This window comes from Papaver somniferum, chromosome 10 (genome assembly GCF_003573695.1).
Source record: "Papaver somniferum cultivar HN1 chromosome 10, ASM357369v1, whole genome shotgun sequence".
In the NCBI taxonomy this organism is placed as follows: Eukaryota; Viridiplantae; Streptophyta; class Magnoliopsida; order Ranunculales; family Papaveraceae; genus Papaver; species Papaver somniferum.
The window spans coordinates 25924466-25996554 of NC_039367.1; the positions used below are offsets into that span (position 1 = coordinate 25924466).

The window sequence follows — 72089 nt, forward strand, 5'->3', positions numbered from 1 at the left end:
TCGACTTCTAGAGTCATGCACGTGATTCACCAATCCTTTTGATCGTATTCCAAACATTAAAGGATAAAAAAAATTGGTAACCACTCTACACAACTTGGTAATAAGATATTAATGAGTCGTTGACAAAGGCTCTTCCGTTTAGTGTAAGAAACTCCTTTGTCTGGTTAGATCAACCTAAATTTTGATTACCGAAATAACCAAACTCTATATTTGCAATCAATCAATATAGATCGCAAAGAAAAACTATAAGGTGATGTCGATCTCATGCAACTATCCAATCAAGTCTATCATTTATAAACACGATTCTAGTTGGATCCCATCCTATCAAGGTTTGTGCACACAAATCACAAGATACGAAAAACTAATAAGAAAAACTTTGTCGTCCTCAGATCTTCGTTTGTCTTCAATAATAACAACTTTTACATATCATTTATCCTTTTTTATTCAAATTATCAGTTTAGCAAAAACACTATTCGGGAAATGAGAAGTGCAACTGGAGATTGGGATTTTGGCCAAAGGAGAAACTTAAAGCATGAAGAAATTTGGGAAGGTAACCGATTTGTTACAACTTACTGGAAATGTATTAATTAGTTTTCCCTCCGTCAGATTTGCATTACATCATTTGGGAACCTTGTAAGTGGTAACTGATGTTTTTTTGTTTCGTCATGATATAAAACTTTAGAATTAAGTGGTTTTATTTTCATTAGTAATCTCCACCTCTTTGTGGTTTTTACTTTTTCCTTATTGAATCCAAGTAAAAAAAGAGAGGGAAAAATTAGAAGAAAAAAAAGAAAAGAAAGAAGAACAGAATGAGAAATATGAAAAGGCGAGGGTACCCAAATATACCTCAAGCTAAAACTTTTTCTACCTATAAATTCTTTCTCCGAAAGTGATTGTCTATGGACTGAGTCGAGACAATGCAACTAATCGGTTCACACTTCGTGTGATCGTCTATGGATACGAGATTGAGACAATACAACAACGAAGTATGTTTACTTGATAAAAAGGTTTGAACTTAACCAAACACAATAGGATTGCTTATCAAGTAAATAGGAATTAACGTTTGTGTAATTTACTTTAATTATAATAAAACAATTATAATGCGCAAATATAAAGTAAATTACACAACAATATTTTGTTAACGAGGAAACCGCAAATGCAGAAAAACCTCGGGACCTTGTCCAGAGTTTAATACTCTCAGGATTAATCCGCTACACAAAATTAAACCAACTTCGTATAGTTGAGACCAAGCAACTAAACCTATAGTTCACCTAGTTCCGTCTGTATTCCCACGCCTCCGACCTATGAATAAGTCACGTACTTTGGAAAAATTTCTTTGGTTCGTATTCCAAACAGTAAAGGAACAACAAATTTGTTTGGTATCAACTCTCTTCAACCAAGTGATATGAGTCGGACAAAGGCTCTTTTGTTTATCTTAACATAAACTCCTTCGTCAGGTTCTTAGATCTATCTTATGTTCAATCACCAAAGTAATTGTTAATATTTTGCAATCAACACTTTTAATCACCAAGAATTGTATTGATTCCGATCTACACAACTAATCAATCCAAACTACCACAAGGATAAACCGATTATAGTTGGATCCTCTTATACCGAAACAAGTATTGTGCACACCAAAGATCATGAACCCCAAATCAGAAATCTTCAATATATTTTTTTCCTTCAAATCTTTTTAGATCTTCAATAAACACCTGCACGCAACAACTTGAATCTCTTGTGATCAATCACGCACATAACGGAGTCTGTTAACAATGGATTATCACAAGATCGTCTTTAGCACTAACAACAGTCTAAAGATCTCTGTCGAAACTTCGATCTAGTTTGAGTGAATCTTATATCAGAAGAGAATATTCTCAAGCATAAACAAACTAGATGCAATCAAAGTTCAACTACCATTAGTCAATCAAATCAATCGAAAACACAAGATAAACCGCAATTATCTAGTTTCCCACCAACAGTACCCGTAGAGCTTCTCAATCCCAAATAAGACTTTAAATTGAGCGGCCGTAAGAGATTTCTATTAATTAAGTTGCTCTCCTCTCTGAATAGGCGGCTACACCGGTAACAACACAACCGAGGAAGTTTGCTGTCACGAAGGATTAGTTTGCTAGAAATGCAAACTTCAAGTATTTATAGACAATGAAGTTTGGACACCAAGGAATTTCCAAAACCGAAAATATTCTCAAAGATATTCAATATATTCCAAATTTGGTTTCCATAATTCCTGGAAATGCTCTGTCCAAAATAATGACCGAAAATCTCTTTGGAAAAACTCAATAGTAAATGCACATTACTAATTCTCATTTTCCTAAAATAAAATTAACAACCTTAATTAAAAGATTTTTAACTTATTTATATTTCGATCCTAGGATTTTCTTCCTGCAGCTATTAAGGAATAACTTTGAACAATAAAAGATAAACATTACTGTACGTGTTCAACGTATGTCGACATCGTTACTTTGTAAGTCCTCTTTCATGCTTACAACCTTGAAACCGATTTTCCACAATTCCAAACAAGTTTAGAATTGGTTCATATGACTTTCAAGAACTATGTGATTGATTAAGAAACACTCAATCACAAATCATGGGTTTAACGGTTCTACCAAAATAAGTTTTGGTCCTACCTCCATGTGAGTATTGTGCATAGTCACACTAGCTTCCCAAAATTCGGTTGACTAGGTACTAGGATCGGTTCCCCACATATATATGGTATCTAACTTATACGTGTTGCACATGTTCATAGGATCGGTTCCCTTTTGCCTAAAAACGTGTTGCACATGTCCATAGGATCGGTTCCCCTTTGCCTAAAAATGTGTTGCACATGTCCATAGGATCGGTTCCCTTTTGCCTAAAAACGTGTTTCACATGTCCATAGGATCGGTTCCCCTTTCTATTAAAAACTTGTTGCACCTCATCAAAGGATCAATTCCCCTTTGTGATGTGTTGCACCTAATAATAGGATCGCCCCTTTACCCAGATTCGGTTCAACAAATCACAAACTAGATCATACCATCTCAGGTGATTACTTAAGATCGGTTTCACCAGTAAAAGTCATACCACTACATAAGTCAGGCCTTTGTGAATAGTTTTACCAAGAACACAAACAAGTCATGAGCGGTTATACTAAACCACACATATTGGATGTTCACAAGATACGCAATGAATAACAATTCCAATAACGCCTGGCGATTTCCTTTTCGATTCATTAACAAGTTTATGAACTTACTTCCTTAAAAACATGTAAAAACATTGTTTCCTAGGATGAAATCCTCACTTCATACCCATACATAATCACAATAACATTTAAACGATTATGTCGATGTCTTATCTACAAAGTTTAATAGTTAAGCAATAAACTTCATATTGTATCCCTTAATACTATGTCTATCTAGAGTTCAAACATGCTTCGCAGTTTCGTTTTCAATATGCACGACTTGAAAGATATGTTAGGGAATGAAACAGTTTAAATCAAATATCACTAACCTCAAGTGGAAGGATGATGTTGTCGTTATAGATTCTTACTTCTTCGCTTCTTCAAGTCTTCGCAATACTTGTAATATTTCATATCCTAATACTTTCAAGCTAACGTATATGAAGTTGACTCTAGTACATAATCAAGCACTCCTAAAATGAGTTTTGATTCACTAAAATATGACAACCAAACTTGACATACCAACTCTTGGTGGGTTAAACCAAGCTATGCTCTAATAAAATATATAACACACCTTCAATTTTCGACAAGATTTAGTCTTGAACTTGACCTTCTGTACGTTTCGATTTAAGCTTGAACTTGAGCTTCTATATGTTTCAACTATTAATTTTTGAGATGTGAGAAGAATGACCAAGAACTAACATGAGTTGTTGAGTTAGTAAATGTAAAGATATGAGAATAATGACCAAGAACTAAAATGAGTTGTTGAGTGAGTAAATGTAGAATGTGAACACTCTATTGGTCTCTAAATTATTTGGTCGCAGAGTTCAATTTAAGGAGAGGCTAAAGTCTTATTTTGCACAGTGAAAGTAAGAATGGTGAGTTGTTAACCATTAGACGCATTGATATGCCCTATGTCTATATGGACGGCTTTTTTGCAATTTGGGCGTAACAATGGCCTATAAAATTTTCAAAAACTGTAAAAGATGAAAATTGAATCTTATGAAAATTATTGTAGCATGGTTGTTCAGTAAAAATAACTTCATATTTTGTTGTCAACGGAACACTGTGGATCACGCGGCTGAAGTCTTCTTTTGCAAAGTAAATTATTATGGGTCACATGGTTAAAGCCTTTGTTCTTTTCTAAACTTTATTTTTCAACGATGTAAGGGATACGGAAGGCTGTCCTTGCATGAAATAATAGAAGTAGAAGAAAAAAATATATATATTATGACATCAGAACACAATATAACAATAATTAAAAGTTGTTGGGATATATGTTTTAAAATATATCTTTTGTACGTTTATTTCAACAATTTGAACTTGGCCCAGTGGAAATATTTTGAGCCGTGAGGGTGAGGTCGTAGGATCGAATCTCCCATCTACTCATATTTTACCATTGTATCCCAGTGATTTTCCAAATTGAGTCACTAGCTCAAGCGCATTGGATAAAGTCATTTCCCCGTTCATCTTTGCACTATAGGAGCTAGCAAATTTCTTTCGAAAGCTACCAAATCTTGGGTATAAGTTTGCGCGGATCCTACAACAAAAATATCAGTACCATTCGTATTGAAAACAAATAAAAAACAGAGAGTGAAATAAGTTAATATAGAAACAGATTAATACATAAATTAATTGATACCACATGTTCAATCTTCCATAGACAAATTTATTATAATTAATTAGTATTTGAAAGTTCCTACAACAAAACATTTACAAAAATACCAGTACCATTCATATTGAAAACATATAAAAAACAGAGAGTGAAATGAATTAATATATAAACTGATTAATACATAAATTAATTGATACCACATGTTCAGTCTGCCATAAATAAATTTATTATAATTAATTAGTATTCGGAACTTATTAAAACACTTACATTTTTTTTTGCATAAACCTCCCAGCTTTACGATTATCTTAGGACCAAAAATGATGTGGTCTTCCTCATCAACAAAAGAATATGGATGTGGTACTAACTGGATGAACACATTTTCCATATTTAATCTGTCGTGAGCACGTCCTTTAAATCTCATGGCATTCATAATGAAAATAGATTGTCCGCAAAATACAATAAACAAAATTTATGTTTGTTAGTCATTTTAGACCTAATTAATTAGAAATACATGACATATTAATGAATCACACTTACACTAGAATGTCAATTGCCAAAGGAGCAGCCTTCTAATTTTCATCCATCCGTATCATAGATAATTTATTTATAGTACAGTCAACATTTTCGATAATTTGATACCAATATTCAGTGTCTTCCGCATATATGCCTCCTAAATGTTTTAATACATTTGGATGTGATATATCCCTCTCTATAATAATAACATGCTTCTCGCCACGTTTTCTCAATAGCGCCGCAATTGGAGAACCTCCTAATATACCGCAGAATATACGAAAATCAACAGTTTCATCACTAAGCTCCAACACCACCGTTTCGTGTAGTCGACTGGACGAAGCCATCACAACTGAAAGTAGAATATGTTTCATCGTTAATCTCAACTATAAGGAAAAAATAATAAAAAAACAAAAAATAAAGTAGAAGGAGTTTCAATTTCACGTTAAGTACAAAATCAACTATGCAAAGGCCATTTGACTGTGAAGAAGATATTTTACACACAAAAAAATAAAGAAAAAATATTACTCCAAGATTCATACAAGAAGTGGTAATTCTGTTTTATTTTTGCTGGACAAGTGGGCTGGAGAACAACCTTACATATCATTTATCCTTTGTTATTCAAATAATCAGTTTAGTAAAAACACTATTCGGGAAATGAGAAGTGAAACTGGAGATTGAGATTTTGGCTATAGGGGAAACTTAAAGCATGAAGAAATGTGGGAAGGTAACGAAGTTTTTACAACTTATTGGAAATATAGTTTTCCCTATGTCATATTTGCATTACATAATTTGGGAACCTTGTAAGTGGTAAGGGATGTTTTTCTGTTTCTTCATGCTATAAGACGATTTAAGTGGTTTGTTTTCATCTATCATCTCCACTTCTTTGTGGTTTCTTAGATTTTTTTTATTGAATCCAAGTAAAAAAAAAGAGAAGAAAAATAAAATATATATATACATATATAACACACCTTCAATTTTTGACAAGATTTAGGCTTGAATTTGAGCTTTGTACGTTTTTATTAGAGCATATCTCAGTTGAATGCACCAAGCGTTGGTATGTCAAGTTTGTTTGTCATATTTTAGTGAATCAAAACTCATTTTAAGAGTTGCTTGATTATGTACTAGAGTCAACTTCGTATAGGTTAGCTTGAAAGTATTAGGATATGAGACATTACAAGTATTGCAAAGACTTGAAGAAGTGAAAACGTAAGAAGTTACAACGACAACATCATCCTTCCACTTGAGGTTAGTGATATTTGACTTGAACTGTTTCATTCCCTAACGTATCTTTCAAATCGCGCATATTGAAAACAAAACTGTGAAGCATGAACACTCTAGATAGACATAGCATTAAGGAATACAATACGATGTTTATTTCTTAACCACTAAACTTTGTAGATAAGACATCGACATAATCGTTTAAATGCTATTGTGATTATGTATGGGTGTGAGGTGAGGATTTCATCATAGGAAATAATGTTTTACATGTGTTTTAAGGAAGTAAGTTCATAAACTTGTTTATGAATCAAAAAGGAAATCGCCAGGCATTATTGGTATTGTTATTCATCGCATATCTTGTGAACAACCAATATGTGTGTTTTAGTATAAATGCTCATGACTTGTTTGTGTTCTTGGTAAAACTATTCACAAAGGCCTAACTTATGTATTGGTATGACTTTTATTGGTGAAACCAATCTTAAGTAATCACCTGAGATGGTATGATCGAGTTTGTGATTTGTGTATGACCGAATATGGGTAAAGGGGAACCGATCCTAGTAAGAGGTGCAACACATCATAAATGGGAATCGATCCTTGTATGAGGTGCAGCAAGTTTGTAGCAGAAAGGGGAACCAATACTATGGACATGTGCAACACGTTTTTAGGCAAAGGGGAACTGATCCTATGGACATGTGCAACACATATAAGTTAAATACCATATATATGTGGGGAACCGATCCTAGTATCTAGTCAACCGAATTTTGGAAAGCTAGTGTGACTATGCACAGTACTCACATGGAGGTAGAACCGTTAAACCCATGATTTGTGATTGAGTGTTCTTGATCAATCACATAGTTCTTGAAATCCAGATGAACCAATTTTAAACTTGTTTGGAAGTGTGGAAAATCAGTTTCAAGGTTGTAAGTATGAAAGAGGACTTACAAAGTAAGGATGTCGACACACTTTGAACACAGGCAGTAATGTTTATCTTTAATTGTTCAAAGTTATTCCTTAATAACTAAAGGAAGAAAATCCCAGGATCGAAACATATAAAGTTTAGAATCTTTTAATTAAGGTCCTAATTTTATTATAGGAAAATAAGAATTAGTAATGTGTACTTACTAGTTAAAGATTTTCCAAAGAGATTTTCGGTCATTATTTTGGACAGAGCATTTCCAGGAATTATGGAAACCGAATTTGTGCTTTAATGAATATCTTGAGAATATTTTTGCTTTTGGAAATTCCTTGGTGTCAAAACTTCCTTGTTTATAAATACTTGAAGTTTGCATTTCTAGCAAACTAATCCTTCGTGACAACAAACTTCCTCGGTTGTGTTGTTACTGGTGAAGCCGCCTATTCGGAGAGGAGAGTAACCTAATTAGGCGAAATCTCTTACAGACGCTCAGTTTAAAGTCTTCTTTGGGATTGAGAATCTCTATTAGTACCGTTGGTGGGAAACTACATAATTGCGGTTTATCTTGTGTTTTCGATTGATTTGATTGACTAACGGTGGTTGAACTTTGATTGCACCTAGTTTGTTTATGCTTGAGAATCTTCTCTTCTGATATAAGATTTACTCAACCTAAATCGAAGTTCGGACATGGATCTTTAGACTGTTGTTAGTGCTAAAGACGATCTTGCGATAATCCATTGTTAACAGACTCCCTTCTGTGCGTGATTGATCACAAGAGATTCAAGTTGTTGTGTGCAGGTGTTTATTGAAGATCTAAGAAGATTTGAAGACAAAGAATATACTGAAGATTTCTGATTTGGGGTTCATAATCTTTGGTGTGCACAATACTTGTTTCGATATAAGAGGATCCAACTATAATTGGTTTACCCTTGTGGTAGATTGGATTGATTAGTTGTGTAGATCGGCACCAATACAATTATTTATGATTAAAAGTATTGATTGCATAATCTTAAAAATTACTTCGGTAGTTGATAATAAGATAGATCTAAGAACCCGACGAAGGAGTTTATTTGAGATAAACAGAGGAGCCTTTGTCGAAGTCACATCACTTGGTTGAAGAGAGTTGATACCAAATAGATTTGTTTTTCCTTTACTGTTTGGAATACGAGACAAAGGAATTGTTCCAAGTACGTGACTTATTCATAGGTCGGAGGCGTGGGAATACAGACGAAACTAGGTGAACTATAGGTTTAGTTGCTTGGTCTCAACTATACGAAGTTGGTTTAATTTTGTGTAGCACCTTAATCCTGAGAGTATTCAATTCTGGACAAGGTCCCGGGGTTTTTCTGCATTTGCGGTTTCCTCCTTAACAAAATCTTGCTGTGTCATTTACTTTATATTTCCGCATTATAATTATTTTGTTATAATTAAAGTACATCACACAAACATTAATTCTTATTTACTTGATAAGCAATCCTATTGTGTTTGGTTAAGTCCAAACCTTTTTATCAAGTAAACATACTTTTTTGTTGTATTGTCTCGATCTCGTATCCATAGACGATCACACGAAGTGTGAACCGATTAGTTGCATTGTCTCGACTCAGTCCATAGACAATCACTTTCGGAGAAAGGACTTATAGGTAGGAAAAAGTTTTAGCTTGAGGTATATTTGGGTACCCTCGCCTTTTCAATTGGTATCAGAGCAGGCAAACACGAAAAGATCTAATAATCTGTGTTTGGTGGGATCCAACCTATAAGATATGAGTCAAAATAAGAAAAGAAAGGCTAAACTTATGAAGAACTCAATTAACGTATGTCAAGATAATGGGAATAATATCTCTGAGAAGGTCAATGGAAATTGGTCACGAAAGTCTTTTCGAAAATCGAAGAAGTAGTCTATGACTAATGACTTGATTGCGAGTCAGGTTATTGATCAGAAAAGAACGAGTCTGAAACTCACGAAACATGTTTTGGATCCGACTTCAATTCCTAGTGAACAATCGTCTGAAAAGAGATTTGATTCACTAGCCTGCCCAAGTTCTATATTTAGAAAGATGTTGGAAAGATTTTTCAATCTTGTTGGAAAATATTCAGAAAAGGGAAAGACCATTGACAGTTTAGATGATGTCACAAAACTTATTGTTCAACTAAATGTAAGAATATGTGAAGGAAAGAGAGAAACACTCAATCTTCAAAATATTCTGTCAGATTATATGGAACAAAAACTAGCCTTGTGCAATGAAGTTCATCAACAGACTACAGAGTGTGAAATTCTTACTCAATCGCTGGAACATTCACAGATAAGGAATAAAGTCCTTATTGAAAAACTTCTTACTGTAACATGTCAAGAGGTATATCTAAACATATGTTTAGAAAAACATTTCCTACGAGGAATGGATACCTTAAGAGGACATATAGAATGCCTTGAACAAGATACATTAGCAAACTGTCGACTGTCAGATCTAGACCACACGGGTTCAAGTTCAAAGAACATACCATCATGGGCACAAGATGTAATCGAGGATATTGCATCTCGCAATTTTACTAACAAAGAGGATGGGTTCAACACCCATGAAGAGGAACATGCTGATGTTCAAGAAGGGAAAAGATCTCCTTAATGGGTATTTGATCAGGAATTTCCTCATTGGTGGGCCCGGAGATGTGTGAAAATTAAGCGTAATAAAAACGGGCCTACAGTAATACCGCAAGTGCACGGTCGTCGGTTGTAGCTCGTGCAAGTACGGGTCGATCCACAGAGACTGGGGGTGTTTGGAGTTTCTAGCTATTTGGGCTCTAAATTTGCTATTGTTGGGCTTTGGGTACCAATGGATTTTGGTAACCAATGGGTTATGATTGTGCTTTGGGCCTTTGAATACTCTTGGAATGAATTGGGGTGTTGTCTTAATGAAATGAACTGAACTTGGGCTCAGTTGGTTTTCTAGTGCACTAGGCTTTGGTTTTGAATTTGGGCTTGGGCTTAGTGTAGTGAACTGAGCCTTGGGTGGACTGAATTGGACTGGGCTTGTGATGTGATTTGAGCCTTGGGTTGAGCTGGGCTTTCACAGTGAACTTTCACAGTAAAAGTGAACTGGGCCTTAGCTTGAGCTAGGCTTCTGAGCTATGAACTAGGCTTTAGCCAAGCAAGAGAACAAATGGGCTTTTAAGTGACAGAACTTGAAACTGAAGTAACAAAAGTGAAACAAAGTGAACAAGTAAACTAAAACAGCAAAGAAACTACCAGGTGATGACAGTGACTAGAAAAGTGACAGTGACACAAAGAATGATAAAGAAATAAACCAAGGCCTAAGCCAAGGGCAGTGATGTGAAGAAACAATAAAACAGTTAAGTTAAAGAAGAAGAGAAGTGACAAAGAAACACTAGAGCAGTAAAACAAGTGGACAGTGAAAGTTTAACAGTGATCAATTGAGAAAACAACAATGAAGGGAGGTAGTAAACAAGAGTGATGAAAGAACACTAGGATGTTGAATCCACCATTAACCTAAGGGATATTCTACTCACAGCTAAGATAATTACCAAAGTGCTAATTGTCTGATTAAAGCACAACTAGTCTAAGGGCTTAGCAACACTGAACATGAGCTGCACATGATGAAGACTATCTCAGCTGGTTCATAATTTCATCTAGTCCTAGAATTTGGGGTTCATAACATGATAGACATGAAGATAAACATACATTAACAGTTGACAGTGAAACAAAACATGAATTTAAACACAATAACATAACATGGGAAGCACATAACAGTGGATAAACTTAGAACAATTGAGGAACTAAACATTAACATCACATAATATTAAACATAAAACATCACAGTGAACATAAATGGAACAGCACAAAAAAATTGGAGAGACTGGCTAATCCAGCTCTCCCAAAATCAGACCAAATGACACTGGTTATTCCAGCATAACCTTTACATCACACCCACAGTCCCCTTTTTATACCCAGACACCCAATTTGGGTTTTCCCCCAAATTACAAAATTAGGGTTTGGTGAAAATCAAAATTAAATCAAAATAATCCTACCTAATGTCATTGAATCTACTCAATAACACTCACCCATGCCTCTATTTCTAGTTGTAATCATCAATTCCTAAGAATCCCCAATTTGTAAAATTAGGGTTTCCTGTTGAGAAATAGGAATCGAAATTACTCACCTAACAGCTCTGATTTCTTCCCAATAGTCTCGACCCATGCTTCCTCAACGTCTTCTGCTCCTTCCCATGCTTCTATTTCTTCTCTAGCCCTAGCTATTGTACCAATTTCTTTCCTAGGGTTTTCTGAGAAAGAAAAGAAAAGAAATTGGTAGGATAGATGGCTAGAAGATGGGGGGAATGATTATAGTGGAGTTGGTGGTGATGTTTAGGTGGCTATGGAGTAGGTGGTGGCGATGGCAGTGGCAGGGTGATGGTGGTGGTTCTGCAACAGGGATGGGTGAAGAAGAAAGAAAGAAAAGAAGAAGAAGTGGTCGATTTGGAGGTATAGGTATTAGGTTTTTAAAGTGTTGAGCGGCTTCATCAAATTTTGATGTTCTGTGACTCTGAGCTGCGGGATGCGAAGATGGTTGGTAGATCTAACGGTGAGATGAGAGATGAATCGATGCAACCGTTGGATTTTGAAACACAACGAAGTCAACGGTGTTAGATGATGTTAGGTACTGTAGTGTAGATCGGGAGTATCTAGTTTTGATGCACAGGCCTAGAAGCGATCGTTGGATTCAACTACAATCTAATCTGAAGGCTTGGAATTTAGGCGTTGTGGTGTTTGGCAGAGACTTCAGATTTTGATGCTCCATGAATGAGCGACCGTAGGATGATGAGTTGGATCCAATCTGACGGCTGAGAATGGAGGCGGTTTTGGTTATAGAAAATGGGTTTGGGTAAGGGTTTTGGGCCTTGGGTATGCCAAGCCCATATCTTCTTTAAGAGCAATTCTTCCTTCTTGAGCCCATTTCTAGTCTTTTGGGCTTATGCTCCATTCTTTGCGGCTTCCTTGCGTAATTTCTTCCGGCTTTTCACCACTCTTCAGCTCTTTTCCGCTCCGCAAGTCATCCAGACTTTATTTATTACCTAAAAATGCAAAATTAAGTAAGAAAAATATTTATTCTTGAAAACAATGAAAATACAGAATATGGGATAAAATGTAGAATTACTGCACAAAAGATGAGTTAAATGCCAACAAAAAGGGATAAATATATACATTATTTGGCACTCATCAAATACCCCCAAACCTGAATTTTACTTGTCCTCAATTAAAACAAAACTATGGAAATCCTAACTATACCACTGTCGCTGGTCTCTCGAATGCATTTAGCGTATGCACTAAGCCTTTTAAACCACTAAGTGTCCCTAGTGGACGAGTTAAGTCTCGTGAAGGTTTGCTTAGAACGTACCTACAAAGTTCTAGGTCAAAATATAAGCTCAGATTCCATCAAATGTGACATGTGCAAGACAGTTTAAGCTCACAGCAAAATGGAGATGTCAATCTAGCTATCAAAGGCACAATCCTAGCACTGATAACAAAAAAAAGACATGTGATAAGAGTGTAAAGTGTATCTACACATGTGTAAAGAAAGATCTGAAGTTATGACTACTAATCACCAAGAGATAGTTTCTCAGGCTAAGAACCAAGGTCGAAATCTAGCTAGCTGTCCGGACTTTACGAGAATTGTGAATGAGTTGGAGGTATTTCACAATTACTCGCGTTGTACATCAATGGCATACACTCTCCTTGCTTATTACAATGAAACAACAAAATGACTCTTTACATGACTCTTATTTACATTGACTACTCTCTTTTATTTTTGGAACAAGAGAGGATGGAATTGATAAATACTTGATTTTTTTGTATTTTTCTGAATATATACATCGTTTTTTTTTTTTTTTTTTTTTTTTTTTTTTTTTTTTTTTTTTTTTTTTTTTAAGGAGACACTTTTGATACATATACAAAAGGAAACAAAAGATTACATGACACTTTGCAAGAGGTAGCCCTTTTTGATGCACCCAGTTAAATTCGATGGTTGTCTTTCTTAATGTAACCTCCACCTTTTATCCCAACCAACCAAAGAACAAGCTAGTCAAGTTTCGTTCAGTATTCTAAAGTGATTGGAAATCGTAACTTCCTATCAAACACCTTGAAGATCGAGGCCATACATGTATTGGTAGATCGTGCGCGTGCAAATTTCTTATCACTATGTGAATTGTGCTAGAATCAGGGTGCCTAAATATCTAGACTAAGACTCCTAATAATTACATATTTGCACAAGAGTCAACATTTCAAGGTAAATGAGCTCCATTTTTATGTTTTTTTTTCTTTCAATTTTTCATTTTTTTTATTTTGATTTTTTTCATTTTTTTGGAATTTTTCAATTTTTTCAAAAAGATGGAGTTTTGTTTTCAATTATGGCATATTATCGTGGTATCTACTCTATACCCCCAAACCTAAACTAAACATTGTCCTCAATGTTTCAAAATATGAACAAAATTATAATACAACATATGAAGAGGATCATGTTGAGTAGAGAAAAAGGAAAGAGAATACCCGATTTCGGCGAAAGCAATATTAGAACTCCGTTATTCAAGGAAAGAATCCAACATATGTCAGCCGAGATCATATTGGATTAGCAAAATATATACAAAAGGAACAAAAGGGTTTTAAGAAATTTTATCTACTGGATTATATACAAAAATTCACCATACACTAACAATCTAAAGAGTTGAGGATCAACCCAAAAGACAAAGTGTAGAGGTTTCAACAGCTTCACACAATAATAATATGATAGGCATGAAAGTGAAGCTGTGAAACAAAATGAGCTACCCCCAAACCTGGATTTTACAGAAGATATAATTTTGAAAACAAAATCGCGCAGTTTCGGGGGTTCATCATGTACAAGGTCTAACTCGAAATGAACTTTGCTAGGGACGGGCAAACATGCTAATTCCAACTGTGGTTCCTCAAATGTATTATACTTAGAAGAAAAATAGTCCAAGAGGACTTGGGAAGCACACAGTTCCAAACCTAGATTAGGGACTCTCAGAAAAGTCGGTTTGACAATATGGGTACAAACCAAATCTAGGTTGGGTGGAAGGCCATCAGATTGTGACTTATGTAGGAAGATAGGCACATCATTACTAATCACATCAACATCTCCTAAGTCTTTTACACGTGTCACAACATGCTCACAATCATCAAACAAATTGGCAAGATCACAATCAGAGTCATCAACATCATCAACAAATTTATTCTCATGCATCGGCAAATCAGGAGAAATATCACAATGTGACCTAGGTAGAGAATCGGACACATCAAATATATTTTCATGCATATTAGTGTCTACAGAAGATTCAACTATTCCTATGTCATGCTCATCTTCACAGAATAATTGTACGAATCCCATGTCAATATCAAAATCATATGAATTACAATGAGTATTAGAAAGAACAACATGCATGAAGGTCGAGGGCGAGAAGCCATATGTTTTTGAACCAACAGGTTCCACAATATTTTCATGTTCTTCTAACACATCATCATAATCATCATCATGGTAGCATGCATATTGGTCCTCATTAACAGTGGTGGTGTCATTAGTCGATTCATGTTCCTCTAAATTAGGTTCATATTCAATATCATTTACATGAATGGGACTAGACACTTCATTAGGGACAACATACATTTCCTCATGAATTTCCTCCTTTTGTAGGTGAAGCAAAATCTGATCTAAATATGCATGAATTCGTGATGTAGATCTATCATAGTCTTGCTTACTGAGTCTTAAAGCTTCTGTGGTGGAGTCTAAATTCATGGGAGTACCAAATTCTTCATGTTCAAATTCTGGTGAATGGTACATGTGTGCATGGTCATTAGGGTTTACAAAATATTGATCGCAACCCTCAAAGGATTGATTATGGTCCCAATGACTACCATTCTCACAATTTATGGGCATTTCATACCTTGGATTTTCTCTAGATTGCCTAAAATTATGCAAAATATGACAATTCTCAACAGGGTGGTCTAAACTACCACATGCGGGACATGCATAGATTTCAGGTTGCCTAAGAAAATTAGATGTGACAGATTCCTCATGTGATTGCATTTCTAAAGCTGTGATTCGAGCTTCTATTTGATCCATAAGTGATGATTGTGTGAGTGAGGCTCTAGCAGAATGTTCATTTTCACGTTGCGATGAATGATGCATGTATGAATAGTCATTAGGGTTCATGTATTGCGGCTCGGGACTTTGAAAATGTCCATAATAATTCCTATGACTATTGACATCATGGTCCGTGGAAGGTTCATAACGTGGCACATGCCCATAAGTAAGTTCTCTAAGAGTTTTATTTCCATCCCCAGGAGCAGACCAAAATCCAGACATGATTGGCTCAAAAGCTAAGTAACTATGTTACAAAGCCCAAAATTTGGTTTTTAATGGGTTTGGATTTTTGGGAAAATTTTGGTTTTTAGGGAAACATTTGGAAAACTTTGGTTTTTATGGGAGAAAAACATTTGGTTTTTAATGGGATAAGGAGAAAGAAGAAAAATTTGGTTGTTAATGTGGGAGCAAAATAAAATTTGGTTTTAGAATTTGGGAGCAAGTAAAAAGTTTTTTTTTTTTTTTTTTTTTTAAAAAGAAAATAAAATTTGGTTTTTGAATGGGAGCAAGCCCACTGTTGGTTTTGTGTTTGCTTTGGCTCAGCTGGTTTGAAAACGTTTGGTGAAACTGAGTCCAAAATCTCGGCCTAGAATTTGGGTACTCGGCCCACTAACGAGTTAACCTAGCGTGATCGGTTACAAGCTCAGCTGGGTTTAAAAACCCAGAATACAAAATACAAGCCCACAAATTAAACAAACAAGCCCACAAAAATTAATTACAAACCCAACAGAAAATAAAAAGCCCAAAAGTTGGCTTTAATATTACAAGCCCACAATTAAAAATGGAAGCCCACAATTCGGGTTCTCTGAATGGGTTACCTTTTAAGCACAGCCCAGCTGCTCTGATATTGTTGCAAAAACCCAGTTGGGCTTTGGTTCTTTTCCTTGGTGGCGTCCCAGCAGAGGAAAAAACTGGTTCAGAACAGCAGGTCCAACAGCAAATGAAGTGAAGCAGATGCAGATGCAAATGCTATGCAGTGAAATGCAAAATAGCCAATAAAACTACTAGAGAAAACAAAGCACCAGTCCTCGGCAACGGCGCCAAAAATTTGGTGGGCCCGGGAAAGCGTTTAAAATTGAAGCGAAATGAAACGGGCCTACAGTAATACCGCAAGTGCACGGTCGTCGGTTGTAGCTCGTGCAAGTACGGGTCGATCCACAGAGACTGGGGGTGTTTGGAGTTTCTAGCTATTTGGGCTCTAAATTTGCTATTGTTGGGCTTTGGGTACCAATGGATTTTGGTAACCAATGGGTTATGATTGTGCTTTGGGCCTTTGAATACTCTTGGAATGAATTGGGGTGTTGTCTTAATGAAATGAACTGAACTTGGGCTCAGTTGGTTTTCTAGTGCACTAGGCTTTGGTTTTGAATTTGGGCTTGGGCTTAGTGTAGTGAACTGAGCCTTGGGTGGACTGAATTGGACTGGGCTTGTGATGTGATTTGAGCCTTGGGTTGAGCTGGGCTTTCACAGTGAACTTTCACAGTAAAAGTGAACTGGGCCTTAGCTTGAGCTAGGCTTCTGAGCTATGAACTAGGCTTTATCCAAGCAAGAGAACAAATGGGATTTTAAGTGACAGAACTTGAAACTGAAGTAACAAAAGTGAAATAAAGTGAACAAGTAAACTAAAACAGCAAAGAAACTACCAGGTGATGACAGTGACTAGAAAAGTGACAGTGACACAAAGAATGACAAAGAAATAAACCAAGGCCTAAGCCAAGGGCAGTGATGTGAAGAAATAATAAAACAGTTAAGTTAAAGAAGAAGAGAAGTGACAAAGAAACACTAGAGCAGTAAAACAAGTGGACAGTGAAAGTTTAACAGTGATCAATTGAGAAAACAACAATGAAGGGAGGTAGTAAACAAGAGTGATGAAAGAACACTAGGATGTTGAATCCACCATTAACCTAAGGGATATTCTACTCACAGCTAAGATAATTACCAAAGTGCTAATTGTCTGATTAAAGCACAACTAGTCTAAGGGCTTAGCAACACTGAACATGAGCTGCACATGATGAAGACTATCTCAGCTGGTTCATAATTTCATCTAGTCCTAGCATTTGGGGTTCAGAACATGATAGACATGAAGATAAACATACATTAACAGTTGACAGTGAAACAAAACATGAATTTAAACACAATAACATAACATGGGAAGCACATAACAGTGGATAAACTTAGAACAATTGAGGAACTAAACATTAACATCACATAGTATTAAACATAAAACATCACAGTGAACATAAATGGAACAGCACAAAAAAATTGGAGAGACTGGCTAATCCAGCTCTCCCAAAATCAGACCAAATGACACTGGTTATTCCAGCATAACCTTTACATCACACCCACAGTCCCCTTTTTATACCCAGACACCCAATTTGGGTTTTCCCCCAAATTACAAAATTAGGGTTTGGTGAAAATCAAAATTAAATCAAAATAATCCTACCTAATGTCACTGAATCTACTCAATAACACTCACCCATGCCTCTATTTCTAGTTGTAATCATCAATTCCTATCCCCAATTTGTAAAATTAGGGTTTCCTGTTGAGAAATAGGAATCGAAATTACTCACCTAACATCTCTGATTTCTTCCCAATAGTCTCGACCCATGCTTCCTCAACGTCTTCTGCTCCTTCCCATGCTTCTATTTCTTCTCTAGCCCTAGCTATTGTACCAATTTCTTTCCTAGGGTTTTCTGAGAAAGAAAAGAAAAGAAATTGGTAGGATAGATGGCTAGAAGATGGGGGGAATGATTATAGTGGAGTTGGTGGTGGTGTTTAGGTGGCTATGGAGTAGGTGGTGGCGATGGCAGTGGCAGGGTGATGGTGGTGGTTCTGCAACAGGGATGGGTGAAGAAGAAAGAAAGAAAAGAAGAAGAAGTGGTCGATTTGGAGGTATATGTATTAGGTTTTTAAAGTGTTGAGCGGCTTCATCAAATTTTGATGTTCTGTGACTCTGAGCTGCGGGATGCGAAGATGGTTGGTAGATCTAACGGTGAGATGAGAGATGAATCGATGCAACCGTTGGATTTTGAAACACAACGAAGTCAACGGTGTTAGATGATGTTAGGTACTGTAGTGTAGATCGGGAGTATCTAGTTTTGATGCACAGGCCTAGAAGCGATCGTTGGATTCAACTACAATCTAATCTGAAGGCTTGGAATTTAGGCGTTGTGGTGTTTGGCAGAGACTTCAGATTTTGATGCTCTATGAATGAGCGACCGTAGGATGATGAGTTGGATCCAATCTGACGGCTGAGAATGGAGGCGGTTTTGGTTATAGAAAATGGGTTTGGGTAAGGGTTTTGGGCCTTGGGTATGCCAAGCCCATATCTTCTTTAAGAGCAATTCTTCCTTCTTGAGCCCATTTCTAGTCTTTTGGGCTTATGCTCCATTCTTTGCGGCTTCCTTGCGTAATTTCTTCCGGCTTTTCACCACTCTTCAGCTCTTTTCCGCTCCGCAAGTCATCCAGACTTTATTTATTACCTAAAAATGCAAAATTAAGTAAGAAAAATATTTATTCTTGAAAACAATGAAAATACAGAATATGGGATAAAATGTAGAATTACTGCACAAAAGATGAGTTAAATGCCAACAAAAAGGGATAAATATATACATTATTTGGCACTCATCACTCATCCCAGTGCTTAACCACATTGGAATGTGCATCCTTACAATGCCCAATCATATGATGTAAGGAAGCACACATATCTAAACCATCTGTATCCTGTCAATAATCTCTTATTCAACATAGAGAGTTCACAAAATCTTCATATAGATACAATCTGGATCTATGTGAAAAAAAGTTGTATTGCAAACAACTTGTGTAAAACAGGATAAGATTCCTAGCTAAAAGTATCTCTTGATACTGATCTAGAAAGATAATTTCTTTTCGAAGAAAGTTGTGAATGTATAACACATTAGATGCGAAAATCCTTTCAAACCTTGTCAGAATTATTTATTTAAGGCTGGTATCTATGTTTGGTATGTGTTAAAGGTATTTCAAGTATATGTACTCGGCGTATCTGAAAACTTATGCTAAAGGATGTATTCTCAAACCATATCTCAAGAGAAACTTCTGAAAGCCTTGAGTGGAATGACTTCTAAGGAAACAGTTCGTCTTGATGATACCTTCACGAAATCTGGTTGTGAAGATATAGAAAACGAAAAGGAAGATGTCACTAATCTCCTTGTCCAAAACAGTTTGGATGCTAAGATTGATATTAATCTACGTCAAGTCCTCCTCAGTACTATTGAAACTCATCATAGACAGGCATCACTACTAAGAACTGTTATCCGTAACCAAAGAAAGCTGATTAAACTTGGAATCGGTAACAGGGAGTATGCTCGAAATATTAATTGAAAGTTAATGCTTTAGCTTATGAACATAATCAAGGTACTGTGTGCAGAATTCGTGATATCAGCTGAGATGCTGTTGATGAAGATCCTGAAAAATTTGAACAAGTTGAAGATGATCTTTGAAAGATCCGCTGAATAATAAACATCAATTTTTGATTTCTTTCAATGATTGTATTAAGTATATTATGAATAAAACTATCCTATTATGAATAAAATTATTTGATTTATAATTTTTCTTGTGATGGTTTTTGATTTACATAGCATGTGCTTGGATGCTTTATTATTGCTATGGATGTTTATGGGATGTTTGATTTCGATTTTATTATCTTGATATTCGATCTCATAATGTTGTGAACTCTTATGGTTTGGGTGACTTTTTGATTTAGCAGGATTAAGTTCTAGCCCATGTTGGTAGGATTTATCAAATGATCATGAGGGGTTCTGATAGAAACAATATGTGAAAAAGTCACAATATGTTAAATCGGTTTTGGTTTAGCATAAAAGCATATGTGTTTCGGTGGTTTTCAACTTTTGCTTGCAATAGTTAAAACCCGGTTTTCAACCTTTCTCTGGTAAAGTTTGGTTGTTGTTATTATTTTTTGCATAAGGATGACAACATAATGATATTTCGATATCATTTCTCCCTGGAAGAAGATGCAAACATTTTGGAGAAGTGGATGCGAAATTTGAGGTAACGATGTTGTTAGTTAATTGTTTTCCTGTTTAAGAAAAGCCTGATTTTATTTCATATATATTTTACTTTTGGTTAACAAAATTTCGGTGCAACTGATGATTTATTCCATTATGTGTGTATGGATGTGTGTGTGATTCAATTGTTCCGGTTAAGAAAAACTATTGTTATTGCTTTATTGTGTGATATCAATTGTTTAGGCTTACAAAATTTTGGTACAATTGCGGTGTTTTAAAGCTTAGATTGATTCAATTGCTTCCGGTTGAGGTGAATAATTTTGCAAGTTGATTTATTTGGTTTGTATGAATTATTTATGGCTTAACGAAAGAAAAGGATTACAGGATGAGTTGTTTAGTCCAATTCGATTCCGGGTAAGAGAAACTAAGTTTATCTTAGTTAGACTTATTAAAGTGGAGGTTTCGGTTATTCAAGTCTAATCGAATGCCTTAACAAGAAATGCTAGTTAACTAACCAAGTACTTGTCTTGTATAAAATTTAAAGGTCTAAGTTATATGGATAATTAGAACCTGATGAGAAAAATAGAGTTATCTTTATTTTGGTCTTATCAAATGAAGCGATTGTATTTGTACAATCGGTTTAGCAAAGGGTCTAAAGTGATTAGTTTATTTTTGGTTTGCTAAACTAAATTGGGAAAATTGATTCAGGCAATTATTTCCTTGATAACATATCAAAACAAATTACTTTGTATTTTCGGTTTTGATATTGGCTATCAAAAATGGTGTGTGGAACCCTTGTGCTTAACTCTATAGGTTTACAAGTCTATTTTGAGATTTGTAAGATTCTTTTGGGTTTGTCCTTTATTTTTTCGTTTCTTTGTCATTTTGTGACAAAAAGGGGGAGAAATATATGGAGTAAACAAGTGATATTGGCATTGATTTTATATTGATTGGTATAACTAAGGAAAAGGACAATTGTGCTTAAAAGTTTATCTAACGAAAGAGTGAAAGCATAGACTAAGGGGGAGTAACATACCACATTAATTGGTATAACAAAGACGTGCGGATTGATAAAATCTACCTTCTCACCTTTAGGGGGAGTATTATCTTTGTTATTATAATGTCAACAACGACATTTAAGGATTGAATGTATACAGGTTATCGTGCTGTTGAATTTGGGAATCAAGCGTATGTGTAATGAATTCTTGTAATTTGTTTATCCATATGATTGTAAGAGTTTTGTCACTAAAATTGACAAAGGGGGAGATTGTTAGAGCATAGCTCGGTTGAACCCACCAAGCGTTGGTATATCAAGTTTGGTTGTCATATTTTAGTGAATCAAAACTCATTTTAAGAGTCGCTTGATTATGTACTAGAGTCAACTTTGTATAGGTTAGCTTGAAAGTATTAGGATATGGGACATTACAAGTATTGCGAAGACTTGAAGAAGTGAAGGAGTAAGAAGCTACAAAGACAACAACATCCTTCCACTTGAGGTTAGTGATGTTTGACTTGAACTGTTTCATTCCCTAACGTATCTTTCAAGTCGTGCATATTGAAAACAAAACTGCGAAGCATGAACACTCTAGATAGACATAGTATTAAGAAATATAATACGACGTTTATTGCTTAACCATTAAAATTTGTAGATAAGACATCTACATAATCGTTTAAATTCTATTGTGATTATGTATGGGTATGAGGTGAGGATTTCATCCCAGAAAAAAATGTTTTACATGTGTTTCGAGGAAGTAAGTTCATAAGCTTGTTTATGAATCGAAAAGGAAATCGCCAGGCGTTATTCGTATTGATATTCATTTCATATCTTGTGAACAACCAATATGTGTGATTTAGTATAACCGCTCATGACTTGTTTGTGTTCTAGGTAAAACTATTCACAAAGGCCTGACTTATGTATTGGTATGACTTTTATTAGTGAAACCGATCTTAAGTAATCACCTGAGATGGTATGACCGAGTTTGTGATTTGTGTATGACCGAATCTGGGTAAAGGGAAACCTATCCTAGTAAGAGGTGAAACACACCACAAAGGGGAATCGATCCTTGTATGAGGTGCAACAAGTTTGTAGCAGAAAAGGGAACCGATCCTATGGACATGTGTAACACGTTTTTAGGCAAAGGAGAACTGATCCTATGGACATGTACAACACATATAAGTTAGATACCATATATATGTGGGGAACCGATCCGAGTACCTAGTTAACCGAATTTTGGGAAGCTAGTGTGCCTATGCACAATACTCACATGCAGGTAGAACCAAAACTTGTTTTGGTAAAACCGTTAAACCCATGATTTGTGATTGTGTTCTTGATCAATCACATAGTTCTTGAAAGCCAGATGAACCAATTCTAAACTTGTTTGGAAGTGTGGCAAAACGGTTTCAAGGTTGTAAGTATGAAAGAGGACTTACAAAGTAAGGATGTCGACACACTTTGAACACATGCAGTAATGTTTATCTTTAATTGTTCAAAGTTATTCCTTAATAGCTAAAGGAAGAAAATCCCAGGATCGAAACATATAAAGTTTAGAATCTTTTAATTAAGGTCCTAATTTTAACTAGTTAAAGATTTTCCAAAGAGATCTTCGGTCATTATTTTGGACAGAGCATTTTCAGGAATTATGGAAACCGAATTTGTGCTTTAATGAAATCTTGAGAATATTTTTGGTTTTGGAAATTCCTTGGTGTCCAAACTTCCTTGTTTATAAATACTTGAAGTTTGCATTTCTAGCAAACTAATCCTTCGTGACAACAAACTTCCTCGGTTGTGTTGCTACTGGTGAAGCCGCCTATTAGGAGAGGAGAGTAACCTAATTAGGCGAAATCTCTTACAGACGCTCAGTTTAAAGTCTTCTTTGGGATTGAGAAGCTCTATTAGTACCGTTGGTGGGAAACTACATAATTGCGGTTTATCTTGTGTTTTCGATTGATTTGATTTACTAACGGTGGTTGAACTTTGATTGCGCCTAGTTTGTTTATGCTTGAGAATCTTCTCTTCTGATATAAGATTTAGTCAAACTAGATCGAAGTTTGGACAGGGATCTTTAGACTGTTGTTAGTGCTAAAGACGATCTTGTGATAATCCATTGTTAACAGACTCCGTTCTGTGCGTGATTGATCACAAGAGATTCAAGTTGTTGTGTGCAGGTGTTTATTGAAGATTTAAGAAGATTTGAAGACAAAGTATATACTGAAGATTTCTGATTTGGGGTTCATAATCTTTGGTGTGCACAATACTTGTTTCAATATAAGAGGATCCAACTATAATTGGTTTACCATTGTGGTAGATTGGATTGATTAGTTATGTAGATCGGCATCAATACAATTCTTTGTGACTAAAAGTATTGATTGCAAAATCTTAAAAATTACTTTGGTAGTTGAGAATAAGATAAATCTAAGAACCCGACGAAGGAGTTTATTTGAGATAAACAGAGGAGTCGTTGTCGAACTCACATCACTTGGTTGAAGAGAGTTTATGTTGTTCCTTTACTGTTTGGAATACGAACCAAAGGAATTGTTCCAAGTACGTGACTTATTCATAGTTCGGAGGCGTGGGAATACAGACGGAACTAGGTGAACTATAGGTTTAGTTGCTTGGTCTCAACTATACGAAGTTGGTTTAATTTTGTGTAGCGGCTTAATCCTGAGAGTATTCAATTCTGGACAAGGTTCCAGGGTTTTTCTACGTTTGCGGTTTTCTCGTTAACAAAATCTTGTTGTGTCATTTACTTTATATTTCCGTATTATAATTGTTTTGTTATAATTAAAGTAAATCACACAAACGTTAATTCCTATTTACTTGATAAACAATCCTATTGTGTTTGGTTAAGGCTAAACCTTTTTATCAAGTTAACATACTTCGTTGTTGTATTGTGTCGATCTTGTATCCATAGACGATCACACGAAGTGTGAACCAATTAGTTGCATTGTCCCGACTCAGTCCATAGACAATCACTCTCGGAGAAATGACTTATAGGTAGGAAAAGTTTTAGCTTGAGGTATGTTTGGGTACCCTCGCCTTTTCAGTTTCGATTTAAGCTTGAACTTGAGCTTATATATGTTTCAACTATTAATTTTTGAGATATGAGAAAAATGACCAAGAACTAGCATGGGTTGTTTGAGTTACTAAACTTAGACAAATGAGAAGAATGACCAAGAACTAGCATGAATTGTTGAGTGAGTAAATGTAGAATGTGAACACTCTATTAGTCTCTAAAGTCTTTAATTGAAGAGTTCAATTTAAGGAGCGGCCAAAGTCTTATATTGCACATTAAAAGTAAGAATGGTGAGTTGGTAACCACTAGACGCACTAATGTGCACTTTGTCTATATGGAAGGCTTTTTTCCAATTTGGGCGTAACAGTGGCTTATAAATTGTTCAAAAACTGTAAAAGACGAAAATTGAAGCCTATGAAAATTACTATAACATGGTTGTTCAGTAAAAAATAACTTTATATTTTGTTATCAAGGTAACATTGTAGATCAAGCGGCTGAAGTCTTCTTTTGCAGAGCGAATTACTACGGGCCACGCAGCTAAGCCCTTTATTCTTTTCGAATGATGTAAGGTATACGGAAGGTTGTCCTTGCATGAAATAATATAAGTGGAGGAAAGAAAGAATTATATATAGTCACATCAAAACATAGTAGAGCAATCGTTAAAAGATGTTGGGATATATGTTTTGAAAGACTTCTTTTGAATATTTATTTCAACAATTTGAGCTTGGCCCAGTGGTTAAGTATTTTGGTCCTTGAGAGTGAAGTCGTATGATCGAATCTCCCCTCTACTCATATTTTACCATCCTATCCATGTGATTCTCCAAGTTAACTCACTAGCCTCAGCACATAGGATAAAGCCATTTGCCCACTCATCTTGCATCATAGGGCTAGCAATTTTCTTCCGAAAGCTACCAAATCTTGGGTATAAGTTTGCTCAGTTCCTACAACAAAAACATTTACAAAAAAATCAGTACCATTCGTATTGAAAACAAATAAAAAACAGATAGTGAAATGGATTAATATAGTAACTGATTAATACATAAATTAACTAATACTCAGTCTGACATAGAAAAAATTATTATAATTAATTAGTATTGGAAACTTGTAAAAACACTTGCATTTTTCGCAAACACCTCATAGCTTTACGATTACCTTAGGATCATAAATGATGTGGTCTTCCTCATCAACAAAAGAATCTGTATGTGGAACACATTTTCCATATTTAATGTGTCGTTAGCACGTCCTTTAAATCTCATGGCTTCCATACCGAAAGTACATTGTCTGCACAAGACAACAAATAAAATTTATGGTTGTCAGTAATCTTAGATGTGATTAATTAGAAATACATGGCATATTAATGAATCACACTTACGTTAGGATGTCAATTTCCAAAGGAGCATCCTTCCAATTTTCATCCATACATGTCATAGATAATTGATTTAAAAGTACAGTCAACATTTTTGACAATTTGATACCAATATTCAGTATTTTCTAGATTTATGTCGCCAAAACGGTTTAATACATTTAGATGTGATCCCTCTCTATAATAATAACATCATTCTCTCCATGTTTTCTCAGTAGCGCCGCAATCCGAGAACCTCCTAATGTACCGCGTAATATACGAAAATTAACAATTATATCACTAATTAGCTCCAACACCACCGTCTCGTACAATGGCCTTTCATGTAGTCGACTGAATGAAGCCATCACAACTGAAAGTAGAATAAGTTTCATCGTAATCTCAACCATAAGGAAAAAATTACCAAAAAACAAAAAATAAAGTAGTAGGATTGTCAATTTCACGTTAAGCACAAAATCAACTATGCACGGGCCATTTGATTGTGATGAGCACATTTTACACAAAAAGAATTAGACAAAAAAAAAAGATTTCTCCAAAATTCATACGAGAAGTGGTAATTATGTTTTATTCTTGCTGGACAAGTGAGTTGGAGAACAACCTTTACATATCATTTATCCTTTGTTATTCAAATTGTCAGTTTAACAAAGACACTTTTCGGGAAATGAGAAATGCAACCGGAGATTGCGATTTTGGCTATATGGGAAACTTAAAGCATGAAGAAATGTGGGAAGGTAACCAATTTGTTACAACTTACGGGAAATGTATTGATCAGTTTTCTCTCCGTCAGCTTTGCATTACAAAATTTGGAAACTTGTAAGTGGTAAGGGATGTTATTCTGTTTCTTCATGCTATAAAATTTTAGATTTAAGTGATATGTTTTCATCTGTAATCTTTTTTTTATTGAATCCAAGTAAAAAAAATAGAGAGAAGAAAAGGAAAAATAAAATAAAGAAGAACATAATGAGAAATATATAACACACCTTTAACTTTCGACAAGATTTAGGCTTGAATTTTACTTTCGTACGTTTCGATTTAAGCTTGAGCTTCTATATATTTCAACTATTAATTTTTGAGATATGAAAAGAATGACCAAGAACTAGCATGATTTTTTGAGTTAATAAATGTAGAGAAATGATAAGAATGTACAAGAACTAGCATGATTTTTTGAGTGAGTAAATGTAGAGAAATGATAAGAATGAACAAGAACTAGCATGATTTTTTGAGTGAGTAAATGTAGAATGTGAACAATCTATTGGTCTCTAAAGTTTTTTGTTGCAGAGTTCAATTTAAGGAGCGGCTGAAGTCTTACATTGCACAGTGAAAGTAAAATGGTGAGTTGGTGACCACTAGACACTGATGTGCACTATGTCTATATGCAATGACGGAATTACAGCTGGGCTAAAGGGGGTTTTAGTCCGGGTAGGCTTCCCAGTCCACAAGCCAATTTTTTTTTTCTTTTGCTCGACCAAGACTTCTAACTCGGACCTTAAAAGAAAATTTATCTTTTCTGGATCCGTCCCTATTTATATGAAAGTTTGTTTGTTTTTTGTAATTTGCGTTAACAGTGGCCTGTAAATTGTTCAAAAACTGTAAAAGATGAAAACCGTAGGCTATGAAAATTAATGTAGCATGGTTGTTCCATAAGTAATAACTCTATATTTTGTTGTTACATCACAAGTATTGAAAACAAATAAAAAAGAAAGAGTGAAATGGATTAATATAGAAACTGATTAATACATAAATTAATACCACATGTCAATCTGCCATGGACAAACTTATTATAATTATTTCGTATTCCAAACTTGTTAAAACACTTTCTTTTTCGTAAAAACTTCCCAGCTTTACAATTATCTTAGGATTTCAATGCGGTAATCAATTTCAATATGCTTAGCACGAGCGTGAGAAATTGGATTACCTGCAATGTAAGTAGCTCCGAGGTTGTTGCACCAAAATATAAGTATAAACCATTTTCAATTTGCCCGCGGAGCACCTCCTTGTTCGTCTGCCGGTCGTTAACAAGAAAAATAAGGGATGGAGTTCAAAGTAAACATTATTATCGCACAAAATTGAGAGGATGAAATTAGATTTGTTTTGATTTTAGTAACATGGTAAAGATTATTTAGTTAAGAAGAATGACCACCATAACTATAAAATGCCTTATCAGAATAAGCAATATTTAGAGAAGCACCGTTACCTATTTTTACTTTATCAGGACTTTCATACAAAGTTCTCACATGTAGATTATGTATATAGCGAGTTATATGATGAGAAGCGCCAGAATCTGCTACCCATTGACTATATTGAAAAGAACTTGGTGCAACCACATATGCAAAGGGAGGATTGAATCATGGACACCGGTTGTTAATGGAAGAACGCACGAAATTGGGATCAAATTGATGCCAGCACCTCCAAACAAGATAATTTCGTCCACCACATAAACCACAAGGTTCTTAAGAATCATTTGAAGTGAGATGATTGAGGTATGTGGACACCACGACTCTGGTTGAAATTGGGACGACGACAGTTGGACGTGGGGTTCAATAAGAAGTGATAGGACGGACAAGGAGATGAATAGGAAAAAGAAGGACGTGGAGTTGAATTGTAAGGACGAGGATTAGAAGGTCTGGCAGCTATATGAACGGTGGTAGGAGTCGGAAAAAGAGCTTATTATTGATTTGTACGCAATTCATAGGCGAACAGGTGAGATTTAAAATCCTCAAAAGACATACCATCCATTGTGGTATGTAAAGAAGTAACAATATAATCGAATGAGGTTTCAAGACCTTGAAGAATATTTTGCTTCAACTCAGATTGTGAGAGTTTAGACCCCGACACCGCAAGTTGATCAGACATCGCCTTTGGACGAAGAAAATAGTCCGTCATTGTGCTATCACCTTTACGTATTGTTCTTAGTTCCGCAAGCTTCAACTTCTTTCTTCACTGGAAAATGAGTTTGCTCTCATCTCATTATGGAAGAAGTAAAAGCTTAGAAGAGAACCTATGAAGACGATGGCGCTTATCGTATCAAGGGAAAAGGAGAAACTGCTTTTTCTTAAGTTTAGAATGTTTTTATTTTTTGTATTGTGGATTTTTCAAGAATCATTCTTAGCAGACAACCACAAAAAGCTACACAAAACAACCACGTCACATAGAGATCCGCTTCACCCTCAATAGAGTTAGGAGGGGTCCACTCTTGGGTCCCACGGTTGGAAGTTATATCATCACAAGTTTTTCCTTCTATAGGTTCTTAATTATAATCTTTCTCATGATCTTGGTCGCACCATTGGTTTAGGGTTTAATTAATGAATCCCATCACTTTTAGGTTTTCAACGTGTTGTACGTATGAAATCATGAAACTTATTGATATCTTGGCAATCATTTGGTAAAAAAACAAAATATAAACTTATTAATGGTATTAGTACAAGATTTTTGCTCTCTCCGGGTTATTATTTGCTCTAGGGGTGTAAATAACACCCGAAAATACTCGGCCTGCCTGTACCCGTCTGACCCAGCATGTATCCGAAGTAGCCCAAAGGCTGTTACCGGACCTGGACTGGATTAATTTATTGGGCGGTTTCGGGCTTTGCAATTAAATATGATGCCCGGCCTGATACCTGGCCTGGTGCCCGGCCTGAAAGTCTTCTATGTGCCATTAATCATTTAATATCCTCTTAAAAAGACTTAAAAGTTACCATTTTATAATTGTCAATTTTCTGTCAAAAAAAATAAAATATATAGTTGTTTTTACTTATAATTAGCCTTTTAAAAACATTAATGGTAATAAATTTTCTTATTAGAAAGTTTATTGTACTCTAATTAATTATTTATTATACGTTAAAATTAAAAGTTTGTCATTGTAATTTAAATATAAAATAATACTATCATTTACGGTATGCAATGTTAGAAAGGAAAGGATATTGTATTAAAAATAAATACATTTAATACCATTCATTTGAAAATTTAAACTTAAAATAAAAGAAAAAAAATTCAAAATAGTGGCCTGTCCGGCCCGATCTGGCCTGCCCGTATAAAAAACGGACTTTGGACGGTCTTTAAGTAGCAAATTATCTACTTTTACCCGGCCTGCCCGGCCTAAATTTATTTACGGGCTCACAAATGTTAAGCCTGACCTGCCCGGCCTATCTTAGTTTTTGGACCGGGCGGCTTGGTCTGCCCGAATTTACACCCCCAATTTGCTCTGCATTAAACAAAAATCTAAATTAATACAAGATCTATTTTTATTTTAATTCGAAATGACACAAGGTAAACTATGTTAATTTGTGCTTTTTCTAACATGCGCAGTAGGTGATGCGACTGGAGACACTTACCGAGACGGATACGACGTGATTAGTCTGACGGGCTGACTCCCAGTTAAGGCCTTCGAAACTGCAGTCAGTTGTATTTCCGCCCTATTTGTCCCCCAGTACAGCACACTACTATTGAATAATCCACCCAATTATTTTTGCCGTGAGGTCAGTTTTGCTCCCCAGTTTATACCGGAGCTCAGTTTTGCAAGCAATTGTTCCTTTCTCCAACCGTCCAACCCATTCCATACTTGAATTCTCAGTTGTCCACGAAATTCTAAACATAAAAATAATGGTAATGGTCATGAAAAAACCATTCGTCTAAAATGGGCAAAGGCATGGTGTCATATAAGAGCCGAAAGATAGATGCATTATTCAAACAACGTCGTACTCTTTCATGGTATCAAACGAAGAAAGCTACCACGAAAAGCCTCGCCTCTTCCTCGTGGAACGACCAAACAATATGAAAGACAGATGCTCGTGGTTAGACCACAGCAAAACTAGCTCAAACTGAAAACCTTCGAGTCCACACTAAACTACCAAAAAAAGACTGCACAATAATTGTGACTACTAATTTTCTCATAGTTTATATACAACTTGAAGGATCGAACACTAAATAGTATTGATACCTCTGTTGAACTGATAATGCTAAGTAATAAAAGATATCCAAGATCACAATAATAACAAAGAACACTAATGTAATTTAAATGCTACTAATTTATTATGAGACACAAGAGATTATGTGGTTCGATTTTTGTCTACGTCCACGGGGTAATGAGTGATTTGTTTGTATTAAGTTGTGGTGGTTACAAAGATCTTAAATGCTTCCCAAAGTAATAGAGAGAACTCAAGTTGAAGTAAATACTTAAGTTCTAAACATTGAAGATGTATAAGTTTAAGACTAAATCTTCTTCTCCTAGATATTGAATGTCCTTAATTTGTTGGTGAAGCTTGGTATTTATAGCTCATTCTGCTCGAGGTATATCTTTGTTGTCTTTGGATCCATCGTTCCCTGGTATACCTTCCTTATAAATGGTACCTTCGTTCACCGCGCTCTTTCTCCAGTCGGACTCTGCCACCTCAGCTGACCCACGTTCCTTTGGGAACTTCCCAGCCTTAGTACAGATTATACCTTCATTCACCGCTAGCCTTTGCCAGTCAGATTCCGCCACATCATCTCTCTCCATGTGCTTTGGTTATGCGTGTAGATAAGAGATTTATGCATTTAATGATGATTAGATATGTCATCTACCTCTGTCCATTCGCCAGCTGCCTCTCTCTAGACTAGGCTTTACTGTCTCCATCTTGGCCGTCGAGGTATCCCCCTTGGGATGAGATAAAGTAGATCTGTGAAGGTATCCTCTGCTACTCAGGTTTCTCTGTATAGCGAGGACTCCACAGTTATCCTGTACACGACCACTAAGATCGTGACACGTGCTCCGCGGAATATTGGTATTCACAGTTTGCCCATTTTCTTTCATATTCTACCATCTGGTAGGATTGGAAGAAAAACTCCCGTAACGCCGCCATTTTTTCACGTACTGATTGGTTGGTCCCCACATGTATTTTCATGCAATAACTTCCCCTTGAATTTCGGGACATCCAAATTTTTGGATTCTCCAACCGCCTATAAGAAGAGAATAAAGAGAAGGAATTTCATTAACTTTCTCTTTTCCTCTCGAACTATCGCTTTCTCTCCCTTTCTCAGAGATTTCTTCTGTCACTTTTTCCTTCAACTGCCGACTCCCAAAAGCTCTTGCTCCGGAGCGCTTCAATTTCCATATTCAGATTAGTAAGCTTTTGCTCTGTTACTGTTGCTTTTCGTATTTTCCATGCCCGGTTCTGTCTTCCCTTTTTTGGTTATTCGAAGTGGCCGTTGTATTTGCATGTGAGAATTTCAATTCTCTTTTACTTGTTTATGTTGTATGGGAACTTGGTTTGTTGTCTTTTCTTCAACAATAATTGTGCCATGATTATTCTTCGTCTGCAACTCTTCTTATCATGTTGAATCATCCTCTGTTTCGCTTCATAGAAGAATTGTGTTGTTTCCTTTGGTTGGTTTAAGCAAACCCATGCCCAAAGTATGTTTTTCTTTGCCCCCAAATTTTTTTTGGGTAGACTGTAATTTTGGTCTGCCATTGTTGATGGACTGTTCTTCATGCTGATGTTAGAAATCATGAGACTCCCTAAGAAGCCTGTGCGTAGAGATCCAAAGCCTAGGTCGCTTACTGAGCCACCTCCGCAGATGGATCATCCTTATGCTATGCCTTCTCCACCTCCTCAGGACGCTGAGGTACCTGATGGTACTGAGATGGCTATGGTCCCTGACACTTCTGCGGACCCTGAAGTTGAGGAGGTTGTCGTTGAGGATCTTCCTCCTCCTCCGCCTCACTATGATCTTCAAAGGCTGCAAGTGCGTGACAAAGATAACTATGCTCACTTGTCCTTAGCTAAGATTACCAAGTCTTTTCGCCTCCATAAGTTTGAGATCTCCTTTTTCAATGGTCCTGATGTTCTTACCGAGTCCCTAATCCGGGATTTTCCTTACGATGAGAACAATCTTTTGATCAGTGTTGGCCAGTTGGCCGCGGGTATGCTTCTTCCTTTGTTTAGTAGAAAGGATCCTTTCTACTATGACGTTTTGTCTACCAGGGATGACCCAACGAACAAGTCTCAGGTCCGAGGAGTCATGCAATACACTGGTAATTATTGGCGTGCCCTTCATGATTGTTGTTATTGTAGCAAAGGAAAGACTACTTTGAAGTCTTATGACCCTTTTGTTGCTGGGAGGTCTAAGCAAGAGGATTACGCCCCTGCCAACTTCAATGCTACATATGTTGATGCTATTCAGAATAGTAACCTTCTTCCTTGGAGTATTGGCCCCCGTCGTACCCATGTTACTGCTAAGCAGATTAGGGAAGGTAACAACCTTTGTCTGCTGGAGGAGATTGATAAGACCGTTTTGACTGTTATCCATGTTCACATAAAAGTCTTTCTGAAGCTTGCACAACAGGCGGGCACAATCCCAAGTCTTCTACAAGAAGTTCTCGTCACCTCTACAAATGAGATACAACATACTTCAGCCCATGGGTTTACAAAAACGTACCAATGAGTGAGAAATGGGACAATACTTCCTCAATGAAAGATGTTCATCTATGTCTCTTCTACAACATACCGAAATGGCGCATCAATCGTACATACGAGCTGAAAGATATGGCCTCCACACTCAAGTTCATGGAATATGAAAACTTGCACGGGATTACAAGTTACAAATGTGCATGCTTCGTTGGCTGACATAGACAACTCCAAATTGGGTGATTATTTTCTCATATGATAACTCGGCATCTTAGCTTCAAAACTTGGGGTCAAGCACCGAATTCTGACGACATATGAGGTTTCTACAGCCTCCAGAGCATACAACATGCAAGCAGAAATTAGTGGACGAGATTCATAACCTCTACAGTCGATCGATGTCCACCAGGTCTTTTCGCTAAGTCCTTCATCAAGGTACCTAGTACTTCGACCATATAGGAGTTTACATCAAGTTTTTTGCACCTGGGGTCCTCTATCTAGGTCTTGCCAGAAGAAGGGAAAAAGAAAGGGAGAGATTTAACAAAATACTGGGACTGACGGTCCACTGATCATGACGATCAGTTCACAGTCCAAGACTCGTGACTAGCACCAAGTTCACCTACGCTAATCATTCATCATAAAAAAATGCTACAACCAAGACATACAACCATGGTCATTACATCATCCCCTCTTGAGAGCAACTTTAGTTAAGGTCCTTTGACCAAGGTTTCAGAAGTGATGTTTCTACAACTGAAAGAAACAAGATGGCACTGCAAGCACCATGCTCATGCATCAATCACGGGTCCTGATCTCAAATGCGTCAGTGACATTAAAATCCTTCACCAACCGTTCAAAGACATAAGTGAATGGTCTAAAGACACAACACGAGTGTTTTACAACAAGCTCGTCTGAGATGATTTTATACTGTCTCGAACAAAGAAGCGATCTGGGAGAAACTGGTGAAGAATATAGTGATGAGTCATATATCATTCTCTTCGTATGGATGTCCTCTACAACATATCCAAAATTCACAACAATTGGATAAACGAGCAAAGAGATGTGGCTGAAGCATTGGACTACATGCCAGATGAAAATTTTCTGAAAATCCCCTGGAAGTATATTGTTTCGTCAATTTCGACCCTTAAACGTGCTCAAAAGCCGAAAAGCTTCTTTTATAAAGCTTGGAAATTTTATGAGGACGAAGAAACATGGGCAGATAGCGAAATCCCGACATCGGACGACGATTCTACAACATTTTTGCTAGAAGACCTAACTTCTGAATTTTCTGATGTTGAATTATGACGAAATTCTTCATTCATCAACATCTGATCAGAAGCTACACCATCAACGCGAAGCCAAACTTTATATTTAGCCGATAGTCTCACTTGCTGAAGTCGGCGGTACTTTTGCTGATGAGATATGAGCTTTTCATCTTCAAATCTTTTCTTCTATGATATTTCATCACGTCCCTGCTTTCCCTTCGCATCTGCTAATACCAATAAAGCATATATGTTAGCACGGACGACTCCCAGATGATCGAGATACATACAATGTGTCAGCCTTCCAGCGTCTCTGAAACGTTGGTTCACCTCGGCATGAGCATCTGCAAAAGTCTTCATCTTTGACTTCATAGAGCGTACCCCAGAAGAGCCAGAAGAGTGGTTGTAACCAGAAGTCACCACTATCTGAGACGAAAGATATGGAGTCATGGATATACCAATAACAAACGCGTAACAAAATGGTAACAATCCAACTCTTACTTATTTACAATTTCACTAGCTATAGTGATTATAACGTCAGAATTTCGAAAACTTGCTCGTTCCTTCAAACCTGCAAAGACGAGCAAGATTCATTATTCAAAATCATGACTTGATTTTCAAAAATCCATGAACAACCCACATGAATTTTAACATCCACTGATTTTTCAAAATTGGACAGACGTCCGTTGTGAAAACTCACATACAGACATTATTTCACCATGTATAATTGTATACTTTCAACATTTGTTCAAAATCAAAACATTGATTTTACAAATATACATTTTAACGTGAAACTCAGGTAAATTTGAAAAACATATATATATATATATATATTTGCTCCCTCGAGTGTATGTTTTCAAAAATTTATGAAAGCTTACATATCGAAAATAAATTTTTCATGAAAGCTCATAGACAAATTTTTTACTAACAGACGCACGTCTATTCAAAAAAAAAAACTTTTTCTCTCATATAAGCATCCACCTATGAAACGAGAGTTTATTAAAATCTCACATATTTTAAAAAATAAATAAAAAATCTCTCCTACATTAGGGATTATTGCTGGTTTCTTAAACTAACGATCGAAAGCAGGAGTTTTTACAAAACTCACGTCTATACATGCATATGTATATATAATTTTAAAATGAACAACTCATGAACAAGTTATCAACTTCTGAAAAAGAAATAAAAAAAAGAGCGGGTGCTACACCAATTTACGGTCGTTAGACGATGCTCTGTCATGCTACTTGGATCTTCGTTCAACCTATGGTTCGCTCGTACAATCGAAAATCCGATAACATTCTATCTTACGACTAAGTTCAATTACTTATTTCGTCTGTAACTAAAAAAATCACCATCCAGTGCTGACTGAGGAACATGACTGTACCTCACTAAGCAGGGGACTTAATGTAGATGGTGGATTTTCGACAAAGGCTAAAATCGTAAAACCATAATTGTACATATTCCTCATCCAGCAATCATATGAGTATTGAGGCTCATGTCTCTCATTTGAGCATGAAAAATCATGCCGCAAGAGTCTCTGGATGAGTTTATTGTCTCTCAGAGCATACGTGAATATCTCTCAACTGAGGCAACAACATATCTCATGAATATTGAGAAATTTCAGTAATCACTTTATATAGAATCGAACGATTGGACAGCTCCTAGAAAACTCGCCTGTTAATATAGAGCATAACGTCTTCAGGATGTAACAGTGTTTTCCCTGACTATATAAAAGACATGCATATAGAATCTTAACGATTGGATGGCTCCTAGACAACTTGCCTACTAGTATAAAGCAATAACGTCTTCAGAATGTAACAATTTTTTCCCTGACTATATAAAAGAAATATGACGCTTCAACAAGATCATGTCGCTCAATTCTTGAATAATTAATGTTCCTAGACAATCGTGCTAGTATAGAACCATCAATTAATTTTTTCTAAATCTCTAGATTCATTAACTGAATCCTTAGAAAATATCCTACGTTCTTCATAATATTTCATTGCTTCAATTCACGGTTCTTACCAGCAGAATTCCATGAGTTAGTGATAAATATTCAACGTACGGGCATTTGAGCCACTATCGAGTAAGCCCCGACCAAAATGACGCAAGTGTATTCAGCAATAATGCACTAACGAGCACCTGAATGCACGAACGAGCATTCTAAAATAGAAGGAACGATGAACCTATGCAAAATAGGAAGAAAAATAATAATAAAATAATAATTAACTAAGGCACTAGGGGACTGGGTCCACCGGCCGGCCGGTCACGCCGTGGCCAGTCCCACGCCTAATTCTTTATTTTATCATGTTTTATTATTTTTCCTTAATCTCATGTAAATCCCTTCATTTGAACAAATATCCTTCACTTTAAGGAAACTCCTCAGTTTCATGGTGTTTCCTCCGTATCAAGGAAATAATAAAAAAATTAGGAAAGGTGCCGCCGGACCGAGCTTACTAGACGGCTGGTCATGCCATAGCTGTGGCCGGTCCCATACCTTGCATTCCTATTATTTTATTATTATTATTTCCTTCATCCCATGAAATTCCTTGATTTCATGATATTTCCTTCACATCAAGGAAAAGATATAAAATTAGGGAAGACTCAGGGACCGGGCCACTAGCCTGCCGACCATGCCCTAGCCATAGCCGGTCCCACATGCCCGTTATTTATTATTATTATTATTATTATTGTGGTTTCCTTCATCTCATGGAAACTCCTTCACCTCAAGGAAACTCCTTGGTTTCAACAAACTCCTTGATTTCATGATATTTTCCTAAAATCATGAAAATAATATAAAATTAAGAAAAGTGCTGTGAGACCGGGATTATTGGCCGTCCAGCCACGTCCTAGCCATAGTCGGTCCCACATTTCATGATTCCTTATTTTGTTATTATTATTTCCTTCATCTTATGAAGTTTCTTCAGTTTGACCAAAAACCTTGATTTCTTCATATTTTCTCAAAATGTTGCTCAAACGCGCATCAAAAAATATCAAAATTCTCAGGACTGAGACATGAACACTTTGGTGACATGAGCATATTACCTTGACCGACCAAGGTTGGCTCTTTGGCTTGCAAGTGGCCGGTCCCACACATTTTCATCATTTGACCTAATTTGTTCACATTAGGTTCAAACTTTTCCAAACAATTTTGAATTTCATAAAACGATCGGCATTCGGTCCCATGACCAACCAAGGCCGATTTCATGACCCCTTGGTCGGTCCCTCATCTCTTCATAATTAGGTTTTATCACCTAAGGCTCGGACGAGCATTATTTTAATGAATGATTAAACCATCATTTAATCATCCTTTCACCAACTGGTCTTCAAGAGACTTTGGTATTTGCTCACTCGAGCATATGGGAGTTACATGGTCGATTCATCATCCGATGTAGCCAGTCCCTCCTTCACTCTGTGGTTGATTTTCAATAAATCATCAATTAATCAACAATTAATCAACAATTGATCAAAATTAGGGTTTCGAATCCAAAGCTCTGCAAAACATAATTCTGAGCATATTCAAACACTAGAAATTTTACGTTGATCCCGTGATCAATATTTTAATTATCATAGTCGGTTCAGTTGCTAGTATTTTAAATTAATAATTTCTTTGGTTCGGTTATCAATAATTCATCAAATGAGCAATATTTGTTCAACTTAACTACCAACATTCATTCGACAATTATACCTCTGTCTCAACATACACGTTCAATTCATGAGTCCCAGAACATCTGTTCGACTCAGCAATACAAAGACTCATCGTCTCATCAAGTCAGCAACTGACTAACTAAAATCACGAGATATCAATCGTGTCACAATGGGGGATATAAACTAGGGTTTTGGTCTGGTGGTCCACGACATGTGTGTTCATACACACGATGAGAATGTGAGAAAGTCGTGCAAGCAATTAGAGGAGTTAGCAAAGTAGTGGGTAAAAAATCAACCAAGTCTCCGTACGATGAGCAACTGGTTTTAACACGATTTCCACTTCCCCACTCTTTGACTCCAGCAACTGTTACACTTCACGTGATCAAGGTGTTTACAATTCTTGCAATATAAATAAGTTTCTGAATCATGATTGAAACAACATACAATCTCTCGTCAACAAGACAACAAGAGAACAAAAACTCAGCGTCTGAACAATTATTCTCAGCAGAGCAAATTCAATCAATCAGAACTTATCTTATTTCTTCATGCAGAATACACAACACACCTACAATTTCGATCACCATTGATCTCACACATTTCTCAGCTTCCGTCCTACAGATCGACCCATCCTCTCTTGTGACTTAATTGACTATGGAACGACCATTGTCTTGGTTTAGGCCAGAGTCCTAAAGATTGATCTCTCGAATTCAACGCACTCCCTTTTTGCAGTGCATCTGTATGAGGTTAAACAGTTCGCTCGGTTCAAGAAGTTTCTTCCGCACGGTCGTCTCCTCAATTCATTAAAAACCAGCAAATCGTTTTTCCCCATATACACCGCAGATCCCAACGTCCCTCGTACAAATTTCTTCTTTCCTGAGAAGTATGATGGATATCAGCCTTGGGTTTTCAACCTTGCTGCTTCTCATGAGGTAACCTTCGCTTCCTTTGGAGGTTCTTAATTTTTTTTTCTTTGCAGTATTTGTTTGGTATTCTGATGGCTTTATTTTGTAGTCTGCCCATGCTTCTTCTGCTGGAACTACCCCGGGTTCTGCTGCAAGGGCTACTCCGAGCTCTGCCGGTAACTCCATAGCTAGTAAGACCAGGAAAATAAAGGCTTCGACTGAAGAAGCTACGCTAACACCTGCAGAGGTAAGGATTATATCCTAGTCATGTCGTTTTGCTTGTATGCTTCCTATTATCTTGCCCCTAATCCTTGGCTTGCACGTGTGTTTTTCTACAGTCTTCCAAGAGAAAAGGCAAGTTGAAGGTTGTGAGTGATCTTGAGGAATCCGACGAGGATCCTAAGGATGGTGAGGAGGAGCCGGATGACGAAGATATGGAGGACGTTGAGGATACTGGCCTTAGCCCTCATCTGGACGATATTGAGGAAGATTTTTCCGAGAATAGCCCATTCATATCCGTGCTGGCTCTGTGGAGGGTGATAACCTCCCAGCTGGTGGTGATGCTTCATTGGTGATCCCAGTTAGTGTTCAAGATCCGACTTCTACTTTGTTTCCAAAGGTACCTTCGTTTTCTGTTCCTGGTGATTTGCAACCTGTTGCCTCGGCTGCTAGTGGTGCTGTAGTGGTGTCTTCCAAGACTATTCCATTATCTCCTGCTACTTCACTCCAATCGAGTGGCTCATCTGCGAAGGGCGTTGCTCCGATGGTGAGGGTTAGTAGTTCAGACTCTCAGCCAAAGAAGAAGGTTGTGATTTCACGGACTAGCTTCTCTTTAATGCCACGCCCACCTCATTGGAGAGCGCTCAATCTGTTTCTACTGCTCCTGTTAGCAAGGTTGTTGGGCCTCCTCCTTCGTCACCATATTGGACCGTACTGGGTAATATTCCTTCTTCTGGTGATATTGACTTAGGTGGTGCTCAAGCTTTTTCTTCGGTTCCCAGCTCGTCCACCATGCCGTGTCTTCGTCGTAGTGAGGGTTCAGTACTCGTGCACCATGCTCGTTCTCAAGAGATTGGTGGAGTTGTTGCTGAGACTGAGAAGGGTAAGTTGTATGAAAGCTTGAGCCTTGTGAGTTCTGACGATGCTATCCTTGAGCCATTCTTCGAGATTCAAAGGGTTCCTTTTATGCTGAGGTTGATCGTCACCAACTGGATGTTTCTTTGGAGGTAGCTCCGCAGTTAGATGTTCTGTCTGCTCGATATCGTGTGGCTAATTCTTTGACCCTGACTGCCTTTGCTCTAGTCAGAGCTTTGGTGAAATCCGCAGGGGTAGCATCCAAGAGATGGAGGCATTCATGGACACCTACGCTGATTTCCTTCCTCGTCTTTCGTTGTTCTCAGTAAGTGATTCTTACCTTATTGTTTCATGCTTTGTTTTGAACCTCCATCTGTTGTTATGCTCCGTTGTTTGCAGCTTTGCAAGCAAATCGATGTTGTATGTACCTTGTTCAAGTTCTACAGGGCTAATTGTACTCACTTGAGTGCTCTGTTGGAGCGTGCTCGTCACGACTATGCCTTTGCTAGTGCACAGCAACCTTCGTCCAGTGGTATTGCTTCTGCTGCTAGAGTACCTTCATTGGAGGATGATCTGAAAAAGACTCAGAGATCCTTGGAGGCTTGCTTGTTGGGTCTTGATATAGCTAAAAATGTTGTTAAAGTTGCTGAGGATGGGCACAAAGCTGCTGATTGTGCTCTGGATGCTGAGTCCTCCAAAGATATAGGTTCGTTTCTTCTTTATCTTTGTTTTCATTTTTGTTTGGTTGCATAATCATGAGACAACCTACGCCTTACAGCTGGTAGCTCTAGTGATCTTAGACATCTCCTGGAGCAGGTAGCCAAGTTGACCTCCGATGTTTGGTGTTATCAGAAGAAGTATGACATGTTGATGAACGTGACTGTTCATAACGAGGCCCAAATCTCTCTTGAATCTGCTCCTAATGCAGATCTTTTGACGCAGATGGATTTGCTTCGTAAAGTATATGACGAGGCCCTTAAATGGAAAGAGGGTCTCATTTTAAAGCAAAATGAGGATATTTCCTTAGTTGAGAAACACCTCTCTGCCCGAGAAATTATCCATAAAAAGTATCATGCAAATTTCGAAGATGCCTGTGCTTCCTTGCTAAGGTTACTGCAGAGCGTAATATTTTGTCTTCTGAGGTCTGTTCTCTTAAGAATAGACTTGTCGAGGCTGGCTCCGCGTCTTCTTCCATGTCCTGTACATCCTTGGTAAAGAGATTGGAAGAGTTAGAGAATGTTTACCAAGTTTTATCCACTGAGAATACTTCGCTCCGGATTGATGTTGAGGATCTCCGGATTGAAGGATATACCCTTGAGGAGGATGTCGAAGCCGCTGAGGTTGACCTTGCTGAGGCCCAGCATAGTTTAGAAGAATCTCTTAGCCATGCAGGAGGTAGCTTAGGGATCTTATATTCCAGAAGAATTCTTTAAGCCCTTTGCTGCCTTTTCTCATTACTTACACCCTTCGTATTCGCATGTCTCCAGGAGCAGCGGTGGGTGCAAATACCAAGATTAACCATTTTGAAGGCCAAATATGTTCATTGGAGATATCTCGTCAGTTTGATGTTGCCTCTAAGTTTAAGGCTGACTCTCTGCAGCAGGATAACGATCAGCTTAGCACTCAGATGATGGAGCTTCGTCGAAAGTCAGCTTTGGATCTGGAGGCTCAGTCCTCCCAGATGAAGGTGCAATTTGAGCGTTCGGCCATTGACTACATCAATAATGCCTTTGTGGAAGACGAGCTCCAAGATGAGGGAGTTGTGTTTCCTCGTCTTCCTTTCCCTTGATTCTGTCGTATCCGACTTAGTTTAACCAGACTCTTTGTTGTACTGTGCCCTCAGTTGAGGTGACCTTGTGTTGTCTCCTTTCTTTGAAACAATGCTTCGTGATAGTTTGAACCTTATTTACCTGCAACTTTTAAGACATGTTGATACGTTTTAATCCCTTTACCTTGGTAGATATTATTATAGAGACGGAGTTCAGAAAAATAATAGACGAAAATACTTAAAAAACAGAGACACAAGTAGTAATTCGAAGAAAATATCTTCTCTAGATTATGAACAAAAAAACAATTACAATTCTCTCTTTGTTATGCTCACAATCTCTCTAAACAGTACTTGACCCTAAACTGTTTTCTAAGCTTGCTTTTACAATAAATAATTGTCTCACAAACTTCTCTGGTTTTCTGTGCCCTTAGATATTAGCCAAAGCCCTCTATTTATAGACTTTTGTCGTACTAGCCGACTAGGTCTTATATTAGGAATCTATTTTATAAACTAATAGTATTGCCTAAAACAAAACTCTTCCCAAATTAGGAATTCTTCCTAGAGTAGTATTCTTACCTCAACTTATCTTGAGGTTAACTAAGTTCCCTAAAAGAGTACGGATACACCTGTATCATGGGTCCCCCTTTTAAGAACTTGAACTCCTGTGAGAGTTGAAAATGAAGGTTAGGGAACTCAAGAGTCCCCTTTTCCTTGTTAAACCACTTGGCCTTGCTAGGAACTTGACCTTTACATCCAATTAGAAAATCTTCTTTCTCTCCTTGTCGTGTTTTAGTCACTCTTCTTTCCAATACGCAGTCTTCCTTGAGTGGTTCCTCTCTATCAAACCATAAGTCTTCTACTTGTGGTAAGATCATAGTGTCGTCACCGTCATCATCTAGTAATGGTGGTTCAAACAACTTCAAGTACTCGACATTTATAACCGAGTACATTCCTAGATAAGGTGGTAAATCCAGACGAAAGGCATTGTCACCAATCTGATCGAGTATACGAAACGGTCCATATATCAATGGCTTTAACTTCTTACCTTCCCCCTTCAATCGTTCCTTACCTAATTTTAAACATACCAAGTCACCAAAACCAAAATTACAAGGCACAAGATGCTTGTCATTGTTTTGCTTTGTATTCGACTTGTGACTTCTTTAATTATGCCTCAACAGTTGCATGAATCTGAGATATCTTCTCCAAGAAATTTTGTGCCTTTTATCGTTCACTTCCTTCCCCCCATTAAGGTGTCACTAGAAAATACTAGATCAAATGGACTAGGTGGTAAGTAACCATAGCACCTCTCGATAGGAGATTTTCCCGAAGAATTGTGTACTGCTCTATTGAAAGCAAACTGTAGATATGGTAAACTCTCATCCCAAGTTTTAGGATGCTTAGAATTATATCCTCTTAATATGTGAACTAGGGCTGTCAACGGGTACCCATTACCCAGACCCGGAACCGCTAAATTCGGGTCCGGTTCTGGGTCCTAAAATTTGACCTATTAACAACCCAAACGGGTAATACCCGCGGGTATCGGGTACCCGGTTATTCATCCTTTTATTCATATTTTTAGAAAAATTATAAGCATTTTGCTAGTTTTGGCTTTGATTTTTCTTCATTTTTCATTTTTTTCTTACATTTAATCTTTATTTAGTACACTAATTAAGAAATAATAATAAACTTTTTTAAAAACAATTTTGATTCAAGCTAAAAAGAGAAGGAAATTAAGTTCTTACATTTTTTTCATAGTTTTCTTGATACCCAACGAGTACCCGGGTCTTTAAACGGGTACGGTTCTGGGTCCAGAAAATTAGGAACCGGGCCCGGAACCGTTAAGAACTGGACCCGTCATTTATAATTAGGGTCCGGGTCCAGGTCTAATGGTACCCGGGAGGACCCAGACCCATTGACAGCCCTAATGTGAACCATAGTCCTGTTGACCACTTCTGTTTGTCCGTCTGTTTGTGGATGAAAAGCCGTACTCTTCTTCAACCTAGTGTCCATCATCTTCCATAAAGAATCCCAAAAGGGACTAAGGAACCGACTATCCCTATCAGAAATAATCGAAGTAGGTAAATCAAAATATTTCCGCACATGCTCAAAGAAGAGCTTTGCTGCACCGTCTCCCCTAACCGTCTTTGCTGAATCGGTCAACCACAAGGAACAATTAATCATAACCAGACTTGGTCGTCGGTAACCCACCAAGAAAATCCATATAAATACTCTCCCAAGGCCTTGATGGTACTGGTAATGGTAGATATAACCCACGTTTTCTGTTGGAAGGTTTAGATGTGCTACACAACTTACACACTCTAACTAACTTAGCCACATCATCTTGCATCTTTGGCAAAAAGACATAACGACGAAGTTTAAGAAGATTTTATTCATCCCAAAGTGTCCAGCAACTGGGGAAGTATGTGCCTCTCTCAACCATTGTAGATGATCTCCATCTTCTTGAATGAAAAGTGACTGACCCTTGTATAAAAATCCATCCCGGAGTTCAAACTCTCCTTTCAAACCACTCTTTACCCCTTCTAACACCTTCTTGAATTCTTTGCTAGATGCATATGACTCTGCATACTCTTGCGGGACAATAATGGTAAAAGTGGTTCGATTCTCAGACTTGCGAAGGATAAAATATAGACTTAAATTCTAAAACTAAAATAGAAAACAAACAAAAAATTGTCACAAACTCAACCAAAGATGATATCAATATTAAAAGAACACTGAGGCTAAGATTCCACTATTTTCCAAGTTCAAAGTGATTTAATCCCAATAATTATATTTATGCAATTTTCTCGTTCAAGTTGATTCTAACTATTGCAACAAGTAGATTCTCAAAATAACAAGTGTAAATACGAAGCATAGAACATCAAAAACCTAGGTCCAAGTATGCTCTATCAAAAGAAATAACAATTGCTTAACAAAAATCATTCAAACAATTTTTAACCAAGGCAAATAATCATAAAATAATTGCAAATAAATAAATAAAATAGGATATACCACTTCTTGTTGGAAAAATAGCTTCCTCTATCGCCACATCAATGGGGTTTAGCTCCTCATATTAATCACTTGCTCAAAATATTTGTTTATGCTTCAAAATTTGATTAAAAGATGAAAAACTATAACACTGATTGTTTGAAACGATGTATTGGAGTTGCAAAACGAAGGACTGACTTTTACTAAGAAGTCACTGTAGCAGCGTTACGAATTTGAGACGCTGTTCTTATTTGCAACGCTTGTTCTTCAGCAGCAGCAGCAGAAACACGGGTTTTCCTGCAACTTGATCTTCTCAGCTCTGTAGTGTTACAAACTTCTCTGCGACTGCTCCAATGACTTTGTTACCTTCCCTGGAACTCGAACACACCTTTTTACTGCTCCGAAACCTAAAAATATCGATTAATTCTCTCTTTTTATTTTCGTGCAAGCCACGACAATAATCTTCTCTGCCGATTTCCTTAAGCGTTTCTAAGACTTCCAAATCATCCGAAACTCTTCCTTAGATAGAATATCACCTTAGGAAACAATCTCACGCCTTTAGTCTCCCTGAAATTCCTAAAATAATTCCACAAAGTTTCCGTGTTCACTTCAACCTCTGTTTCCTTTTTTCGGATTATCCAGCCCAATTTGATCGATTCCAGCGCACATACCAAGCCTGTTATGCTCAATCACGTCCAACCCAACAAATTTCAGCGATTGAATCTCTCTAAAACACCTTCGAAATCAATCCCCAACTCTGGTTCGTCTGCAACATTTTTTCCCGCCAATTTCTGAGTTTAAAAACGATGAAGATGACCCCCCTATCATGTGTTGGTCTCCCTTTAGCAGCTGCATGGAAATGGATGCCCTTTAGTAATTGGTTACCCCTTATCCATTTGAGGGGTCCGAATAGCAAGTGTCCTCCGGGGGTGCCCCGCGCAACTTTTCGAGCAGATTTTTCCAAAAATGTTTATTGGCCAAAAATACCTACACACACATAAAACACCATAATAAGTAAGAAAATGAGCACTATCAATATATAGAATCGGGATAAATTAGACACATAAATGCGTCTATCAAATACCCCCAAACTTATTATTTGCTAGTCTTCGAGCAAAATAAAATAAAATAAAATCCTAACTCACTGACGCGTGCATTTAGCGTATGCAATAAGCCTTTAAACCCCTAGGTGGCCCTAGTGGCCGAGTTATAGTCTCGGGAGGGATTACAGGAGATATACCCACAAAACCTGTACTCCAGACCTTAGATATCTACGCAGAACCTTGGAAGGCACTAAAGAATCTCCTTGGTTGACATACTTATTGACTACAGGAAGAAGTACCCTGATGCGAAATTCCAATTGTTGTACACGAGTTTGCACTCAAGCATACTAAAATTCATATAAAGTGACAGAGCTCTACTCATATAGTCGCACTATGGACATCAATATCCGGAGTCAAAACTAATCACATGGATAGATCAAGAAGATGGATATAGAAAAACATAGATGGTTTTGATGTTTACTAAGTGAATGGCGTTTCCCATATCTGTCTGAAGGCCTCCGCCAAAATGAACCTATCCTAATGGATTGAGATACTAGTCTGACTAATATCAACACACTGGCATATACAAGGGTACCAGTGGTCGATAACCTAACTCTAGGTCAACACAACTGGCATATACAAGGGCACCAGTGGTCGACTTTATTGAATTTTCCTTTTGGTAAAATGGTCCGGTCTCATTTTTTTTTTTCATCTCTTTTTTTTTTGTATCTCAATCACTCTAATTCACCCTAGCATTGGTAACAAGTTGAATCGTGGGCCCCACCTATCACTTAGAGAAACATAGTTTAAAAACAAAAAAAACAGAAGTGAAAAGGACTCAACGAGATATGGTGAAATTAATGTTATTTCTAACACCTGAGCTCTGTGCTTTTATGAATAGACTCTTCTAGATGTTGCCATCTAATCAGATTGGTTCCTCAACTCTACAACCAAAATGTTCCCATCCACTTAGATGTTAGTGCTATCCTTAATATGCATAAATTTCTAGGCTCTGGAGTTATTAATGCAACTAAAAAGTTTCTCCCATACCCCCAAACTTAAATCTAACATTGTCCTCAATGTTCTAAAGATGAAATTAAAAGCATGAACAAGGAGAAACTGTTACCATTGAAGCAAAAGAGTTAAGAAAGATATTACCTTGTTGCATGAGATTGGGTTACCTCCCAAGAAGTGAAGTTTAAAGTCTTCAGCCAGACATCAAGTTTCATAAAATGTAGTTACCTTTCAAATCATATATCAGTAGTCGAAATAACTGTGGGTCATCAAAACCAAATAAAACTGCCACTAATATGAAACAACTGCACAGGATCAGAAAAAATAACATAAGGAGCACAACCTCATTGAAAGTTTCTTGCAAGACAACTGGATTTATTTGGGGCACCCAATTGGGCTTCATATGAGTGTCTTGAAAAACAGATTCATCCGAAAAACGACTTTAATAGCTGGATTTCCTCCTGGACAGTATCAGGAGGATCGGGTTGTGGAGTCTGAATAGACTCAAGTGATACCTCATAAGCACTAGGATCGAGTCCCAAGTTAGGGACTTCTACTGGGGATAATTGACGATCACTACCCCCAAACTTAGAATTTTGGGTGTCTCTAGATAGACTAGTCACAATATTCCTAATTTCTAGACCATCAGGTTTCTGAAAAAGGTCAATTGCTTTCTCTGAGTTATAATCAGGTGGTTCATCCTCTAAATTCTTTTGAGGTATACTAGCTGTAGGACTTATATGTTTCATATCTTGTATGGTCAACCCTAGAGTTTCCTTATTGTCTTGAAGCATGATTTCTGGCCTGCTGTCCTGATCGGATGCTATAATCACAGGAAAAGTCTTAGATGGCCCTAAGAATGCAGATTTAGGGTCCAACTTAGGAGGCTCTTCTGAACAAGGGATTAAGGTAGACTCAAAAGCTTGTAATGGTTCGAACCTAGCTTTCCATTTATCAGTATCTAACATAGGAATAGAATCCAACATAGCATTCACTTGTTCAATATTGCTATCTTCGTCGAAATCCATGTTAAAGTGGGCTAGACAACTCTCTAATGGATCTTCCGATGCGATATTTGGTAATGACTCCTGAACTAAGGTTCCTATCATGTTCACCTCTTCAATGCACGTGTCATCTAGCTCAGAATGTAGCTTATTGACATTAAAAATATTTAACTCAATAGTCATATTACCAAAAGATAGATTCATAATACCATTTCGACAGTTTATGATCGCATTAGACGTAGCTAAAAATGGGCGACCTAAAATCACAGGTATCTGGTTCTCTGGGTCAGGGACAGGTTGGGTATCTAAGACCACGAAATCCACAGGATAAATAAACTTGTCGACCTCAATAAGAACATCATAACACCCGAGGAATCTTGACAGACCTATCAGCTAACTGCAATGTTATCTTGGTAGGTTTCAATTCACCGAGCCCTAGCTTAAGTACACATGGTATGGGAGTAAGTTCACACTGGCTCCTAAGTCAAGTAAAGCTTTTGTACCCGGTTTTCCTATCGTACAAGCAATGGTAGGGCACCTGGGTCTTTATTTGGAGTTGGTGTGTTCTGAATGATCGAACTTACATGACTAGCTAAAAAGGCTTTTTAGGACACTAAGTTTCGCTTTCGCGTACACATATCCTTAAGAACTTGGCATAAGCTGGAAGTTTCCTAATTGCTAATAAAGGAAGGTTTATGGTAACTTTCTAAAAACCTCCATTATGTCATTAAAGTTGGATTCACTCTTTGTTGACTAATAGCTGGGAAATGGGGCTCTAGGCATAAAATAGGGCCTCTCAGGAACCGAATTGACATCATCGAAATTTATCAGTCTCCTCAGTTGTGGTCCTGAGGGATGAGATCCTGAGGGGTGAACTACAGTATGTCACTATCGGGCATGGTTACCTGATTGTCTACTACTCTACCACTCCTAAGGGTTCTAATAGCATTCAATTGATTCGATGGTTTTGCACCTACTTCATGAACTCCTCTAGGGTTGGGGGTAGTCTGACTAGGGAGCCTTCCGTTATCTCTCTCACTTAAGGTCTTAGCTATTTGGACGACTTGAAGTTCTATCTTAGCAAGGCTCTGAGCACTAGTTTGAAAGTTCTGCTTGGTTTCCTGTTGAAAACTAAGTTGGTTCTGTGCTAACATATCCTGAGTTTTTGCTAACATCTTAATAGATTCCTCTAAGCTAGTCGTTTTGTTTATTGGGCCTGATGAATTCTTAGTATAACCAAAACCTGGGGGAGCATTAGAATTACTAAACTGACCTTGACTCTGGCCCTTAGACCATGAAAGGTTCGGATGGTTTCTCCAACCAGGATTATAGGTTTCTGAATATGAGTCAAACTTCTGACGGTTATCATACCTAGTGTTATTATAGAGAGCACTGTCTTGATCTTCATTATTCTGGCCTTCCCAAAAAGGCTCCAATCTACCACTAGTGTGACCCACTTCTAAAGCTTCTAACCTTTTCGCTATAGCAGCAATGTTGGCATCTGATTCAAAGCTTCCTTCTACCCTATTAACGTTTCCTCTGCCTAGAAGAATTGTTTTCTGGGGTACCCTATTACTTTCCCATTGTTGGGTATTTTCGGCGATTTCATGCAAGTATGTCATCGCATCATCAACTGTTTGGTTTTCAAACCCACTTGTACACATGGATTCTACTGTAGTTGTGGTGGGATAATCTAAACCCTCATAAAGGATCTGAACTAACCTAACCTTTTCTAAACCATGATGAGGACATTAGGATAATAAATCATTGAACCCTTCCAAATACCTATACAAAGACTCTCCCTCTTGTTGCGAAAACGTGCAGATTTGCGTCATAATAAACGATGTTTTGTGCCTAGGGAAAAACTTGTTCAAAAAGGCAGATGAAAGTTGTTCATATGTTTCAATTGATTCGGAAGCCAAACTATACGTCCACGACTTGGATTTATCTTTTAAGGAAAAGGGGAGAACCTGAGTTTTAAAGCATCATCATCAAGGTTTCTAATTTTCAGGGTACTACAAATTTCCTCAAAGTCCCTAACATGGAAATAGGGGTTTTCATTTTCTTTTCCTAAAAAGATTGGGAGCAACTGTAAGGTTCCAGGATTAAGTTCATAATTTGCTTCAGTTTCAGGTAACCTGATACACGAGGGACGAGTAGTCCTAGTAGGGTTCAACAAAGCTTTCAAAGTTGCCATTTCTGGCGCTATTGGACTATCAGGGATTTTCTCCTCAAATGGACGTTCAAAAACGGAATTTTCAAGAATCAGACTTTCTAAATTGAGGTAATCGAGATTCTTAGAACTACTAGGTTTCTCTTTAACGAATCTACCTAGGGCGTCTCTTTTACGTTCAGGAATGCAACAGAATAAGATAGGGAATTCTATGTAATCACAAAACAAGGCTGACTCGACCAAATCAAACCTAAATTTCTAGCAAACAAAAAGCATGATGGCTCCACTTAGATTATTTCTAGACCAGCTTCTATCCTTTCGAAAAGGAACTCGTTACAATCTGATCAAACCCCTCTGGAATCAATCCGAGTCAAAGTAAGTTGAATCGAGGCGACGGAAGCTCAGTGGAGCTATGATATCCAAGGCCTCACCGGTTACAAAGCGGCACAGTCACGCATTCAACTCACAGAAACCTTCAAGAACTTCGAAGTATGCTCAAAAGAGTAACCAATATTCTTCGAACGACTTTCCTATTAAGCTCGTTACCCTATAGGTCTTGTTCTAGTCAAAATTTTAGGCTTAGGTTCGCGTTTGATTTCGTTTTCCTAAGACGGGAAAGAAGAGAACGGTGATGAAATCCGAACCCTTATCTTGTATGGAAAGTCCTTGCCCTTTACTAGGAAATTAAAGCAGCCGTTTTCAAGTCCTCAGCATATATGCAAACGAAGGAATACAGTAAACCCGCTGACAGGGGATTCGCGGGTGTTTCCAAAAACTTACCTCTCGTACCAGACGAGCGAAGAACCGCTGAAGTCGACTCGGGCCACGCTCCTATGTCATGTACGAACCCGAGGGGCCGAGGCGATATCGTAATCACCTTCCTTTCCTGCACACAGTTTGTATTTAAACCAACCCTTCCTTAGGGTTTAAAAATAATAATGTCCAAAGTCCAATGTCCAAGTGTCCAAAAAAGAAAAGAAAAATAACAAACCCTAATACAATTCTCTCTCTTTTTTTAAAAAAATAAAATAAACAAAACCCTAAAAAAATATATCTAAAAAGAAATTGTCTTCTTTTCCATTCTTTTCGCTTTATCTTTCGCTCCAAGTCTTTATGCTTTAAGATCCAGTCTTTACGAAATCACCAAACTCCTTGTCTCAATTCTCTTTATGATCCAAAACCTGTAGACAAAAGATAAATACCCAAAAACGTAAAAAAGAACAAAAATAATAAAAACCTAAAAAAAAAAGTCTAAAACCCTAAAAGCAAATCTGCGTCGGCGGCGCCAAAAATTGATGTGGTTTATAGATAGTGGTAAAAGTGGTTCGATTCTCAGACTTGCGAAGGATAAAATATAGACTTAAATTCTAAAACTAAAATAGAAAACAAACAAAAAATTGTCACAAACTCAACGAAAGATGATATCAATATTAAAAGAACACTGAGGCTAAGATTCCACTATTTTCCAAGTTCAAAGTGATTTAATCCCAATAATTATATTTATGCAATTTTCTCGTTCAAGTTGATTCTAACTATTGCAACAAGTAGATTCTCAAAATAACAAGTGTAAATACGAAGCATAGAACATCAAAAACCTAGGTCCAAGTATGCTCTATCAAAAGAAATAACAATTGCTTAACAAAAATCATTCAAACAATTTTCAACCAAGGCAAATAATCATAAAATAATTGCAAATAAATAAATAAAATAGGATATACCACTTCTTGTTGGAAAAATAGCTTCCTCTATCGCCACATCAATGGGGTTTAGCTCCTCATATTAATCACTTGCTCAAAATATTTGTTTATGATTCAAAAGTTGATTAAAAGATGAAAAACTATAACACTGATTATTTGAAACGATGTATTGGAGTTGCAAAACGAAGGACTGACTGTTACTAAGAAGTCACTGTAGCAGCGTTACGAATTTGAGACGCTGTTCTTATTTGCAACGCTTGTTCTTCAGCAGCAGCAGCAGAAACACGGGTTTTCCTGCAACTTGATCTTCTCAGCTCTGTAGTGTTACAAACTTCTCTGCGACTGCTCCAATGACTTTGTTACCTTCCCTGGAACTCGAACACACCTTTTATACTGCTTAGAAACCTAAAAATAGCGATTAATTCTCTCTTTTTCTTTTCTTGCAAGCCACGACAATAATCTTCTCTACCGATTTCCTTAAGCGTTTCTTAGACTTCCAAATCATCCGAAACTCTTCCTTAGATAGAATATCACCTTAGGAAACAATCTCACGCCTTTAGTCTCCCTGAAATTCCTAAAATAATTCCACAAAGTTTCCGTGTTCACTTCAACCTCTGTTTCCTTTTTTCGGATTATCCAGCCCAGTTTTATCGATTCCAGCGCACATACCAAGCCCGTTATGCTCAATCACGTCCAGCCCAACAAATTTCAGCGATTGAATCTCTCTAAAACACTTTCGAAATCAATCCCCAACTCTGGTTCGTCTGCAACATTTTTTCTCGCCAATTTCTGAGTTTAAAAACGATGAAGATGACCTCCCCCTATCATGTGTTGGTCTCCCTTTAGCAGCTGTCTGGAAATGGATGCCCCTTAGTAGTTGGTTACCCCTTATCCATTTGAGGTGTCCGAATAGCAAGTGTCCTCCGGGGGTGCCCCGCGCAAATTTTCAAGCAGATTTTTCCAAAAATGTTTATTGGCCAAAAATACCTACACACACATAAAACACCATAATAAGTACAAAAATGAGCACTATCAATATATAGAATCGGGATAAATTAGACACATAAATGCGTCTATCACCGGGCTTGTTGTAGTTTCGTTTGTGCATGTAGATACTCCAACGATTTGTGATCTGAATGTACCACTACTTCTTTACCTAATAGATACAATCGCCAATGCTTGATACATTGATATAAAGCATAAAATTCTTTGTCATAAGGTGCGTAGTTCTTAATAGCACCTGAGAACAATTCTGAATGGTAATCCACTGGTTTATCATCCTGTAATAACACTCCTCCCAATGCATAGTTAGAAGCGTCGGTCTCAACTTCAAAAGTACGTTGTAAGTTATGCAATGCCAACACCGGTTCTTCTAAAATCTTCCTTTTTAGTAACTGAAAAGCGTATTCATGGGTTGGTTGCCATTCAAACTTTGCCTTAGCTCCCGTCAAACCATGCAATGGTCCTGCAATATTTGAAAAATGCTGGATAAACTTACGCAAGTAGGTGCAATCCCCTAAGAAACTTCTGATTTCAGTTACAGTACTAAGTCTAGGCCACTTAGTGATCACTTCAACCTTCCTTGGATCAATCTTCCGTTTTCCACCACCAACAATGAATCCAAGGTACACCAACTCTTCCTTTCCAAACTTACACTTCTTTACATTCAACTTCAGCTTGCCTTCATGTAACACTTTAAATACCTTCTCAACGTGAACGAGATGTTTATCCCAAGTTCTGTTGTATATTAGGATATCATCCAAGTAAACAATCACAAAATCTTCTATAAATGGGCGTAACAAATCCTTCATCAAACGCATAAACATCGCTTGAGCGTTACACAAACCAAAAGGCATCACCAACCATTCGAACAAGCCTTGTTTGGTTTTGAAAGCAGTCTTCCATGTATCATCTTCTCGGACTCTCATCTGGTGGTATCCAAATTTCAAAATTCAACTTTGTAAAGACTCGAGATTTTTCCAACTGATCCATCATGTCGTCTATCCTAGGTAGAGGGTAACAATTCTTGATAGTGATCTTGTTCAATTCTCTATAATCAATACACATACGCCAACCTCCATATTTCTTTGGTACCAAAAATACCACTGATCCACAAGGTGAAGCACTTGGCACTATCATTCTTAATTCTAGGAGTTCCTGGACTTGTTTCTTGATCTCATCAGATTCCTCGACGGTCGTGCGATAAAGACCTATATTAGATAGAGAACTCTCCCCGATCAACATGATTTCATGATCCACACTCCTATTTGGCGGTAACCCTGTGATATCAGAAAATAAATCCTTGTATTTCAACTTCAACCTTTCTAGGTCGCCTTCTTGTTGTGCAGTCAAGGATGACAAACATACTCTACTCGGCTTCTCTTCAAGGAAACAAATCAAAAGGAGAATGAACTTTGTGCTAGCATTCACCAACGATTTAGCCTGAGTGGTTGTGATCAAGCTTGCTCATTCAAGAGGAGAATCTATAGCCCGAATCACAAAACTTTCTCCATCTTTGGTAAAGGTGTACTTTTGTTATCTCCTATGTAGAGTTGCATCTCTACCCCATAGGTAAGGACTACCTAGTACTACATGGCAGACATCCAAAGGAACTACGTTGCATGTAACTTCGTCAATACATGACTCATCTAGAGCAAATTTGAACGTGCACTGATGTGAAACTTGTAATCCCCCTTCCTTTTGAATTCATCTTAATGGGTATGGTTTTGGATGTTTGTTAGTCTTCAATCCAGAGAAAGCTTTGAATTGGGTTCCGTTAGTCCATGGACTTCTTTTGGAGTTTGAGTGACTAGTGCTGCCTTCTTGGATTCTTTCCTATGCTACCCTTTAGGTTTTAGATGAGGGTTCTTAACCCAACACTTGTCGACAACGTGACCTGTTTGCTTGCAATGGGTGGAAGACAAACCTTCATTGTCATTAGACTTCCCTTCTTATTTTCTCCATTCACCTCCTTTCACAGTGGTACCTACATATTTCACCTTAGTATTTCTCTTTGAATCAGATTTCTTAAGCCTGCCCTCAATGGCATTAGCTTTTATACTTGCTTCGGAGATAGTATCCACCGAAAAAATCTTCAACTCCTTCCGTATATACTCATGGAACCCAGAAATATATTTTATATAGATAACATAATCTCCCAAGTCTAAATCCAAAATCATAGCTTGATTCTGAAATTCCGAAGTATATTCTTGTACAGTTTGGTTGTAAGTCTTCTTCAAGTTGTACCACTTGAACCATCTCTCTTCAAGGTAGCCAACCGGATAAAACTGTTTCCTTACGACTGCCTTGAATCTTTTCCACGACAATACTCCCTTACCTAGGTTTTGTCTTTGATAAGATTTCCACCAGGTTAGAGCATGCTTTTGTAGCTTCAATTCCGCGAAAGCAATCTTTTCCTTTGAATCATATTCAAATAAAAAAAATACGTCTCTAGACGTTCAATCCAATCATCTAATTTTTCTACATCGACACTTCCATCGTAAAGTGGAATATCAACACGAAAATCAATTTTCAGATTCTTACCATGAGGTTTAGTTGAATTAGGACTTTTAAGAAACTCACTCTTCTTCTTTCCGTCATCCTCCTCTTCTTCTTCTTCTGAATCGTCTTCTTCAGAATCATCTTTTTCCGAAGCTTCGGGTGAAGGTGTAATATTTTTCTTCTTCTTCGTCTTGGTTGTATGAGAACGAATACACTCACTCAGCTCCTGAAGGGTAAATTGAACTGACTTCATGTCTGTTTGCAGCGTAACCACCTTTTCTTCCATAGTTTATGGTTCTCCTTCTTTAGGATCATCATTTGACTTTGTCATCCTTGATCCCTTTGTTTTCTTAACGTCTTCTAGCTTATCGAGTACCTCACCAAGCTTTATGTAGAGAGATCTAGTGAAAACCATAAGCCACATGGATTTACCCTAGAAACTAACCTTGCTCGTGATGCCAACTTGATACGTTTTAATCCCTTTACCTTGGTAGCTATTATTATAGAGGCGGAATTCAGAATAGTAATAGACGAAAAGACTTAGAAAACAGATACATGAGTAGTAATTCGAAGAAAATATCCTCTCTAGATTATGAACAAAAAAACGATTACAATTCTATCTTTGTTACGCTCAAAATCTCTCTAAACAGTAGTTGACCCTAAACTGTTTACTAAGCTTGCTTTTACAATAAATAATTGTCTCACAAACTTCTCTGGTTTTCTGTGTCCTTAGCTATTAGCCAAAGCCCTCTATTTATAGACTTTTGTCGTACTAGCCGACTAGGTCTTCTATTAGGAATCTATTTCCTAAACTAAGAGTATTGCGTAAAACAAAACTCTTCCCTAACTAGGAATTCTTCCTAGAATAGGATTCTTCCCTCAACTTATCTTGAGGTTAAGTTCCCTAAAGGAGTACGGATACACATGTATCACATGTCAATCGTATTTTGGTAACATTATTATTTTACCTATGTTACTGCATGTATATTTTTGTTTGTAGACGTATTGTGTCTAATTGATTGCACAATCAAGTTATCACAAAGTGTTAAGGTACGTTTAACCTTTGGTGGAACATTCATCGTCCTACCTAAGTATCCATTGGCCAGAAGGTACCGTGGTGGTTGATTAATATTTTTTATTGTGGTTGTAGTAATGAGGTTCAAACTCTCGGACTTGTGAAGATTAAATTTAAAGATTTAATAAAATTATATACAAAATTATTAACAATGGGTGCGAGAGGTAACCAAGACACTAGATTCCACTATTATGCAAAATTGAATGATAAATATTTCAAAACTCTATTCAATTCTTAAGTCCTATTTTATCTTTAATTCACTATCAATCATACAGATTCTCAAACATTATTTGTAAACCTTAAGCATAGATTATCAAGAGATTAAACCAAGCATAACCTATCAAACTGAATAACAAATAATTAAGACAATCATTTAAATAATTTAAAACTCTGCAAAAGCAGCGATTAGGTGAATTATATAATTAAATGAAATAGTTACCCATTTATGTTGCGTGAATAGCTTCATCCATTGCCTTGGTTATGAGGGAATTAACTCATCATAGTAAAAATGCTCTCAAAATAATTTATCATGGCTCAAAAATGGTTTACAAATGATGAGAATATGAGAAAGACAATAAAACCGTTTTGTAACAATTATATTTGTTACAAACCAGAGAACTACGACCCTCAGTGACAAAATAAGACTGCTGCGGCTGTGTCGCAAACGCTGTAGCAAATAAGTCTGCCTGATGTACGACCCACATGTGTGAGTCGTTATTACTGTAGAAAAACGACTGCTGGTGCAGGTCCGTTCTTCGTGTTCTTCATGTTCATCAGCAACAACAGCAGCAGAAACCGAGTTTGGGAAAACTCGAATTTCTTCTTCTCTGGCTCTCCTCAGCCCCCCAGACTCTCGACACCCATTCTCTGTAATACCAGAAATCTATTTATACTCCTCAGCCTCATTTAATCACGCCACAACTCAAGATAATTCTCTCTTTACTCGGCTTAAAGAGAAAATATTTTTTGGATATTTTCTTCCTTTAATTAGCTCTCCACGCGCTGAAATGATGTATAAACACTCCAAACATGATCTTACACGCTGTAGAATTGATTCAACACTCTCCAAACACATGAGTACACGTCTAAATTTGATGTGATCGTGTGATATTCATTTCTTGAACGTACTTCCTGATTTCTTGATTTCGATGATTCCAGCCAATTATGATCGATCCTGACACCCAAAATGTCTTCCTCTATCCTATTTCCTTGGTTGGCATACTTATTGACTACAAGAGGAAGTACCCTGATGCGAAATTCCAATTGATGTACACGAGTTTGCACTCAAGCATACTAAAATTCATATATAAGTGACAGAGCTCTACTCAGATAGTTGCACTATGGAAATCATATTCGGAGTCAAACTAATCACATGGAAATATTAAGAGATGGATATAGAAAAAACATAGATGGTGTTGATGTTGACCAAATGATCGATGTTTTACATATCTGTCTGAAGGCCACTACCAGAATGAACCTATCCTAATGGACTGAGATACCGGTCTGACTAATATCAACACAACTGGAATATACAAGGGAACCAGTGGTCAATAACTTAAATCTAGATCAACAAACTGACAAATACAAGGGAACCAGCAGTTGACTACACAGAAAAATAACCATTTTTTTTAACTTAACGGCATGAATAGATCTTTTTGATCCAAGCGCATGCTTCTTGTCAGCAGATTACATGATAGTTCCCACGGGTCCTGCATTCCACGCTTTCTTAGGCGACGGAAAAAGGGAGAACACACGCATATTGCTATCCAAGTGTTAATACTTATTCCGATTGGTCTAACTGGTCCGGTATTTATTTTTTTTTAGTAACTCAGTCACTCAAATTCACCCTAGCAGTGGTAACAAATTGAATCGTGTGCCCCACCTAATCACTTAGAGAAACATAGTTTAAAATGAAAAAAAAAAAAAAAAATGAAAAGGTCTCAACGAGATATGGTGCAACTATCATGTCATTTCTAACACCTGAGCTCTGTGATTTTATGAATAACTCTATAGATGTTTCCATCTAATCAGATTGGTTCCTCAACTCCTACAACCAAGATGCTTACATCCACTTAGATTAGTTAGTGCCATCCTGAATACGCATAAATTTCTAGGCTGTGGAGTTTATTTATTGCAACTAAAATCTAACAAAAAGTTTCTTCCCCACCCCCAAACTTAAATCTAACATTGCCCTCGATGTTTTAAAGATAAAATTAAAAGCATGAACAAGGAGAAAGTGTTACCACTTGAAGAAAAAGAGTTAAGGAAAGATATTACCGTGTTGCATGAGCATGGGTTACCTCCCAAGAAGTTCTAAGTTTAAAGTCTTCAGCCATACTTAGGAAAGGATTAGTCAACTCGAACTGTATAACAGTAGCCGGAATAACTGTGGGTCTTCAAAACCAAATAGAGCTGACCAAAGGAAACTGCTGTAAACCAAGAAAATGAACAAGACTAGCATGCCCTTACCTAGTTTCCTGAAAACTATCGCTAATTGCGGTTCAGGTTCTATGAAAGGGTCTAAATAGAATATTTTCATTGGCTGCGTTTCTTCATATATGGGATCCGAATCACTAGGTCTTAGAGTCTGTAAAAACTCAAATACGAACTTAGAATCACGAAGTAATAACCTAAATAATTTCGGATCCTCTAAGTCAATCAGATATGACTTACATAATTGACCACAGTGAGAGTAGTGGTCATTCTTAGGAAAATGTGTCGATTCTATTAACCTAAAGTATTTACGCTTAGTCTCAGAACTTAATATTCGACTCATTTGAAACGTTCCCACAGTTGGAAGAAAACTATTTGGTGGAAAAACAAATTCAATCTGGGTATCAAAGCCTGGGAAAACCACATCAACCAGAGGATGGGTTTCTAATAACTGAACTCCTTCGTGGACATCATTAGGCTCGGGAAAACGAGTATGAAGGTAATCTTGTAAAATGGTCGAGGCACATATATCAAGTCCTAAGTGTGGGGACTTTCTGAGAGTTAAAGGTAAGGCAGTAGGGAAGTGATAATCACCCCCAAATTTATAGTTTTCAGTGTCTCTAGATAGACCTCTAATTATTTCTTGAATTTCCGTATCTTCAGAGTCCTTAAAATATTCAAGAGATTCTTCTAAGTTATTATCAGGTAGTGCATCTTTACTCATCTCTACGGGTCTATCTTCTTCTTCCAAGACTATTGTTTCTAAGTCGCTAGACTCTAAAACAATATTTTTGAAATGAACCCGTTCCTCTAAACCACTATCGGCTTCGTAATCAAAAGGAAAAACTACATCGTCTAAAACGGTGGTATCCCTAATCAAATCCTCGTCCTTTTGAATAGGTGAATAATCATAAAAATTATTTGGATTTGAACTAGAAATAATATAATCACTATACAGCTCAATTGGATTACTAGACTCCTGATCACTATGCCTACATATTTCAGATTCTTCATTACTGCTATCCTCATCATGATAGTACGAAGATGATTGAACCTTATCTAAATAAGTAGTGTCTTTTATTCTAACCTCGTCCTCTAAATTAGGCAAATATTCACTATTTACATTAAGGGTAAAATTGGAAACACTATTTTGGAAATTTAGATCTTTTAGAGAAGTTTTATTCTGGGTCTCTAACAAAAGCTTTTGGGCCGACTCACATGAATTCCTGACGTAATCTAGGAAATCAGGTAAAGAAAGTTCACTCACTGCATTATTTTCGTCCATAACTAAGTTATTCATTTCAGCGAACTTACGTGCTGTCTCAGCTAACTTACGTGTCGACTCAAGTAAAGAGGAATTAGCATAATTTTTCTCGTATGACTGATGGTTGTGAGGATAGTGATTGGGCTCACCATGGTATGAACCATAACCTTGAAAAGTTTGGCATTCCCAACCACTATTCCCACCATGGTAATAAAACTGATGATGTCCATATTCAAATTCAGGTCGATACTCATTGTATTGGCTTTTGTCATACCAGTTCGACATTCTTAATTGCAAGGGAATTCTACACAATCACAAACAAGGCTGACTCGAACAAATCAAACCTACTGATTTCTAGCAAACAAAAAGCATGATGGCTCCACTTAGATTGTTTCTAGACCAACTTCTAATCCTTCGAAAGGGAATTCGTTACAATTTAAGCAAACCCCTCTGGAATCAATCCGAGTCAAAGTAAGTTGAATTGAGGTGAGGGAAGCTCAGTGGATCTTTGATACCCAAGGCCTCACCGCTATCACAAGGCGGCGCAGTCACGCATTCAACTTACAGAAACCATCAAGAACTTTGAAGTATGCTTAAAAGAGTAACCAATATTTTTCGAATGACTTTCCTGTTAAGCTCGTTACCCTATAGGTCTCGTTCTAATCAAATTTTAAGCTTGGGTTTGCGTCAGGTTTCGTTTTCCTAAGGCGGGCAAGAAGGGAACGATGATGAAATCCGAACCCTTATCTTATATGCCCAGTTCTTTCCCTTTACTAGGAAATTAAAGCATCCGTTTCAGTCCTCAACATATAATCACCTTAAGGCAGACAATAAACCCGCTGACAGGAGATTCGCGGTTGTTTAGAAGTTTACCTCCCGTACCAGACGGGCGAAGAACCGCTGTAGTCGAATCGGGCCACTGACTCCGGTGTCAGTGTGCGAACCCGAGGGGCCGAGACGATATTGTAATCGTCGTCCTTCCCTGCAAACAGTTTATATTTAATTTCTTTTTTTAATATAACCCTTCCGTAGGGTTTAAAATTAAAATAAATTGTCCAAAGTCCAGTCCAATGAAAAGAAATACAAAAAATAATAATAATTACAAAAATAAAATAAAATGTAAAGTCTCTTTAAAATAAATAAATAAATAAATAATTTTCTCTTTTTTTTTCCTCTCTTTTTTCTATTTTTTTTTTTTGCTTTGTCTTTTTTCCTTCTCTTTTAGCTTTAAGCTTTGATTCAAAGGTCTTTAGTATCCAACTTCAAACCTTTAATACAAAGACACAACCAAAGAGACGTAAAAAGAACAAATGGAATAATAAAAAATAATAAAAACCTAAAAATTCTACCTAAGCAAAAATCCGCGTCGGCGGCGCCAAAATGATTATGATTTTGGTTGTGGTTGTAGTAATGAGGTTCAAACTCTCGGACTTGTGAAGATTAAATTTAAAGATTTAATAGAATTATATATACAAAAATATTAACAATGGATGCGGGAGGTAACCAAGACACTAGATTCCATTATTATGCAAAATTGAATGATAAATATTTCAAAACTCTATTCAATTCTTAAGTCCTCTTTTATCTTTAATTCACTATCAATCATACAGATTCTCAAACATTATTTGTAAACCTTAAGCATAAATTATCAAGAGATTAAACCAAGCATAACCTATCAAACTGAATAACAAATAATTAAGACAATCATTTAAATAATTTAAAACTCTGCAAAAGCAGAGATTAGGTGAATTATATAATTAAATGAAATAGTTACCCATTTATGTTGCGTGAATAGCTTCCTCCATTGCCTTGGTTATGAGGGAATTATCTCATCATAGAAAAAATGCTCTCAAATAATTTATTATGGCTCAAAAATGGTTTACAAATGATGAGAATATGAGAAATACAATAAAACAGGGTTTGTAACAATTGTATTTGTTACAAACCAGAGAACTACGACCCTCAGTGACAAAATAAGACTGCTGCGGCTGTGTCGCAAACGCTGTAGCAAATAAGTCTGTCTGATGTACGACCCACAGGTGTGAGTCGTTATTACTGTAGAAAAACGACTGCTGGTGCAGGTCCCTTCTTCGTGTTCTTCATGTTCATCAGCAGCAGCAGCAGCAGAAACCGAGTTTGGGAAAACTCGAATTTCTTCTTCTCTGGCTCTCCTCAGACCCCAGACTCTCGACACCCATTCTCTGTGATACCAGAAATCTATTTATACTCCTCAGCCTCATTTAATCACGCCACAACTCAATATAATTCTCTCTTTACTCGGTTTAAAGAGAAAATATTTTTTGGATATTTTCTTCCTTTAATTAGCTCTCCACGCGCTGAAATGATGTATAAGCACTCCAAATATGATCTTACACGCTGTAGAATTGATTCAACACTCTCCAAACACATGAGTACACGTCTAAATTTGATGTGATCGTGTGATATTCATTTCTTGAACGTGCTTCCTGATTTCTTGATTTCGATGATTCCAGCCAATTATGATCGATCCTAACACCCAAAATGTCTTCCTCTATCCATATCACAAATACCAATTGAAAATCAGAAGTTTAATCGAACTCTAACCCCTCAAAAAATCGATCGACCCAACTGCCAATGAGAAGAAATATTTTCCCGCCTTTTTCCAAAATTTAAATTATGAGAAGAAAAGTGTCCTCCCCCTAATCCTGTACGGGTGTCCCTTTAGCAATTGGAGTGGAAATAGTAATTTTTATGGGTTCTTCCAGGACATTTCTAGGATGTTTCCGGTGCACTTCTGGGGTACTTCCGGTGCGCTATCAACGGAGCTCCAAACGCCGTATTTTAAACCAATTTCGCCTCAAAAGATTATTTTTCCAAAAACACCTATAAATAAATAAAACACCATAATAAGTATAAAAATGGGCACTAACAGTATATGCAAATGAGATATATTAGACACATAAATGCGTCTATCAGTGGTGAAGATTCGTACGTGGGCAATAGTTTTCCTGTAACCCTACGCGTTCAGCGCGAAGACTGCTTTACTTCGTCAAGGTATCTCTATAGGGTATATCTTATTTTTTCTTATTGCCTCATGAAGGGAGTTATTTCTCCGAGAATCCGAGTATTGACATATGCACAGTTATGTCTTGCCTTTTCTCATCGTTAATCCCAACGGAGAATGTCTATTCTAACCTAATTATATTAATCAAACTAACTTTTTAGCAAAAATTTTCTTTCATTGATTAGTAAGGTTCATAATACCTTTGATCAGAGATAGAACACGGTGTTCTTCTCCCGAGTAATCACCATTCTCTTACGGGTAGTACTTTTTTAGGTACATTGCATTCCAAGGGTGTTGTAATACTTCACTTTTTGGGGTCCTTAGGTAGTAAGACCCTTTTCCGGCGATGTCATGTATGATGTAAGGCCCGTCCCATGTCGGAGCTATATTTCCCCACTCCTTCTTTCTTTGATATGGTGGTATCTGACGTAGCATGTATTCCTCAACCACAAAGCTTCCAGGAATGACCCGTTTGTTTTATTCCCGTGCTAGCCATCGTTGGTAATTCACCATCTTTTGCAAAGCTACTTCTCGTCTTTCTTCAAGATCATCAAGCTTTTCCAACATCAAGTCTATTGTTATATTCTTCTCCCATGCCTCCGTTTTTGTTGTTGGAAGCATTATCTCCGTTGGGATGACTGCTTCAGCTCCGTAGGTCAGTAAGAATGGAGTTTCTCCCATAGCTGACCCTCTGGTAGTTCGATAGGCCCATATGAAGGTTGTACATTGCTGATTTTGATTCGACAACCATCTCTTCTTGTATGCTCCTAGCTTCTTCTTCAAGTTCATTGTTATGGTTTTGTTGGTCTCCTCCGCTTGTCCATTGCTCTTAGGATATATTGGAGTGGACTTGTTCTTATGAATGTTGAAAGTGTCAAACAACATGTCGATGTTTTTTCCTTACAGACGCTTTCCATTGTCAAAGACTATGGCGGATGGTATTCCAAACCTGCATATGATTTGCTCAAATAAGAATTTAAAGACATCTATGTCTCTAATTCTTGACAAAGGCTTTGCTTCCACCCACTTGGTGAAGTAATCTGTATCCACACTGAGGTACTTCCTTTTTGAGGTTCCCTCTATCAAGGGTCCAACAATATCAACCCCCCATTTGACAAATGGCCAAGGGATGATGACTGAATTAAGCTCCATTGCTGGTGCTTTGATCTTTCTGGCAAAGCGTTGGAATCTCTCACACCGCTTAGCCACGTTCTTTGAGTCTTCGTCAATGCTTAGCCAGTAGTATCCTTTCATTTTGGCGTTGACCGCCAAGGACCTTATTCCGCTATGATTGCCGACATCTTCACTGTTATATCGTGGAATATTCTTCTCCCTTCGGTCCGTGAGAGGCACCACATTAGAGGTACGAGAAACGACCTCCTATACAGTATTCCATCACGAAGGTTGTACATTGATGCTTTTGATTCGACTTTCCGAGCTTCCTTAATATCGGCTGGTAAGGTACCTTCGTCGAGATACTGGTGAATTGAAATCCTGCAATCGTTTTCCGCTTCTTCTTTGTTGCCTTCATCTGATATGGATTGATCTTTATCGGACTCTTCGGCTTCGTTATCTGATTCTCTTATTTCTTCGTCTTTTTTTTCTTTATCTGCTTCTCTCATGGCTCGAGTTTGAATGGCGAAAGCCTCCTCAGCACCTGAGGTAAGTCCTTCAATCGAAGGTTCATATATCCTTCCAATTTGTACGGCGATGGTGTTTCTATACCTTAGCATTGATGATATGAATGTTAAGGCATCTGCGTGTCTATTATCTTTTCGACAGAAACGCCTGAATGTTATGTTGTTGATCTTAGACGCATGCTCCTGAGCTAGCTTTAGGTACGAAGATAGAACTGGATCCAAATTTTGGTACTTGTGCTCGATTTTTCTAATGACCAACTGTGAGCCACTAGTCAAACGAACATCTGATAAGCCTAGCTCTCGTGCCAAGCGTAGACCATGTATGACCGCCTCGTACTCTGTGATGTTATTGGTGTATTGTTTTAATTCTAACCTGAATGCATAGATGAGTCGATATCCAATATGGGTTGTTATTACAATCCTTATGCATGCGCCTTCGCCGTTGGAGGAGCCATCTACGAATATCTCCCACCTTCGTGAATTCTGAGGTTCTAACAGGTCTTCGAGTTCTTGTTTGTCTTCCTCTATTCCGGGGATGTCGTCTATCCCCGCTTCGTTACTGAGAGGTAGGTCTGCCAGAAAATCCGCTAAGATCTTTGATTTCTCAGCCTTCTTAGTTTCAAAGATTATGTGAAACTGTTTCATCATGGCATTTCATTTTGCCACCCTCCCGATTTTCTCCGTGCTATCGAGGATTTGACCAATATGATCCTTCTTGAAGACTCGGATGGTATTGCGTCAAAATATATCCTTAGTTTTTGTTTTGCCACTACTAAGGCATATATAAGTTGCTCCACCTTGGTGTAGTTACGCTTCGCTGAACTGAGTGTCTTGATGATGTAGTATATGGGTTTTTCTCCTTGCCCTTGGTCTCGTACCAATACTGCGCTCACAGCGTAGCTTGTTGCTTCTAAATATAAGGTGAGTATTTCACCTGACTCTGGCTTTTGTAGGATGGGTACTGAAGCCAAGTATTCCTTGATCTTTCAGAAAGCTTTTTCGCACTACGTGGTCCACATGAAACTGCTTCCTGTCCTTAGCGTATCGAAAAATGCTTTGCATTTATCCGATGATCTTGCCATGAATCTCCCCATGGACGCTAGGATTCCATTTAGCTTTTGTACTCCTTTTAGCGTTTGTGGAAATGACATTTCCATTATTGCTCTGACCCTTTCGGGGTCCACTTCTATTCCTCGCTTAGTTACCAAGTATCCTAGGAATTTTCCTGAGGTTACTCCGAATGTGCATTTCTCCGGGTTTATTTTCATGTGAAAGTTTTTCATGACTTAGAATATTTCCTTTAGGTCTGACAGGTGGTTTTTCGCCTCTTTGCTCTTGACAAGCATATTGTCCACGTAGACCTCCAGTATCTTGCCTATCCATAGATCTTGTCTACCAATTGCTGGTATGTTGCTCCCGCGTTTTTTAGTCCAAAAGGCATCCTTGTATAGCAATACAAGCCACGTGGGGTAAAGAACACAGTATGCTCCTGGTCTTCTTCTGCAAGGGAGATTTGGTTGTAGCTGGAGTATCCATCCATGAAGGATAGCCTCTGGTGACCTTCGGTTGCATTGACCAGTTGGTCAATGATAAGCATGTATATGCTACATTTTATACCCATATTTATATTAGTTATGATACAATATTTTAGTTACTAATATTATTTTAGTGCTTTTGTAGAAAGTACAAGTGAATTCGATCGTCCAGCGAATTAACAGCAAAATGTGAGACTTAATGGTGTTTGCGACGAAAATGGAAAAATGTGGTTGGCCTGGTACTTCCATATATCAGCAACCACAATGATGAAATGTGGTTTGCCTGGTATTTCCATGTATCATCAACCACAATGATCAATTATGCTGGCCTGGTATTTCTATATATCAGCAGCACTTATTATGCTGGCATGGTATTTCCATGTATCAGCAGCCGGGTTGGCCTGGTATTTCCATGTATCAGCAACCACAATTATGAAATGGGGTTGGCCTGGTATTTCCATATATCAGCAACCACAATGATGAAATGAGGTTGGCCTGGTATTTCCATATATCAGCAACAACAATGAAAAAAATGACAAAATGTAGCTGTCATGGTATCTCCATATATATATCAGCAGCATAAAATTGTTTCATAGGCGAGGCAATAACGCAGCAAATGAATTGAAATCAAAGTGGGGTTGGCACATGCAAACTGAAAATGGGAGTATTTTATCTTTCTTACTTTATTACAAATATATTCCACCGGGAAAGATAATTTATTTGCCATGTGAAGAATTAATTGAAAAATATTTACACGTGAGATTATTTTGGAAATAAAGTAACTCTTTCTTCATTTGGGAGATTTTGGAAATAAGGAGAGATTATTGTTTCATTGGAAGAAAGAGGTGGAAATACTATTTGGGGAAAGATACTGATGACGACATCAACTTGCATGCAAGATATTTTCATAGAATAATTTATTTTGATTCTTTGATTAATGAAATAAAAGAAAGGGAAAATTATAAGAAGGGGTGTCGACTATTTGAGAGGGGAGCCCGGACACAGGGCCGTAAGTAGAGAAGGGTTTTGAAGTTTTGTTTTCGATTCTTCATTTTTCATTAGCTAGAGTTTGATTTTAATATGTTTATGGCTTTTGAAAAAGCCATATCTAGCTAGAGTCATGTTAGGGTTTAGGTAGAAACCAATTTAATTGTGTAAACTCTACATTTATATGCTCAATAATGATTTGAATGACTAGTAGTTTTTTTCATGTGGGTTGGTATTTTATTGTTCATGTGATTTTCTTGATTATTCATGCTTTTCAATTGATATGGCGTGCTTTGGTTAAGTTCTTTGACGTGATATGCTTTAGGATTGATAGTTAATGCTTTAGAATCACTACCCATGAAGCGAAGAAAATTACAGCAGAGAAACAATATTTGAAAATGCGGAATATATTTTTAATGACTAGTAGAATTTTGCATAATTAATTGGTGGAAACCGAAAATCCTAATAACCCGCTCTCATTTTGTTTACTGTTAGAATTATTATTATTTCATTTTGTTCCAAATTTCTGAAAATCGTTCAAACATCATCTTGTCGATTAGTTAGTTTTGATATTAATTAGTAATAGTATTTCACACTCCTCTTGGGAACGACCTGTACTTGCCATTGTTCTGCTAGTTAGACATTGTGCACTTGCAATATTTTATTGTAGGTTTCCCAACCTATCAGTCAATGTTTGGCAGCGGGTAGCTATCCTTGGGGCACGCTTTGTTGAGATTACTAAAGTCGATGCAAATGTGTATGCCTCCATTCTTTTTAGGCACAATCACCATGTTGGGTATCCGCATGGGATACTTGACTTCTCGTATGAATCCCGCTGTTAGGAGTTTTTGCAACTCCTTCTCCACTGCTTCCTGGTAGATACCTGCCACCTTGCGGATACGTTGTTTGAATGGTGCCATTTCTGGTTTGATCCGAAGGTGGTGGGAGGCCAGATTCGGGTCAATCCCTGGCATGTCTTCTATTGACCACGCAAAGACATCTCTGTATTCCCTTAGTAACCTTTATAGTTTCATCTCCTCTTCCTCTTATGGTAAAGTTCCGATGTTGATCATCTTTGGCTCTGCCTCCGTTCCAATGTTGATTTTATTTGTTGGTTCCACCGGTGAGAAGGTTTGCTTCTGAGGTCGTAGATGAGTGCATTTCTGTAATTGTTATTTGGCAAAGACGTTCACCCCTGGAGTGGCGGAGGTGCTTGCTTCCGGAACTGAGGTGGCTTCGGGTACTAGAAAGGCCTCGTCCTTTACTTCCTTGGTGTTCGCTTTTCCTCTTTTCCTTTCGTGTTATTGTGCAACGGCTATTTCTTCGTTGAGTCTGACCTTTGCTAGATTGCATATCCTTGCATCCTTTTGATCACCTTTTTCCATTTACCCATAGGTGTAGGGAATGGAAGGTACTAGTGATATGTCGAAGTTGTTCCTCGTAATAGATGGACCCATAGTCTTCCCATGATTACGTTGTAGGGCGAAGGTGCTTCCACAACACAGAACCTTGTATTGGTTACTAAGGGTCCTGCGCATACCTGTAAGATAATTTCTCCTTTTGGTCTAGAGACTACTCCGTTGAAACCATATATTTTGCAAGTGGATGAATCCATTTGCTCAGCTGTCAAACCCATACGTAGGTAAGGTTCGTAGAACAATACATTTAATGAGCTAACCCCATCAATGAGAACCTTCGTAACGTTCCATCCATGTATTGGAAGAGTGATCACAAGTGGATCGTTGTGCATCTCGACCTCCTGGTTGACGCCTATTGTTGATAATGTTAATGGCATAGCCATCCATTCTTCCCAAGTGCTAGTAGGTAGTCCACTTAGTTTGAACACCTCGTGGGCTTCTAGCTTTCTTCTGTTTCGATCTAACTCGAGGATGTCTTCGAGTAGCTCCTCTTGGCCTCCGGTGGATAAGGTGATCATGTTGATGTATTTGCTGTCCTGAGATAGTTCTACCCTTTCTTGAGGGCTACCTCAGTATCAGATGGTTGTATCTGCACGTACTCCATGAACTTGGCTTCGTCTATGAATCTATGAATCGTGTTCCTTAGGTGATACCATGTATGTTGTATTCCCATAGTACTGGTGGTACTCACAGTACTCCTTAGATTACTTTGTTTTATTCGGTTGCTTCCCCCTAGTGTTAGGGTACGGAAATCCCATCTTTGCTCCTTCCTTGCTTAGAATGTGGGAGAATGTGGTGTTTAATTTTATGTAGATCTTATCTAAAAATTCTTCTCTTCCTTTTCATCTGCTTTTTCCATCTCCGTATTTTGATATTTTGTCTCGAGAGATGGTTCTTCCCCCGGCTTCATTTTGCCTCTTAGGTATCTCCGGAATTGTTTCCAGAGAGTTGGTTCATTGCGGAGCTGTTGTTGTATTTGCTTGCCCCTGGAGTTGTCCTTATGAATTTCTTCAAGTCTGATGTAGCGGTCTTGGACAACCCTAAGCTCTCACTTGGAGTCAAGGGCTCGGTTGTGGAGCTCCACGAAGATAGCTGAGGTTCTATCAAGTCCGTAATTATAGCAATTAATGCTAATTTCTGAATTGACTTTCCTGATTGCTTGGCATGTCTTCTGCCACATATATGTGTACTGCATCAATGTTTCGCGGGGTCCGATAGCTAAAGAAAATAGCTTATCTAACCCTGCCTTTGTTGACTTGTTATACATGTATGTATGTAAGAACACCGTAGACAATTGCTCAAAAAAGTCAATTGAGTTTGCTGGTAAATTTTCATACCATGCCAATGTTGATCCTGTCAAACTTGCAGGAAAGTACCTACAAAGTACCACCTCATCTCCTTCCCAATGGGTTAGGACATGAGTGTAATATCGTAGGTGGGCTGTCGGATCAGAGGTATCATTGTATGCCTGAAATGTAGGTATTGGTCATTTCGCATGGATAGGCTCCCTTAAAATACGAAAAGACAACGAAGATGTTGTCGCTTCCTGGAGCACCTCTTCTAGCCTTGCTCATGTGTGACCGGTTTTCAATCCTTGTATCTCCTTTTGCATTTGGTCCATTTGCTCCATGACCATGTTCACGTTGTGAGCATATCTAGAAAATGTATTATCATAATAAGACTGAGAGGGCTTATAAGTTGGATCTATTTCGTTTGGATCATGATGCGTTCTCCTAGCTCCCCCTGGTGGGTTATCCTTTGGTGGGTTAAGATCCATCCTTCGTCTTCCTGAGATAGCTCCGTTCTCACGCCTATTTAACGGAAGGTGAGTTTGGGAACCTTCGATCTGTACATCCAGCATATATTTTAGGTATTGGTTCTCCTGGGGCATCACGTGCATTGCATCTTTGCTACTCCTTGTTACGGAGTAGCAAAGATGCTACTTGTGCTGCCATTTGATCTTCATTGTGGATTCCACCACCCTAAGGAGTGCTGTCGGCCGGATCCTCAGAGTCATCCGCTCCTTCTTCTATGACCGGAGCGTAGGGATCTAGTTGGATTGGGGTTAGGTTTCCCAACCCCTGCCCCGTAGGAGCTAAGGTTCTGGGTAACCATGCGTTCGCCGCAGGTGGATTTGTTACATTAGGATGCTCCGGTAACGACATGCCGTAAATTGGTTGAGCTCCCAATGTTTGCCCCATCCCTTCAGCAGGAATGGGTGGCTTGTTAGCAACCGTTCTTCTTTGTATTTCACTTTGCCCGTCCTCTGCTTCTGTTATTTGATTCGCTTGAGATGGCTTTTGAGATCTTCCTCTCGTAACTGCTGGTCATGAGCTTGTTGGTACATCACTTGGTTTCTGCATGCCTTCGACTTTTGCATTCTTGCGGTCACTGAAAAAACGACAAAATCTGCTACTTGGGTACCTTTGTTAAAAAGTAGCAATTAATGCTCTGACGCAAAAGAAGGCTAAGCAGCTTTTTCAGACTAAGAATTGAAATGACGCCTGGAAAGACATGTATTAAATTTCTTATGACACCCTTGGAAAAAACAACCTTAAATGTTGAAAACAATTGAAAAGGGTGCCAGGTCTTTTCGAAAGGTGGGGTATTAAATGCTTGAAAAGATTTTTGCTTCCTTAAATTATTTCTCAGAGGTACTCAGATCTGAGGGATACTCTGTCGAAAAAGGTTGTTTCTAGTACAAAACAAAAGTTTTAACGTTTTGTGAGTGCGTTTTTGTAGAGTTTTTTGTAGATCTGTAAGATTGTGAGTCTTTAGAGGCTATGAACTCCAAGAACTTGCAAAAACAATGAACGTATCACTAGAAAGTGAGATTCATCGCAGTTGAACCCAGATCTCTTCGTTAAAGAAGATGCGTAAGTTAAAATAAATGACGGAACATAAAAACTCAAGCTGGTGAGCAAAACCTTCTAGCGCCAAACTGTGACTACTAATTTTCCCATAGTCTACGTAATGTATACAGCTCGGAGGATCGAATACTAAGTAGTATTGATATCTCTGTTGAACTGATAATGCTAAGTAATAAAAGATATCCAAGATCATAATAATAACAAAGAACACTAATGTAATGTAAATGCTACTAAGTTATCATGAGACATAAGAGATTACGTGGTTCGACTTTTTTCTACGTCCACGGGGTAATGAGTGATTTGTTTATATTAAGTTTTGGTGGTTACAAAGATCTTAAATGCTTCCCAAAGTAATAGAGAGAAATCAAATTGAAGTAAATACTTAAGTTCTAAACATTAAAGAGGTATAAGC

At 37.5% G+C, this 72089-nt stretch overlaps 1 long non-coding RNA gene across 1 annotated transcript; it reads right to left on the reverse strand.

Annotated features, from left to right (window-relative positions):
* Positions 1–25297: 25297 nt before the first annotated feature.
* Positions 25298–29014, reverse strand: LOC113314992. Its single transcript, XR_003342658.1, has 5 exons — positions 28163–29014; positions 27884–27970; positions 25981–26320; positions 25761–25889; positions 25298–25549 (listed from the first exon to the last, which is right to left on the reverse strand). It is a non-coding gene; the product is annotated as an uncharacterized LOC113314992 (long non-coding RNA).
* Positions 29015–72089: the final 43075 nt, after the last annotated feature.